The 71,445-nt window shown below is 50.7% G+C and overlaps 1 protein-coding gene across 2 annotated transcripts; it reads right to left on the reverse strand.

Annotated features, from left to right (window-relative positions):
• Positions 1-17,126: 17,126 nt before the first annotated feature.
• Positions 17,127-50,975, reverse strand: LOC142071820 (class I histocompatibility antigen, F10 alpha chain-like). Of its 2 annotated transcripts, XM_075127382.1 has the most exons (8): positions 50,840-50,975; positions 39,680-39,943; positions 28,089-28,364; positions 26,384-26,659; positions 24,046-24,144; positions 23,596-23,628; positions 20,258-20,299; positions 17,127-19,690 (listed from the first exon to the last, which is right to left on the reverse strand). In XM_075127382.1, exons 1-8 carry the CDS (start codon positions 50,940-50,942, stop codon positions 19,686-19,688), a joined length of 1,098 nt encoding a protein of 365 aa, XP_074983483.1. In that variant the 5' UTR covers positions 50,943-50,975; the 3' UTR covers positions 17,127-19,685. The 2 variants fall into 2 exon arrangements, with proteins under 2 accessions (XP_074983483.1, XP_074983485.1); XM_075127384.1 differs by lacking the exon at positions 20,258-20,299.
• Between the last annotated feature and the right edge of the window lie 20,470 nt (positions 50,976-71,445).

The raw sequence follows: 71,445 nt of genomic DNA on the forward strand, positions 1-71,445 counted from the left end.
CTTCTATGCTGCTACTGGCCAAACCCTCCCCCCAAAATCGAAACCCCACCCCCTACCCGGAACCCAACTGGAACCCTGACCCCATAACCTGCCCCCCAACTCGAAACCCCTGAACCAAAACTGTAGCCCAACCCTCACCCCAACCCTCACCTCCAGCTCTGAACCCAGCCCCCCGAAGCCTGACACCGCTTTAAGCCAGAGCCCAGTTCCCCATTCCCACCCTGGGCAACAACAGTGCAAACCACACCCTCCTGCCCCCCGCCCAGGGATCCTGCTTCTTACCACCCCTTCTTTGGAAATGAACCTTTTCTTCACTTGCATCCCACACACCTTCATTCTCCTTTGAGGGCTTATTTAGTGACAGGGGTCCACACAAGGCAACTCTTTGCTATTACAGCGTAACAGGACACAGAGAAGTGAAAACAGTGCAAACAACATTTCACGAGTTTTCAGGAGGTTTAAACACCCAATACATTTGAACATTTAACAGTCGCTTTGATCTCTACTAACACACACATCCATTGGCCTGAATACACTCTGACACAAGCTGCTCTTTCAGCGTCACACCTTGTACAAACATTACTGCAACAGCGTGTAGGGCAGCGTGACCCCCGGGGGTCTGTGAGCTGGTTTCAGGGCGTCTGCAGGACCCCGCAGCTTGGCCTCCCTGCCTGTTCCACCCACCGCCTGTGCTTCCCCGGAGGGATCTCCAGACTGTCAATGCTGCCCAGAGCTTCCCTTCCCTGCCAGGCCTGAGCAACCAGCGCTTGTAACCAGGCCACTCACAGCCTCCCCGCGGGGAGCGTATGGACACAAACCGGCTGGAGAGCAGTTAGGGAAGGAATCCCTGGAGGCTCGGGGAGCATCTTCAGTGGATGAGGGTGACACACCCCACAGGAGCTGAATTTCCCACCCGGGTCTAAGTCGTGCCATGTGGATGGGGCAGCACGGTTGGGAGGCTCTGTTTGCTGCGGTGGATCCACTGGGGGTTGATGTCGTGGGGGTCCAGTGAAGACCCACTAAATTGACAGCAGAGCGCTCTCCAGTCGCCGTTGGGACTGCGCCGGGAACAGCAGGAGGAAGGGAAGTCGACCGAAGAGCGTCTCCCGTCGACCCAGCCCAGTGTAGACACAGCAGTAAGTCGACCAAAGCTACATCAAATCCAGTTCTGTTATTCATGGAGCAGGAGCAGCGTAACTTAGGACAACTTACTGCGGTAGGATAGAGTCATAAATAGAAAGGGAAGGCTAACCACCTTTAAATCCCTCCTGGCCAGAGGAAAAATCCTCTCACCTGTAAAGGGTTAAGAAGCTAGGAGAACCTCGCTGGCACCTGACCAAAATGACCAATGAGGAGACAAGATACTTTCAAAAGCTGGCGGGAGGGAGAAACAAAGGGTCGGGATCTGTCTGTGTGATGCTTTTGCCGGGGACAGAACAGGAATGGCGTCTTAGAACTTAGTAAGTAATCAAGCTAGATATGCGTTAGATTCTGATTCCTTTAAATGGATAAGAAAATAAGCTGTGCTGAATGGAATGGATATTCCTGTCTGTGTGTCTTTTTGTAACTTAAGGTTTTGCCTAGAGGGATTCTCGGTGTTTTGAATCTAACTACCCTGTAAGGTACTTACCATCCTGAGTTGACAGAGGTGATTCTTTTTACTTTTTCTTCTATTAAAATTCTTCTTTTAAGAAACTGAATGTTTTTTTTTTTATTGTTCTTAAGATCCAAGGGTCTCGGTCTGTGGTCACCTATGCAAATTGATGAGGATTTTTACCAAACCTTCCCCAGGAACGGGGGAGCAATGTTTTGGTGAGAATTTTTGGGGGAAAGACGTTTCCAAACAGCTCTTTCCTAATAAAAAACCCGGTTAGACTTTTGGTGGTAGCAGCGAAAGTCCAAGGGTAAAAGGTAAAATAGTTTGTACCTTGGGGACGTTTTAACCTAAGCTGGTAAAAGTAAGCTGAGGAGGTTTTCATGCAGGTCCCCACATCTGCACCCAGCATTCAGAGTGGGGAAGGAACCTTGACAGATAGACACAGTGTGAGGCCTGAGTTTCCCCTGCAGTCTGGATGCTCAAACACCGGCTTGGCAACACAAGTCAGCAAGCCCAGGCCACATAGAGACAGGCTCAGTGTGCAGCGTGGACAGACCCTCAGACAGCCCCAGTATTGTCAAAAGAGGAAATCCTGCCTGTGTTTTGACTTGCTGGTAGAAGAGCCGAGTGACATTGGAGCTCACCGAGCTTCACTGACCAACGCAGCGCTCCAGCACCTGAGCTCTCGGGCTCCCTGCTGAAAGAAAAGCTGAAGGAGCGACCAAGGTCAAAGAGAGGTGCTCGTCTTTGGCCCAGGGCAGAGAGTCCCACCCTCAAAGCGAGAACATTTCTCTCTTTGTCCATCTGAGTTGGGGCAGGGGTGATAACACGTCCTCCTGCATTGGCTATTTCAGAGAGTAGTTTCTGACTGTCTTCTCAAAGACAGGGTGTGAAACAGGCCTCAAACCTGACTGAGTGGAAACAAGAACGATGCAGCTCGACTGAGCCAGCTGAGAATTGAGATGTGCCCCTTTGCTCGAGTGCGGGAATGACCTGTGAGGGGACTGGAAACCTGACCGGCCAATTCTTAACTTGCACTCTCTCAGCATCTTTCCTCTGAGTGCCGTCACGGTAGCTTCAATACTCCAGCACCGGACGCCCTGCCAGCTCTGGGCCCGACAAGCTTTCCTTGGGATTGGATTCTGGAGAGCAGGGGGGCAGGGAAGCAACAGGTGCATGTGGCTCCGTGGTGAGGTTTTCCTTGCAAGATGTGTGTGTGAGTCTGTGTGTGTCGGAAGCACTGAGTGTGGCTCTCTCCCTGAACCCACAGAGGGCGAGGGTGGTGGGAGCGAGACAGTAGAAGTATGAAGGGGCAAGGACGGGCAGAACGATGATGACTGTGTTGTGTTTCATTCCTTAGATGTGGGGCCACCACCTTTCTCTTTAACCTTGTCGTTTCCCAAGGGTAAAACTAGCCACCTGTCCAGCTACAAGGGCGTGTTTGTGTTCATTCCTGCGAGCCACACAGGGGTCTGAGGTTGCAGCTTCCAATCCTCTGGCTCTGCCGGGAGAAGGGGCAATTCAGGCCATAACTGAGCTGAGGGAGGGAGATGAAATAAGATGGGTCCCAAAGATTGATCCCTGAGGAACTCCATTGGTAACCTCCCTCCAGCCTGACAGTTCATCTTTCAGCAGGACCCGCTATAATCTCCCTGTTAACCATTTCCCTATCCATCTTTCAATTTTCATACTGATCCCCATCTTTGCCAGTTTAACTAATAATTCCCCATGTGGCACCATATCAAACGCCTTCCTGAAATCTTGGTCAATTAGATCCACTGCGTTTCCTTTGTCTAAAAAATCTGTTACTTTCTCAAAGAAGGAGATCAGGTTGGTTTGGCATGATCTACCTTTTGTAAAACCATCTTGTATTTTGTCCCATTTACCATTGACCTCAATGTCCTTAACTACTTTCCCCTTCAAAATTTTTTCCAAGACCTTGCATACTACAGATGTCGAACTAACAGGCCTGTACTTACCCGCATCACATTTTTCCCCCCTTTCTTAAAAATAGCAACTATGTTCGCAATTCTCCAATCAAACGGTACAACCCCTGAGTTGACAGATTCATTACAAATTCTTGCTAATGGGCTTGCAATTTCATGTGCCGGATCCTTTAATATTCTTGGATGAAGATTATCTGTGACCCCCGATTTAGTTCCATTAAGCTGTTTGAGTTTCGCTTCTACCTCAGATATGGTAATATCTACCTCCATCTCCTCCTTCCCATTTGTCATGCTACCATTATCCCTAAGATCCTCATTAGCCTTATTAAAGACTGAGGCAAAGTATTTGTTTCGATATTGGGCCATGCCCAGATTATCCTTGACCTCCACTCCATCCTCAGTGCTTACCGGTCCCACTTCTTCTTTCTTGGTTTTCTTCTTATTGACATGGTGATAGAACCTTTTACGATTGGTTTTAATTCTCTTTGCAAGGTCCTTCTCACTTTATCCCTTCATGTTCTGACCTCAAGAAGGTAGCTTTCCTTGCTGATCCCTCCCATCTTCCACTCCCTGTATGCTTTCTCCTTTTTCTTAATCACCTCTCCGAGATGCTTGCTCATCCAGCTTGGTCTACAACTCCTGCCTATGAATTTTCCCCCCTTTCTTGGGATGCAGCCTTCCGATAGCTTGTGCAGCTTTGATTTAAAGATATCCCAGGCCTCCTCTGCCTTTAGATCCCTAAATTCTTCAATCCAATCCACTTGCCGAACTAATTTCCTTAATTTTTGAAAGTCAGCCCTTTTGAAATGAAAAACCCTAGTTGCAGATTAATTTTTTGGTGATCCTTCCATTCAGTTTGAACTGAATTAGCTCATGATCGCTCGAACCAAGATTGTCCCCTCCAACCATTTCTTCTAGGAGGTCCTCACTTCTCACCAAAACCAAATCTAGAATGGCACCCTCTCTTGTCGGTTCAGCAACTACTTGTTGAAGGAAGCCATCAGCTATCGCATCTAGGAACATCTGAGCCCGATTATTATTACTAGCACTTGTCCTCCAATCTAGATCTGGGAAGTTAACGTCTCCCATGATCACGCAGTTTCCATTCGTGTTTACTTCATTAAAAACATTAAAGAGGGCTCGATCCATATCCACATTAGATCCCGGTGGTCTCTAGCAGACTCCAAGCACTATCCCAGGGGAGGCTCAAGTAGTTTTCTTCCCCAGCGTCATTTTTCCCCAAACGGACTCTGTCTTATCCATTCCATCGCTGATTTCTTTACATTCTACCTCCTCATTGAAAGACAATGCTACTCCACCACCTTGACCTTTATTTCGGTCTTTCCTAAACAGCACATACCCTTCAATACCCGTAGTCCAGTCATGACGACTATTCCACCCTGTTTCTGTTATCCCTAGAATATCTGGTTTCACTTCCTGCACCAGTACCTCTAGTTCCTCCATTTTGATACCAAGGCTCCTCGCATTGGTGTACAAACATCTTCATTTTTGCTGTTTGGCCTCCCTCACGTTCTTTACCCAATGAGGCACGGTCATTCTACAGCCAGCAGAACCTATCAGACTGGTATCCACACTGCCCTTCCTCCTTATAGCCATTCTCCTACCCACGGCTGTATCCTTTCTTACTTTCTTTTCTTCCCTCTCAAGGCTAAAATCCGGAGTGGAGATTACCTGGACATCCCCTAACCAACCATGTCCCCCAGATTCCTAGTTTAAAGCTCTCTTAATTAGTTCTGCCAGCCTCCATCCTAGAAGTCTATTTCTTTCCCTACTGAGATGAAGTCCATCCTGAGAGAACTGTCCTCTGTCCAGGAATGCCTCCCAGTGGCCATACATCCCAAAGCCCTCCTTCTAGCACCACTGCCTGAGCCATCTGTTGACAGTCATAATCTTGTCACGCCTTTGTTGCCCTTCTCCAGGAACAGGCAAAAGCCCACTACAGACCACATGAGCCTCGATTTCCTTAAGCGTCTTCCCCAGCCTAGTACAGTCTCCCTTAATACTTTCTAGTGAGAATCTAGCCGTATCATTTGTTCCCACATGAAGGATAATTAGGGGGTTCTTTCCTGCTCCCTTTAGGAGCCTTTTCAACCTCACATCTATATCACATATCTTAGCACCTGGAAGACAGCACACCCTTCTATTCTCTGGATCAGCTCTGGTTACAGGCCTGTCTAGTCTTCTCAGTAAAGAGTCCCCGATCACGTAGCCCTGCCTTTCCCTGGTGACGGTGCTATTCTCCAGTCTATCCCCTGTTCCCTCTGGCTGCAAGTTCTTTCCATTCCTACTCTCCCTTGTAATCCTCTTCAACCCATCCTGTATCCTCCTGGGGCTCATATTTGGTGTAGTCTCCATTGACTCTTCCCCTTTTCCTATAGGACTAGCCGCTCTTCTCTTCTTCCTTGCCCCTCCACCTTCAGTGACTACCTGCTGATCCCCTTATTCATTTTCCAACTCTCAAAACCTATTCCTGAGCTCTATTTCTCCTTCACGAGCTCGTCGTTTCCTCTGCCTGGTTCTTGTAGTCACATGCTTCCACTGACCACTTCCCTCACCCAGCAGTCTCCCCTCAGAATTTCTCAGTCCTGCTTCCATCTGCAAGGCTGAGCTTTTCCCTTCAGATACCTCATGTCTTTGCTCCATCATCTGCTCAAACCCCTTTCTAAACTCAACCAGACTTTCCACCTGCATCTCCAAACCTCAGATCTTCTCCTTCATCAGCTCCAGGAGACGACATTTCATGCAGACAAATCTCTGCAAAACCGAGTGCGGCACATTGAGCATCCTCTGATGGTTCCACGTGTGGCCTGCGTGAGCCCTTGCACGACCACTGAGTGTGTGGGGGTGACCCAGGGGGAGCAGCTCAAACACGCACAGGAGCCGGCTCGGGGCAGGACATGAGCCCTGCAGGGCAGGGGTGGGGGTGGCAGTGACATCACAAGGGCCTTTTGCAGCACTCAGCTGATTGGTGAAAGGCGGTTGGGAGGCGGTGACCTCACAGAGAGTCCACGACAACGGCCAGGGAGGACAGGCTGCAGGGCGGGGGGATCTCAGAGACCCCCGGGGCTTTGCTGCAGGGAGTCTCCTTCTTGTTGTGTCTCCTTGAGGACTGAGAGAGAATTCAGGGTCTCGTATGTGAGCGCGAGGTGGAGCCTCTCTGGAGTTTTCTCCTTTCCCACTGCTCATTGAGCGAGAAGACAGACGTCCCTGTGGAGAAGGGAAGAGCCCCAGAGAAGATTGGTACCTAGGCAGCCTGATCCACCTGGTGCTGGCCAAATTCTCGGCACGGAAATCTGGAGGTTAAGGTGGGACAATTTTCCCCCAGCTAGGCCTTTGTCCCTTCGAGTCCTTGGGGTTTGTCTTTTTTGGTTTCCCTTTTCCTGCGTCCCTACGTCCACTGGCGAGGAGGGGGCTGCTCTGTAGCCCTCATGGTGGGAGGCCTCCCAAAGAGATGGGACAGGAAGCGTGCTCTGAGAGTGATCCTCACCGGTGACCTGAGCCATCCCTGGGCCATCTGGGGAACCCTCAGCCCACCGCCAGAGTCTCCACGCTGATTGGCTGAGCAGGGGGTCTCGTGGCAGGGAGGAGATTCAGGACTTTGTTGTTCTCCTTTAAGGCCCAGCAAATAAGCCAGAACCAATCATCTGCTTGGTGAATTGTTCTCCTTCTCGCTGCTGATTGCTTCTGATCCGTTCCTGGTTCTCGCTGGTGTTCTTGTGCTTCTAAAAGACTTGCTGAAGAATCAGTGCGAATGGTTGTTGGTCTGTAGCTCATTGCAGGTCACTGTATTCTGATCATTCAGTGTGTGAAACTCCAGACTGATCATAGAATCATAGAATATCAGGGTTGGAAGGGACCTCAGGAGGTCATCTAGTCTAACCCCCTGCTCAAAGAAGGACCTATTCCCAACTAAATCATCCCAGCCAGGGATTTGTCAAGCTTGACCTTAAAGACTTCTAAGAAAGGATATTCTACCACCTCCCTTGGTAACGCATTCCAGTGTTTCACCACCCTCCTAGTGAAAAAGTTTTTCCTAATATCCAACCTAAACCTCCCCCACTGCAACTTGAGACCATTACTCCTCGTTCTGTCATCTGCTACCACTGAGAACAGTCTAGATCCATCCTCTTTGGACCCCCCTGGCAGGCAGTTGAAAACAGCTATCAAATCCCCCCTCCTTCTTCTCTTCCGCAGACTAAACAATCCCAGTTCCCTCAGCCTCTCCTCATAACTCATGTGTTCCAGTCCCCTAATCATTTTTGTTGCCCTCCGCTGGACTCTTTCCAATTTTTACACACCCTTCCTGTAATGTGGGGCCCAAAACTGGACACAGTACTCCAGATGAGGCCTCACCAGTGTTGAATAGAGGGGAACGATCACGTCCCTCAATCTGCTGGCAATGCCCCGACTTGTACATCCCAAAATGCCATTGGCCTTCTTGGCAACAAGGGCACACTGTTGACTCAGATCCAGCTTCTCGTCCACTGTAACCCCTAGGTCCTTTTCTGAAGAACTGCTGCCTACCCATTCGGTCCCTAGTCTCTAGCGGTGCATGGGATTCTACCATCCTAAGTGCAGGACTCTGCACTTGTCGTTGTTGAACCTCATCAGATTTCTTTTGGCCCAATCCTCCAATTTGTCTAGGGCCCTCTGTATCGTATCCCTACCCTCCAGTGTATCTACCTCTCCTCCCAGTTTAGTGTCATCTGCAAACTTGCTGAGGGTGCAGTCCACGCCATCCTCCAGATCATTAATGAAGATATTAAACAAAACTGGCCCCAAAGTATTTGGGACCCAAAGTATTTGGGGCATAAGACTTGTCTGGAAGGGCGCACAGGGCTAAAGTGTTTTTTGCCATAGCAGGTGACTTGTCCCAAGAATGACGTCCATCCCCCTTCCAAAGAAGCCCCAAATGAACTGTTACCAGAATTGCCCTTTACCTTGGGGTATGCCCATTTGTTAGGATGACTCTCTGGTGGGGGGAGATTTTGCAATTCTGTCAATGTGCTGCTTTTGTCACTTGTGTTTTCCTATGGATCGCTACTCCTTCCTTCTGCAAATTCCCTCCCAATGGAGCTACCCTGCAGTACCTCGGTTTCCCAGGGCTGGGGTCTTCCAGCCCCCAAATGTGATGAACATGAACAGACACACAGGCACACACACATGAACATAGCATGTCAGAGAGGACTGGGTCATCAGCACTCGCAAGCTGACCCCTGATGTGTCCGGGGACTCAGTGGGCTGGATTGAACAACAATTTAAAGCCGGTCCCCTCCTATGTCCTTGGACTCAGCGGGCTGGGCTGAGCAACACCTTCATCTGCCACCACCCTACGCCCCAGGTTCAGCACATCCCTATCTCCACCTTCACACCACAACCATTCTGCTAGTAACCCACTTGATGAGCAAACCCCCGAGGATTTTTGGGGCTGCAGGGATCTTTAGCTTGGGTACAAGGAGCGTTGCTGCAGAGTGAATGGAGAAGCCAAAACCACCGATGGAGGTGGGGTGGGGGGGCTAGCAAACTATAACTGATCACATGAGGCAGGGTCAGGAGGCTATTCCTAGAGAGAGACAGAGGCAAAGAAAGAGACAGATGGATCTAAGCACTTCTCAAAGCTGGAATCGATCAGGGTTCCCAGGTGGCCTTGGTCGCTGAGGGACCGGAGCGCTGGAGCCAGGCAGAGCCCCCAGCACAATCAGTCAGGAAAAGCGAATGAGGAGGACTTGTGGCACCTTAGAGACGAACCAATTTATCTGAGCATAAACATTCATGGGCTAAAGCCCACTTCATCAGATGCATGCAGGGGAAATACAGCAGGAAGATATAGATATAGTGATACAGAGAAGACAAGAAAATGGGGGTTGTCATACCAATTCTTAACGAGACCAATCGATGAAGGTGGGCTGTTAGCAGCAGGAGAAAAAAACACTTTTGTTGTGATACCTTAATCGATTGGTCTCGTTAAGAGTTAGAATGGCAACCCCCATTTTCTCATGTTCTCTGTGTATATATATCTATATATCTTCCTGCTGTATTGTCCACTGCATGCGTCTGATGAAGTGGGCTTTAGCCCATGAAAGCTTATGCTCAAATAAATTGGTTAGTCTCTAAGGTGCCACAAGTCCTCCTCGTTCTTTCTGCTGAAACAGACTAACACGGCTATCACTCTGAAGCCGCACCAAAGGCTCTTATGTAAATTAAGTTGTCATGGGATAAGAGGGAAGATCCTTTAATGGATTGAGAACTGGTTAAAAGACAGGGAACAAAGGGAAGGAATAAATGGTAAATTTCCAGAATGGAGAGGGGTAACTGGTGGTGTTCCCCAAGGGTCAGTCCTAGGACCAATCCTATTCAACTTATACATAAACAATCTGGAGAAAAGGGTAAACAGTGAGGTGGCAAAGTTTGCAGGTGATACTAAACTGCTCAAGATAGTTAAGACCAAAGCAGACTGTGAAGAACTTCAAAAAGATCTCACAAAACTAAGTGATTGGGCAACAAAATGGCAAATGAAATGTAATGTGGCTAAATGTAAAGTAACGCACATTGGAAAAAATAACCCCAACTATACATACAATATGATGGGTCTAATTTAGCTACAACTAATCAGGAGAAAGATCTTGGAGTCATCGTGGATAATTCTCTGAAGACATCCACGCAGTGCGCAGCGGCAGTCAAAAAAGCAAACGGGATGTTAGGAATCATTAAAAAAGGGAGAGAGAATAAGACGGAGAATATCTTATTGCCCTTATATAAATGCATGGTGCGTCCACATCTTGAATACTGCGTACAGATGTGGACCCCTCATCTCAAAAAAGATATACTGGCAGTAGAAAAGGTTCAGAAAAGGACAACTAAAATGATTAGGAGTTTGGAACTGGTCCCTTATGAGGAGAGATTAAAGAGGCTAGGACTTTCCGTCTTGGAAAAGAGGAGACTAAGGGGGGATATGATAGAGGTCTATAAAATCATGAGTGGTGTGGAGAAGGTGAATAAGGAAAAGTTATTTACTTGTTCCCATAATATAAGAACTAGGGGCCACCAAATGAAATTAATGGGCAGCAGGTTTAAAACAAATAAAAGGAAGTCCTTCTTCACTCAGCGCACAGTCAACCTGTGGAACTCCTTGCCTGAGGAGGTTGTGAAGGCTAGGACTATAACAGGGTTTAAAAGAGAACTGGATAATTTCATGGAGGTTAAGTCCATTAATGGCTATTAGCCAGGATGGGTAAAGACTGGTGTCTCTATCCTCTGTTTGTCAGAGAGTGGAGCTGGATGGCAGGAGAAGAGATCACTTGATCATTACTTGTTAGGTTCACTCCCTCTGGGGCACCTGGCATTGGCCACTGTCGGTAGACAGGATACTGGGCTGGATGGACCTTTGGTCTGACCCAGTGTGGCCATTCTTATGTTCTTATGTTCTTGTGTTTTAAACAACAGGTCTTGGTTTTGTTTTGGTGTTTCTCCTACCTGACCACATTTTCATCAGCACCCTTTGGGAGCTCCCCTTCTTCGGGTGGCTAAAAATCACAACTAAAATTTTTATTTAAATTATGACATTTAAATATAGGGTTTTTTTGAAAATTTACATCAAATTTCTTATGTACATATTGCTAGTTCTTCTCTTCCATTTTATGGTCTGAAATTGTCAAAGTGGATGTTTTCTACTTGTTTGTTTTTTTTTCGTTTCCTAAGTGTTAATAAGATTTTGGATTTTATGTCGATATTTTTCTACTAAGAAGTTTCACACTTAAAATGCTCATCTGTGCTGAAAAAGACAAGCCCAAGGCCTCATTAATATCCCCTAGTATGAGACTATACAGACGCAGAATTGAAAATCAAGAAGCCTGTGCTCTGCGCCTCCTTGGTCAAGAGCTTTGAGATCTACTAGTGAAAAGTGACGTGGAAGAACGAGAGGATTTCTGGCCAGGACACTGTACTTCCACAAGTAAAGAGCTGAAATGCTTCAACCATCAGGATTTGCAGTTTGAAGTCAATAGGACTTGTGCCCTGAGCATTCTCGAAAACCCCTCTCTTAGGTGGCTAAAGGCAGGCTGAAGAGCCTAATTTTGGGCTCCACTTTTTGGAAACTTTGGCCGGTATAAAAAAATTGCTATTGTAAATTACTGAGAGTTTAAATAACTTTTTATTGTTAAAACAAAATTGTTTTACTGTTGAAGTGACAGATTTTATGCCACAACATGACAAGTTCTTAATAAAAATTCATGGAGTCCCTGACGCTGCAAACTCTCACTGAACTTTAAACCACAGGACTGTTTCTAGAGTAAAGTTCTGTGTCTGTTTAAGTGTCTGCAGGACCCGGGAATTAATTTTCAATATTTGGATTTTTGCATATAGCAATTTTATAAATTATGAGACCCAGTGGCTGGGAGGTGTGGGGGCTGCGGGCTCTGGGGTGGGGCTGGGGATGAGGAGTTTGGGGTGCAGACAGGGCAGGATTAATGCAGGGGCTCTAGGGGCTGCAGCCCTGGCTAAGGGGGACTCCGCAAAAAGATCTCCAGGCTGCCAGAAGTGCAGATCTTTTGGTGGGGCCCCCTTAGCCCGGGACCCTGGACTGCGGCCACTAACGTCCCTGCGTCCGGCCCTTCCTAGCAGGGAGCAGGGAGGCGGCTTCGTGCACGGCTGTCCCTCCCCCACCGTGCTGGGCTGGAGCTGGAGCTGTGAGTGCCTGGAAGCTCCGCCCGCCCGCTGCCCTCGCCTGCAGGCTCCACCCCCGCAGCTCCCATTGGCCAGGAACCGCAGCCAATGGGATCTGTGGGGGCGGTGCCTGCAGGCAGACGCAGGACAGCGCAAGGAGCAACCTTCCCCCCCCCCGGGGCCGCAGCCAGGGACATCTGTGCCGTGCCGGCAGCTGCAGGGTCACTCCGGGAGGAGCAGCGCAGGGCCAGGGCAGGCAAGGAGCCTGCCTCAACCCCAGTGCGCCCCCAAATGGGAGCTGCCCCAGGCAAGCACCCCGCACCTCACGCCCCAGCCCTGAGCCCCCTCCTGCACCCTAACTCCCTCCCAGACCCCAGACCCCCAACCCAACCTCCTGCCCTGAGCCCCCTCCCGCACCCTAACTCTCTCCCAGACCCCCACCCCAACCTCCTGCCCTGAGCCCCCTCCCACACCCTAACTCCCTCTCAGACCCCCACCCCAACCTCCTTCCCTGAGCCCCCTCCAGCACCCTAACTCCCTCCCAGACCCCCACCCCAACCTCCTGCCCTGAGCCCCCTCCCGCACCCTAACTCCCTCCCAGACCCCCACCCCAACCTCCTGCCTGAGCCCCCTCCCACACCCTAACTCTCTCCCAGACCCCCACCCCAACCTCCTGCCCTGAGCCCCCTCCTGCACCCTAACTCCCTCCCAGACCCCCACTCCCACCCCAACCTCCTGCCCTGAGCCCCCTCCCACATTCCAAACCTCTCATCCCCAGCCCTGCCCCAGAGCCTGCACCCCCAGTCGGGCCCCTCACCACCATCCACACCCACCCCCCTGCCTCAACCTGCAGCCCCTCCTGTGCTCTGAACCCTGCATTTTTCACCACAGCCTGGAGCCTGGGGGGCCCACAAACTCGAATAGCCCTGGGCCCAAAGAGGCTGCGCGGGGGCTCAGGCCAGAGGACTCCCCCAAGCCCTCTCCCCACCAGCAGCGCGGTGCTCTGGGGGGAAGGGGCCTCTCTCCCTTGCTGGGCGCTGGCAAGAGGGAGCTCTGGGGCAAGGGGCCTCTCTCCCCCCATGGGCAGCAGCGAGCTCCGGGGCCAGGAGAGAGGCCTGTGGCAGCCCTTCATCCCCAGCTGGCTCCCCTCCCGTCTACCCCTCTCCTCTCCAGGCCCTGCTGCGTGGCCCTTCATCGCTGGTGTGCGAGCGCGCGGCTGAGAGGGAACTTAGACTCCAACCCCCTGCTCGAAGCAGGGCCAAGCCCAACTAAATCATCCCAGCCAGGGCTTGGTCAAGCCGGGCCTTAAACACCTCGAAGGAAGGAGATTCCACCACCTCCCGAGGGAACCCATCCCAGTGCTTCACACGCTCCTAGTGAAATAGTGTTTCCTAACATCCAACCTCGACCTCCCGCACTGCAACTGAAGACCATTGCTCCTTGTTCTGTCATCTGCCACCACTGAGAACAGCCGAGCTCCATCCTCTTCAGGTCGTTGAAGGCTGCTCTCAAATCCCCCCTCACTCTTCTCTTCTGCAGACTAAATAAGCCCAGTTCCCTCAGCCTCTCCTCATAAATCATGTGCTCCAGCCCCCTAATCATTTTCATTGCCCTCTGTTGGACTCTCTCCAATTTGTCCACATCCTTTCTGTAGTGGGGGGCCCAAAACTGGACACAGTACTCCAGGTTTGGCCTCACCAGTGCCGAAGAGAGGGGAAGAATCATTTCCCTCGATCTGCTGGCAATGCTCCTACTAATGCAGCCCAATAGGCCGTTAGCCTTCTTGCTGTTAGCCTTCATGTCCAGCTTCTCGTCCACTGTAACCCCAGGTCCTTTTCTGCAGAACTGCTGCTTAGCCAGTCGGTCCCCAGCCTGTAGCGATGCATGGGATTCTTCCGTCCTAAGTGCAGGACTCTGCACTTGTCCTTGTTGAACCTTATCAGATTTCTTTTGGCCCAGTCCTCCAGTTTGTCTATCCAGCATAGGGTAGGGTCCCACTTTTCATTTCTACTTGATAGCACGTTATTTAATAAAATGGATACATTCAGGAGCAATAATGGTCTCCATGAGGTTTGAAATGCAATGTCCTGAGCTTGGCCTTGGGGTGACGTTTTATTTGTGACTTTCCTGCTGTGAAGGAGGAGGAATAACATGGGTCTGGATTTCTCAGATTCATTCATCTGCAGAGGAGAAGAATGTGAGAATGAGCCTTCATGGGGTGAGATGAGACCTTCAGGGAAGTCTCTTGACGTGTTTCTTTTAAATTACAGGGTCTAGCAGGGATCTGCTGTTTATTCCCTGCAGGTATCATGCATTCCTAGATCTGGAAGGTTTAGCTCAGTGGTTCTGAACCCGTGGCCTGTGGGCCACTTGCAGCCCAATCAGCACACAGCTGTAGCTCATGTGACATCCTCAGGGGCATTCAGGTAGTATCTGTGTTGTGTGGATGCAGCCCACATAAGGAGGGGGCTCAGGACTGGGGCAGCGGGTTGGAGTTCTGGGGGTGTGGGCTCTGGGGTGGGATTGGGTCTGAGGAGTTTGGGGTGCAGGAGGGGGCTCAGGACTGGGGCAGAAGGTTGGAGTGCTGGGGGAGAGGGCTCCAGCTGGGGTGGGTGGGCTCTGGGGTGGGGTTGGGTCTGAGGAGCTTGGGGTGCAGGAGGGGGCTCAGGACTGGGGCAGAGGGTTGGGGTACGGGGAGTGAGGGCTCCTGCTAGGGGTGCAGGCTCTGGGGTGGAGCCAGGGATGAGGGGTACAGGCTGCAGCGGGGAGTGAGGAGTCCCCCCAGCCCTCTCTCTGTGCAGCAGCCCGGGGCCAAGGGAGAGGCACCTCTCCCCGCCTGCACGGCCTTGATAGCCTGCTGCACAGCCGCGCGGCTTAGAGGGAACTTAGGTAGCCGCCAGGCAGCATGAAGGAAACACCACTGAGTGGTGCGATCCCCACAGTCATTGATACAAACAGGCTGCTCTACGTGTCACGGCAGTCACACAGCCAGACAGCTTTGGACGGGTTGGGAGACACCCCCAGTGATGCCCTGGATGTATGGCTGGCAGAGGAGGAGGAGGAAATTGGGCAGTTACCTCTGCATGACATTTTCCTGGAGTGGCTTCCCTGGGTGGAGTGCCACGTCTGGGCTTGGCCGACTAGCATGGGCTTGTGGGGCAGGATCGAGCTGCAGAGCTGGGAGGAACGGCTGTGGGAACCGGACGTGGGGAGGTTGAAGTGTAGGTTCCTGGAGGCCTGTGCAGCGCTCAGCCCGGAGCTGCAGAGGTGGAGTCCTGACACGAGAGTTCCCCTCGGCCCCAAGAAGCATGTGGCCAGGGCCAGTCTTAGGGCAGGGCAGTGTGGGCCCCTGCCAAGAGTGCTGTAGCCAGGGGGCACCGTGGTGCAGAGGCTGCCTGTGGGGTGCAGCCTGGCGTGGCAAGAGCGTCTGCTTCCCTGCTCCTGAGCAGAGCCCCCCTGCTCCCCACCCCCAGGGTGTCCCTCCCAGTCTGGCTCCACGTTCTGCCCCTGCCCTCTGCCCCTGCGAGCCGGGTCTCCCTGTGACGCTGCACTCCGTATTCTTTACGGAAATGTGCTCACGAGTATGAATATGACGTAACTGGAATATGCTTTACGCAAACTGCCTCTTGTGACAGATCATTGAAAAAGTTCTAATCAACTGAATGAGTTCATCGTATTTGTATGCATTGTCATTTCCATGTCTGAAGTTAGAAATATGAGGTATAAAGGTGGATTACTAATGTCGTCAGACAAAGGGAGGGCCATTAATGGTATTTCAGGAACTGGATGGCTCCAGTTAACTAGAACTAGTTGTGAATGGTTTTGTTTTCCTGTAAGCCTTCCTGCGGATGTGTGGGCTAGCCCATAACCTATGGAGACTGGGGTCTCACAGGGACGTGTGACCATGTCACCTGATACTGGAATCCATCTTAAACCAGGTACTTTTCCATAAGGAACTGGGAGGGTCAAGCTGAAATAAGGACTCCCGCCTTTTGCCAAATCTATATAAGGGGGTAAAACAGGAGGGAAGCTGCGGCCAGTCAGCAGAAAGCCCCTGCTCACCATCCAGGATGTCTGCTGGAACTAACATAAACTAAACAGGGGGAATGATTGGGACCGGACTAGAAATGCGTCCAGTCTGTGAAAAAAAGCTCATTGGAACATCTTTGAGGGTGAGATATTGCATGGAGCCAGTTTCTTAGTGTATTAGGTTTAGTCTTGTGTTTGTTTTATTTTACTTAAAAACAAACAATGAAATGGGGATGTTTGCACGACAATGATATGAATCGATGTCTGTATTTTTATATCTTTAGACGCCCAACAAATATATAAAAATCTGCATTAAAATAACAATTCGTAAGTTTGCAAAACTGAGCAAAGGAAAGTTCGGAAATGCCAGGATTCAGGGAGTCTGAGTACTGTGCACGTGCATTTTGACACAGTCTTTAATTGCACAATTGTACTATTTTTTTCCACAGGCCCCTCATTCAGTGACCATTGAAGTATTGTTTGCCTTTATGTAAAGAGTTCTCACTTTGGATGGGCTAGCACCAGCAGGAGAGTGAATTTGTGTGGGGGGGTGGAGGGTGAGAAAACCTGGATTTGTGCTGGAAATGGCCCACCTGTTGATCACTTTAGATAAGCTATTACCAGCAGGACAGTGGTGTGGGAGGAGGTATTGTTTCATATTCTCTGTGTGTATATAAAGTCTGCTGCAGTTTCCACGGTATACATCTGATGAAGTGAGCTGTAGCTCACGAAAGCTCATGCTCAAATAAATTGGTTAGTCTCTAAGGTGCCACAAGTACTCCTTTTTGAAAAAGTTTTGAATCTGTTTCTCTCTCTCTGTGCACATACGCCTACAATAACCGTATTTGACAAAACCCACACACAGACTTAAACCTGTTGCCTGAAAGTATTTTTAATGCGAATAGTTGCATCTATTTGACATTTTTCAAAACACTTTCTCAACGGTTCAGATAAATTACATCTTTCTTGGAGACAAGTATCAGGGGGGAGCTGTGTTAGTCTGTATCCCCAAAAACAACGTGGAGTCCGATGGCACCTTAAAGACTGTTGCCAGCACCCAGTGCCCAGAGGCCAAACAACAGCAGGGGTTCGTTACCCGGTGTGCTTCACTCAATAATCACAACGGGGTGGAGAAGCAGAAAAGTTTATGTGCAGCTGCAAACAAGGTCCAGGGAGAACAGAATCTCCAATCCTGCACCCAGAGCAGGTCATTACACACACTTTTATATTCCTTAATGCTACTGCACTACACATCAGCCAATTAAAACTTTACACAAATACTCTGCCTTCCTTATCTGGGTTACAACAATGTTTACTTCCTGCAACCGCTAACAAGCATTCCTAGCAACTTAAACAACCAGCACGTCCTGCCTGGCCTTGTAGTTCTCTCTCCTATTATCTTTAACTTGGCGTCAGCAAACCTTACACTATAAGGCATTATCTGCGGCTGCAACATTGTTTTAAGAGCAAAAGAGCTTACTCAAACCAGCCAGGCCTAAATTCTATTAAGGGGCATTGAGAAGAAGCCCTTCGGCCTTCAGCAGGGAGACTTCCTCGACCCTTATTGCCTTCCATCCCCTCGACTTAACTAGTGGCCATGCCCTGGGGTCTCCAAGAAGACTAACCGATTTATTTGGGCATAAGCTTTCGTGGGCCCATGAAAGCTTATGCCCAAACAAATCGGTTAGTCTTTAAGGTGCCACCAGACTCCTCATTATCTTTCTTGGAGGTTATTTTCAGGCTATACTATGGCTTGATTTTATTTTTCATTTAATGCACTAAGAATAGAAACAATATAGGCCCTGGGCACATTTCACAGCACTGCAGGCGGTCGTTGAACAGGGCACTTGTGGTGTGAAAAATGTTTCTCTTGAGTCTGGACCGTGGCTATATCGTGACCAAGAAATTTGGACCTTGACAAAAAATAATTATCTACCCCGGCATTAAGGGCTGCTCTGAAGAGGACGGTGATCAAGTGTTCTCCAGGTGCACTGACAGTAGGAGACGGGGGATTTAGGTTAGACATTAGGAAAACTCTCTAGCTCTAAGGACAGTTCAGTGTGGGACAGGTTGTCACAGACTCACAGGCCAGTGCCCTCTTGGCTCCGTATGGGAACCGGCCTTTCAGAGTATTGAGCCTACATGAGGTCACACTCTTTGCTCAGGGTTTAAGTTGTAGGCTTCTCCTCCGCCTCCCAGTACCGCCCGTCTGAGCCTCCAGCATGCCTGCCTCTCTTGAGCCTGCAGCGATTCTCAGCCAGCGCAGCACAGAAGGGTTTATTGTACGTCTGGAGCAGATTACAAGACCTTCTCAGGGGCGTTCATCAGGGTCTGTCCCCATCCAGGTGGGCTCAGGCCGCTCTTTGTTCCCCGACCAGAAGTGAATCCTCCTTTCTGCGGCCCACCCCATATCACCTCCAAGGCCCCACTTCCATCTGTCTTCTTTCCCGGGCAAACAGGTCTCCAGGTGACTCTCTCTTCAGCTCTCTGTTCTCTCCGCTGCCCATAACTGGCTGGCTCCAAGTTGGGATGGGCCTTCAGGTCCATCAGTCGCTAAGTTACAAAGTGCCCAGGCCATGGTCTGGGGTCCAGGCTGCTAGACTGGGTCACACCTGGTCCTCTACAACAACAGACACCCCACCTCCCACCTGGGTTAGACATGCAGCACACGGGGGAAACTGAGGCACACAGTATACATACGCAACGTTAGGAAAATCCCCACTTCGTCACACAGGTTGCCTAGAGAGGATGTGGAATCCCCATCATTGGAGGTTTTTAAGGACAGGTTGGACAAACACCTGTCAGGGATGGTCTAGGTTAACTTGGTGCTGCCTGAGATTGGGGCTGGACTTGATGACCTCTTGAGGGCCCTTCTAGCCCAGCATTTCTATGGCTCTATGAATGGTGAAAAGGACATTAGAGGCACTTACAAACTAAACGCAGACACTTATTCCTGTCCAACAGACGTCCGCAGCTGATGATGGCAGCAGCGCGAACAGCTGCGAGTAGACCCGGCCATTTACCGTGTTATAATCATGAAATTCGGCAGGAAAAAAAGCCGTCCCCACCACAGATGCACAAGCAGTTACTGCTGACAGACCTAGCTCACCGCACCGCGCAGCCAGAGCACGGCGTGCCCACACTGAATGGGGCAAACACTGAACTCTGACTAACAGAGATTTTAATCCAGTAAAATTTTGGAAATTATTTTGTGCAAATAAAACATTATTACAGAAAACTATGACATCTGGAAAGCAAAACGTCGTTCAGTGAGCAGAGAGATGAGGCCAGAAATCCCACACGGGACCCTCCAATTGCCAGAGAAAAGCTAGGGAGGGGTTGACTGGTTCTTGTAGGGAGACAGAGCAGAGCTCATCCGTCTTCCTCTCGGGGGTCCCCTCAGGCCGTAGCACGGACTCCACCAGGCTCAGTTAAGCTGCAGAAGTTAAACACAGGCAACGTCTGTCAAAGGGAACCTGCCATCATGTTTTGCAATGACAGTGCAGGCTGCGGTCGGGGCGGTCGCCCTAGTGGCTGCAGGGTTCAGTGGATAAAATCTCTAGCCCCGCTGACAAAGCTTGTAGCTCCAGGGTCAGAGACCCGGGTTCCTGGAGCCCCAAGGGCTGGGCTCTGTCCCTGCTGCTTCCTCCCTGCAGTTCACTGGAGACTGTTCTCTGAAGCAGCTGGAGTTATCCTTGCAAAAGCTGAGCTCAGCCCACGCTGTACCAGCAGCCACAGAGAAATCCCTCTCACTAGCGTCTTTCACACCTAAAGTCATCGCAGCGAAAACAAGGGGGATTTGGCTGCAAACCTGTTCCTGCACCCCCAGTGTGAATAAAAGGGAAATAAGAGATCCCAAACTCCCCTGTTCTGCTCCTTGGGGCTGGTTTGCTAGAGGGGATGGGCCAGGGAGACTCAGGGTCCAATGACTTGGACTGGGTCTCTCTCTCCAGAGGCCTCAGTGAGAGCAGTGAACCCCTAGGCTAGAGCCCCCCTCACTTACCCTGGGCAGATAGGTCAGAACCACTAGATCCTTGGTCGTTTGCTGTGCAGAGGAGGCGGAGAAGAGAGAGTATATTAGCGTCTCTCACAGGACAGGGTTTCAGCGTAGTTGTTAGATACGGGGACTCCTATCCAAAGGGAACAGTCATCACCTCACTCTTCCCGAGCAGTGAGCTGGTTGGTGCACAGATCAGTCTACAGGGCAGCTGCCCAGGATTTCCATTATTCACGTGCAAAAAACGTCACCACTGCAGGGGGACAGCACTGCTCTGTGCTCTTCATGCCTCGTCAGAACGGGAGCCCAGACTACTCAACATTCAACGGCGGGCAAAGCAGGAGATGCTGGGCTAAGGATACTCCTGCTAAACAACCTCAACTCTGCCTCCTTTGGTCTGTGCCCAGAGGGGTCCCTCACGCAGACCACAGATGTTACCCTCCCCCCGCCAATGCACAGCAATTCCCGCCTTAATCAATGGCGCTGCACCGAACAATGTGGACGGTATGAAGAGGAATGCAGATTTGGGGCGGTGCTGGGCACACAGACAAGGACAAGTTTGGTTTGGCATGGTGCTGGTCTATTCCTTGTTCCTATTCCCAGACCCACTGGGGCAGAGTTTGAGTTGCGTGGGAAGCATCATAATTAAGAGCTTACCAAATTCATGGTCGGTTTTGGTCAATGTCAGTCACAGGATGTAAAAAATTGTCATTTTCATCATTTCAGCTATTTAAATCTGAAATTTCACAGTGTTGTACCTGTAGGGTCCTGACCCAAAAAGCGGCTGGGGGGAGGGGGGCAGCAAGGTTATTGTCGACGGGTCACGGCATTGCCACCCTTACGTCTGCGCTGCTGCTGGGGGGGCACTGCCTTCAGGGCTGGGTGCCTGGCCAGCAGCCACCGTTCTCTGGCTCCCCAGCTCTGAAGGCAGCACGGAAGTAAGGGTGGCTATACTGTGATCCCCTCCAATAACCTTGCAAACCCCCTCCGCCCCCCACAACCCTCTTCTGGGTCAGGACCCCCTGTTAGAGAAACGCAGGTCTCCCCTGTGAAATCTGTATAGATTTCATGGTCCGTGATGCGTTTTTTATGGCTGTGAATTTGGCCATAATATCTCTGCATATCCTGGTTTGCCAACCTTTGACTTCTGGGAATTAAACACTCCCATTCTGAAAGGACACAGGGAGCCCAGGGCAGGGCTGAGCACCTGCCACCTCAACTCCCCATTAACAAAGTTCTTGCATGTGAATTTCTGTTGTTCTGGAGTAACGAGGAGGAGGGAAGGAGGCACGACTGAGGGCCAGCTGTAGGAGAAAGGGTGGTGCTCTGCGGAGGTTTTGTTGGCACTTCTCAAACCCCCTCCGTTACCTGCTGGGGGATCCCTGAGAGCATAGAGAGAGAGCTGGATGACTACACCCTAGCAGGGCCCGGCAGATCTGTGCACTTTATACTGGCTCTTCATACCAGATATTAGAGGGCCTCAGATGCAGTCAATAATGTATGTAAATATCTCCCATAATTTTTAGTCTTGGTCCTGTTGGTAAAGCTAATTACAGGAGACAATTGAGGAGGGGATTTGAACACGTGGTCATCGAGGCGACAGAGTGGTGCTGATCTGAAGTCAGTGGAAAGACTCCCATTGGCTTCAACAGGCTTTGGATCAGGCCCAGATTTCACAAGCACCAAACCAACTTTCAGGTAAGTCAAAAGAAGTGTAACATTAAAAGCAGGTCAGACACCTTCAGGGTCACACTCAGCCACACACAGCACAGCTCTAGGGGGATAATAATTCAGCCCAAAACCACCGTATACATTCCTGACTATCGCCTTGTCTACACTACTAAAATTGGGACCCATGCCCGCAAGCCATGCAGTTCCACCAGAGAGAGCAGGGGTGGAGCAATTGAGGAGATGGGGTTCAGGTGTTTTTAACCCTTGTATCATCTAGGACTTCCTCGGAGCAAGGTTAGAGAACATGTGTCTACAGCCACTCTACACTACTGAAGAAGACCTCTGCTGGGAAAACAACACAGCAGGGCACAGATTATCCAACAAATTCTTGGAATGTATTGGAGACAATTTTTCTTTCAGAATGTGGAGAAAGCTATTAGGGGAGAGGCTGTTCTAGATTTGGCTTTGACAAATAGTGAGGAACTGGTTGAGAATTTGAAAGTGGAAGGAAGCTTGGGTGAATGTGATCATGAAATGACAGAATTCATGATTCTAAAGAATGGTAGGAGGGAAAACAACACAATAAAATAATGGATTTCAAGAAGGCAGACTTTAGCAGCTCCCTGAGTTTACTAAGGTAAGATCCCATGGGAAGCAAGTCTAAGGGGAAAAACAATTCCGGAGAGTTGAAAAGTTCTCAAGGAGACATTATCAAGAGCACAAGTGCAAATTATCCCACTGCACAGGAAAGAAATGAAGGATGGCAAGAGACCACACTGGCTTAACCAGGAGATCTTCAATGATCTAAAAATCAAAAGAGTGTCCTACACAAAGTGGAAGCTAGATCAAACTACAAAGGAAAACTGTAAACAAATAACACAAGTATGTAGGGGGAAAATTGGAAAGGCCAAGGTGCAAAACGAGATCAAACTAGCTAGAGACATAAAGGGTAACAAGAAAACATTCTACAAATACACTAGAAGCAAGAGGAAGATCAAGGACAAGGTAGGCCCATTAGTCAATGAGGAAGGAAAGACAATAACAGAATATGTGAAAATGGGAAAAGGGCTAAATGACTTTTTTGTTTCAGTTTTCACCCAAACGTGTCATAGCGATTGGATGTCTGACATAGTGAACACCAGTGAAATTGAGGTAGAATCTGAGGCTAAAATAGGGAAAGAACAAGTTAAAAATTATTTAGACAAGTTAGAGGTCTTCAAGTCACCAAGGCCTGATGAAAAGTATCCTAGAATAGTCAAGGAACTGACAGAGGAGATATCTGAGTCAATAGCTCTGAAAAGTCATGGAAGATGGGAGAGAGGACTGGAAGAGGTGGTTAAGCACTGGAATAAATTGCCTAGAGAGGTTGTGGAATCTCCCTCATTGGAGGGTTTTAAGAGCAGGTTACTCAGGGATGGTCTAGATAATACCTAGTCCTGCCATGAGTGCAGGGAACAGGACGAGGTGTCCTCTTGAGGTCCCTTCCAGTCCTACGATTCTATGGTACTAGAGCAATAGTTGGAGATTTCCCTAAAATCCTCAGTGTAGACAAGGCCTATGAGTGGGAGCGAGGATCTCCTGTCAGTGCTTCCAGGCTAAAATCCACAAGCAAATACTGATGGCTGTTCAGAGATGGCCACTTGAAAAGAGGCGATGGGTCTCTTGTCACTTACCCTGAGCTACAGCATAGCCGTCTCCCTTCTTCCCTGCAGAGAGAAGGCAAATTTCAGTGAATGCAGCTCCCAAGGCAGGAACCGACTCCGATCTGTGTCCACAGCTCAGAAACCAGGCCCCTGGCCCAGCACAGCCCCCTGGAGCTCAGTAATGGACTCAAGGTCCCAGGCGCTCACAATTGGCAGGAGAGAAAGACACAATGAGACTGTTTCCAAAGACCTCGGCGCACTGGGTGCTGAGCTCTTTGGAAAACCTAGCCCCATCTAAACTGTAACCCACACCCAGTTTCTGGGTCTGGCCTTCCAGCAGCTCCCATTGGGGGTCATTAGCTCAGTCCCGCAATGGGGCAGTTACACCGGACTGACACAGGCTCCTGTACTGCTGTTGCCCTTAGGCGGGTGTGCAGGGCCCGGCAAGTCCAGAGAATCCCCCCATCCCAGGCTCTTTACCTGGGCGTTTCTTTTTCCAGACGACTACTCCGATTATAGCACCAACCAGGACAACTGCAGTGATAACTCCAGCCACAGTGGGAATCAGATTATTTGGTTCTGAAATGGAATGGAAAGAATGATCAATGGGGAAAAATCCCCCTCCCCCCACCTCTAAAATCCCCCTTTCATCCCACTGCAGGGATCCGTCAGTCAGCTCCCCAAGTTAGGGCTGAGTCCTGCAACCCTCCACCCCTTCCACTGCAGCCACCATGCATTGCACCCCACCATAGGAAGTCCTGGACACAGTCTCTACCACTTCAAGTCATAATAAATATTTAGCACTTAAACTCGAAGACTTTTATAACATTAACCAATCCTCAGAACTGTGGGAGAGCATGGATGTCAGTATCATCCCTACACGGGAAAGGGGGGAGACTTGCTGAAGATCACACAGTGAGGCAGTGCAAGAGCCAGGAATCGACCCCAGGAATCCTGGCTCTCAGCCCCTCCTGCTCTAACCCCCCTAACCCCAACTCCCCTTCCAGAGACAGAACCCAGGAGTCCTGGCTCCCAGCCCCTAACCCCCCTTGACCATGCTGACTTTCATGACTAATGGAACAGTCCCACTGTGGGAATCTGGTGCCAAACTGGAAACTGACCTCAAAGCTCTGGATTTCCCTGCCATGAATGGAGTTACAGACACAATGCGTGTTTTTTGAGGGGGCAGGAAGTGAAGAGGGGAGGATAGAAATATTAATACTGTTTTTGGTTTATATAAACCTGTTAAACCCCACGTTCTGTATACACTTTCAGTTTCATTAATCAGCTTCTCCTGTTGTCTGAAAGAGCCACATGATAATACAGCAAAAAGAAAAATATTTCGAAGAGAATAAGGAAATGTGGGTTATGACACAAAAATTGGCAAGGGACGTGGGAGCAGGATCGTGATGTGAAACCGTCTGCTGACGAGAGTCCCGGTGCACATTGCCCGCTCAGAAATCGTTTGCACTTCCAAATGTTGCATTTTTCCCCATCCCAATTAACCAAGCAAAAAGATGGCTGGAAGGGAGCTCCATCTGTAATAAATTATTCCTAGACTTTCTTGTGCTAGGGGCATATGAGTCTCTCCCCCGTGATGCAGGGCTCTAATCTGCCTCCTCGCTCCATTCCAAGGCCATACCTCCCTTCCAGCATCACTGCGCACAGAAACAAGCTGCTCCCAACATTAAACCTCTCTCTCTGGCCACATGGGCAAGAATGAAGAGCCCATAGAGCCGTGTTTCTGAGAACCTGCTGAATCAGGGGACCGGAAGGGACCTCGAGAGGTCATCTAGTCCCGTCCCCTGCACTCATGGCAGGACCACAAGTGCATGAAGTTGAGACCGATGTGGAAGTATATAAAGGGAATTTGGATGCAGGCCTCTGAAATGAACAGAAGTCAGGCTAACTCTAGCTTTAATAACGCAAGATTTGTGGAAGCGGGGATAGTGCGAAGCGAGTGGAAAAGAACTGTGAAAGAGGCTGTTGTGACCTTGTATTAGATAAGAATAGAACGTAGACTATAAGAGAAATTGAGCAAAATGAGATATCATGAAGGAATATGTATAAACAATATGCAGCTGTTGCTTATTATTGTCTGTAATAAAGGTATAAATACTTGCTCTAATTGTTTATCTGTAGAGAGACCTGCCTAGGTGTGGGAAACCCTGTGTCCTAGGGCATTCTCTCCCTCTGTGCAATTGCTTGAGATAATAAAGTGTATCTGACTTGCTGCACCCAACCTGAGAGTGAGAACTGTGTTTTTCTCTGACACCGGGCTGCAAGCTGAAGCAAGACCAATTCTGTCTGGAAATAAGGGGCAGATCTGAGCTTCCCCTGGGATGTGGTAAATTCTCCATCCCTTGGAGACTTTACATCTGGAATGGGCATCTCTTTCTGAAGGATGAGCTCTAGTTTGCTCACAGATGACCAGACTGGATGCTGGGGTCCCTGGTGTGATTCCCCCCTGCCCTGGGCTATGCAGGAGCTCAGATCAGATGATTAGAATGGTCCCTTCAGGCCTTAATGTCCGATTACTAATCTTCTCCCTTCAGAGACACTGTATTGCTGAGATGTATCGAACAGCCCCAGAGGCAGCAAACTGGAGAGCAAGGCATGAGCCCCAGGCACTGTGGGTCCCAACTCCAGCACAAGAACTTGATGCAGAGGGACAGGGCCAAAGGGGACAGGGCCTCACAGACCCTGAGGAAATTCCAGCTTCAGCCTAGAAATCCAAATGAGAATTTTTCAGGGGTTGAGTTTAACGGATTCCCCCTCTCCCACAAGGAAAAAAGAGACACACACACAAATGCCTTACCCCAGGAGACGGAGAGTGGCTCTGATAGGCTTTCATGCTCCACGTGACATGAATAATGGCCTTTGATCTTGGGATCAATCTCCATTGTCACCCAGGTCTGGTAGGTCCCGTCCCCACTGGGTAGGATGCCTTCAGAGTAGGTCTCTTGCTGTCTGCTCTCCCCATTTCTCAGCCAGGTCACGGTGATGTCCCGGGGGTAGAACCCACTGACCTTACAGGAGAGGGTGATAAGGCCATCATGAGATGACCTGTCGCTCACTCTAGCTGTTGGGCGCACTGGGAAAAAGAAGAAATTGAAGTTAGTTATTTTCAACCACAGTGACACAAGTACCTTGAAAGGCTTCACTAAGCTCCAGATACAGGTGTCAATCATGTGCTAGGTTTGTGCCCATCTCCTCTCAGTCCCTGGATATGAAAGAGAGAAGAATCTTGCCCTGGCCAGGGAGCAAAAAAATGAACTAGATAAAATGACCAATTAAAGATGGAAAGGGCCCATTAAACAAAAAGTGACAGTGCTAAATTGCCCCTCAAATTAACTAATATTAATTGGCTAATTTCTTGTAGGTTGTTACCAAATCTATTTACCCCAATATTATGGATTTCAAATGCATTTACTCTTATGTTGAAAAATCAGTTTCCCAGCCCGTTGGCACTGAAATATACATTAGACTGCTGTGTATGGCTTTTACTTCTTGGCATTTGTAAAGATGGCAATTGAAAAGATAATGTTCTGCTGAGGTTCCTGAGAGAAATAAGTAACTAGTATGTTGCAAAAAACTGGGTACAAATTTCAAGTAACTTTGAACAGCAAGTGCAAACTGTTTGGGAAGGGAAAGATTAGGGTGTGTAATGATGCTAACTAATCTGGGAAATGTGTGTACATGGTAACACACAAGGTACATATGTGGGTAATAGCGAGTTAACATTTTGAAGCAGACTACGCTGCAACTGTCCTCCTGAGTCGGAGTGGTAAAGCATTTAACCTCTTCCCTTCTATGTTTGTGCTGATTAATCTTTACTGAAAAAGCTTTGATAAATTTGAGTGTGATTATCAGATGTCTTATTGATAAAAGAATCAAGGAATAAGTAAGAGGGTGTTGCAGCAAAGGTAGGTCTTGAGGGGGAAAACTTTAAGGACAAGGGGTGCCTTCTTCCAGATTAGTATGGGGAGGGCAATTCCACATGTAGGGGATGGCATGGAAGAAAGCACATAAATGACTGTGGGAGAAGTTTGGACAAAGGCAACAAGAACAAAGCTATGGTCATTGGTGGAACACAGGGGCTGGGGGTAACACAAGAAAATATGATGGTGCAGACAGTGAATGAGGAAGAATTACATGGTGAATGAAGCTGGTGTCCAGAGAAGTGGTGGCTCTTCCATAATTAAGTAAAGTGCTCTAACATGCACATGCATTGGCAGATTGCCTTGATAACTACTGTGTCACACCAGGGGAAGAGCTAGAATGTGTGCTGCAAATTTGGGCTCATTTGATCAGCTTCTCTACAGTGAGCAGCTTTTAACATTTTCAATTTCTTATCTTTTTTTCCAGCAGTGCTGGTGGGGAAGGGGTTCTTTCCCCACCCATCCCTGGTGCAAGGTTCGCTGAATTGCCCCTTACTCCCCTGCTCCATTTTGGAACTGGGGCTGGGGAATGGAGATGTAACTTGTAGTGACCTCTTGGGTGGGGCTTGTCCCCCATCTTACCTTTCCTCTGCAGAGTCTCCTTCCCGTACTCTAGAGAACTCCTTAGCCAGGGAATACATTTCTCCTCCAGGTAGCGTTTCCACCGCTGGTTGTCAAGTACTTCAGCATCCCATCTCCTCTTGGAGATCTGAGCCCCAATGTCTGCTGCTACCCAAGTCACGGTCTCCTTATCGAAGGTAAGAAAGTCGCGTCCGTCATATGAATCCTGGTAAAACCCCCAAGTGGTGTTGTCTTCCCGGAGATCACAGCCGTATATCGTCTGGATAATGTGAAACCCTGAAACACAGCTGAGGGTCAGCAGCAGCCTCTCTCTGAAATCTCACCAAGACCCCATTGCAGGTAGACCACTGGGTCCTCCCCTTGCTACTGGGCCCTCCCTCCCCTGAGAAATGGGGTTCCCACTTATGCTGCTGGGTCCTACACCCTCCCAGCTCCTTTCAGGAGGGAAGCCAAACCCACAGGGGGCCCACACTCCATCTGTTGGGTCTTTGTACACTAAAGACCCCCCACTATAGAGAGCTCACAACCTTCAAGGATCACCTCACTGCTGCTTGTTCTTGTATGTTCCCTGTAGGGGGTGCAGGGTGGCACAACCCCAGAGAGAGTACTCTGGATATTAATAGAATCATAGAATATCAGGGTTGGAAGGGACCTCAGGAGGTCATCTAGTCCAACCCCCTGCTCAAAGCAGGACCGATCCCCAACTAAATCATCCTAGCCAGGGCTTTGTCAAGCCTGACCTTAAAAACTTCTAGGGAAGGAGATTCCACCAACTCCCTAGGGAACGCATTCCAGTGTTTCACCATCCTCCTAGTGAAAAAGTTTTTCCTAATATCCAACCTAAACCTCCTCCACTGCAATTTGAGACCATTACTCCTTGTTCTGTCATCTGCCCCCACTGAGAATAGTCTAGAACCATCCTCTCTGGAACCCCCTTTCAAGTAGTTGAAAGCAGCTATCAAATCCCCCCTCATTCTTCTCTTCCACAGACTAAACAATCCCAGTTCCCTCAGCCTCTCCTCATAAGTCATGTGTTCCAGTCCCCTAATCATTTTTGTTGCCCTCCGCTGGATGCTTTCCAATTTGTTCACATCCTTCTTGTAGTGTGGGGCCCAAAATTGGACAGAGGACTCCAGATGAGGCCTCACCAATGTCGAATAGAGGGGAACGATCACGTCCCTCGATCTTCTGGCAATGCCCCTACATATACATCCCAAAATGTCATTGGCCTTCTTGGCAACAAGGGCACACTGTTGACTCATATCCAGCTTCTCATCCACTGTAACCCCTAGGTCCTTTTCTGAAGAACTGCTGCCGAGCCATTCGGTCCCTAGTCTGTAGCGATGCATGGGATTCTTCCGTCCTAAGTGCAGGACTCTGCACTTGTCCTTGTTGAACCTCATCAGATTTCTTTTGGCCCAATCCTCCAATTTGTCTAGGTCCCTCTGTATCGTATCCCTACCCTTCAGCGTATCTACCTCTCCTCCCAGTTTAGTGTCATCTGCAAACTTGCTGAGGGTGCAATCCACACCATCCTCCAGATCATTTATGAAGTTATTGAACAAAACCGGCCCGAGGACCAATTTTCTATCCACCATATAGTCCATATTGCAGAGGTCTATCCCCTCCAGCTCTCTTCTGCTCTCTGAGGAGTCCCCCGGTTCTGGTAATCAGGGTCATTCTGGAGAAGAGAGAGAGTTCGGGGTGTCTATACCCCACTCTCTCCTGCTCTGGTTGTATTAATTTTGCAGGATCCTCAGGGTGACTTGGTCCCCCACCTCCTCCATTCACATTACCCGCATGTTCCTGTAGGGAAGGGGTACAGGAGATCTGTCCCCCACACTAACTTCTGCTCTGGTTTAATGACCTCACAGAATCCCCAGGGTCCCTCTGTTTCCCTGCCCCATCTTCCCCGTGTCTCCAGCTCAATCTAGGAACGGCAAAGCACCAACTTGGGATGCTTGGCCTCTTTTTCACACGGCCACTGTCTCAAGGTGATTCCCTGTAAGGATCAGGCCATTGACAGCCTTTAGTTCAACTGGCCACCATTTTCCCACAGCCAGGCTAATCTTCACAACAACGGCCACCATCTCGCACACAACCAAGAGCAGACTCAGTTAATACAGCCACCCCCGGCCTGACAGGAGGCAGGGAGGGAGACTAGGGGGGAGGGAAGGGAGATGGGGACAGGAAGGAGAATTTAGGAGAGAGGGAGGGAGGCTGTGGTGAACAGAGAACACTGTGAGGATCACGAGGAAGACTGAAACGCGTGGGGAACGGATCAGACCCCTCGCTTGGCAAACAGGGCAGAATGTGGGGGCACAAAAATACCCCACACAGGGTCCCAAGTATTTACACCCCTCCCCCATCATGCATTAGATACACCGAGGTAAATGCCTAGATTTTCAGCAATGACTAGTGATTTTGGGTGCCCACCTGAGACCCATTAAAGGGGCCTGATCAGAACATGGGGGCACCCGGCCGCTGAATCTCAGACACCCAAAAAATCACGAATCACGTTTGGAAAAACGTCGGCCAAGGGATTAAAATACCACTTGGGGTCACAGCCACAGGTGAGAGCCGAGCCCACTGAGCTGTGTCCCTGAACCATGCCCCAGGCTTGGGCAAAAACCGGTTACTAACCTTCCTGTGACGGCTGTTCTCAGAGATGTGTTGCACACGTCCATTGCACGCTAGGCGTGCAGGCCCTGCACACAGTCGCCAGGAATTTCTCTCTCAGTGGTACCCGTCAGGTCGCCTCTCGTGCCCTCTGGTACCATGCGCTCATGGCGCAGTATAAGAGGACCCGTCGACCCCGCACCTTCTCAGTTCCTTCTTGCCGGCAACTCCAACAGAGGAGGAGGATGGTGGCTCGTGGAATGGACGTTTGCAACACGTCTCTAAGACCAAGCGTTACAGAATGGTTAGTAACCATTTTTTCTTCTTCAACTGCTTGCACACGTTCATGCCACATTTGATGACTCCCTTGCAGTACCGTAAGAGGTGGGCCAACCAAACCCAGCGTCATCTCTAGCTTGCTGGGTGATGGCGCCGTTGGAAGAAAAAGTGTGTCCTGACGCCCAGGTCGCTGCTTTACAAATGTCCTGGATCAAGCCTGGGCCATGAACACCACTGAGGAAGCTCGTGCTCTCATAGACTGGGCCGCTGGGAAGGCAGGTGGTGGGACACCTGCCTGCTCGTACCATATGTGAATACACAGTGTGATCCACAATGAAATTCTCTGAGCTGATTCGCGGATAAAGCCTTTCAGGAAGTGAAGGGACATTTCATGTGAAAAAACTGACCACCCACCCACCCACCTGGGGGTCGAATGCAGAGATGGCGGCTAGGTGCACCTCAACAGATGGAATCACTACACCTGGCACTCGTGCTGACGTGGCCAGGCTGAGGCTACAAAATAACCTTCGCCCCTGACCTCAGCAAGACCTTGTGCACAAAAGGAATGGGGGGGAAGGCGCAGAACAGGTGCTTTCTCCAAGGGAGTAAGATGGCATCTGGGAGCGAGCCCAGGTTGCAGTCATGCAGACAGCAGAACTGCTGACATTTCCCCTTCCTGTCTGGTTGTGAACAGTTCTACGAGGGGAGCACCCCACCACTGGAAAATGGCCCTTGCTATGTCGGGGCATAGGGACCATTCACGGTGAGAAGAGCTGATGTGCCAGCTCGTTCTGGACTCCCGAAAGGTGAGAAGCTTCGAGGTGGCTCAAGTGCTTTATGCAGAACTCCCACAGGCAAATGGCCTCCTGACACGGGGGGAGAAGAGCGGGCCGCTCTCTGCCTGTCGATGTAAAACATGGCTGCCATATTCTCTGTAAGAACTTGCACCACCTTGCTTGCGATGGGCGGGAAGAACACCTGACGTGCTAGGCGGACCGCCCTGAGCTCTCTGATGTTCATCCGTAGCAAGACTTCCTGCTGGGACCACCGACCTTGTGTCCTGAGGTGCCTGAGATGGGCAGGCACCATGAGCACCGAGTCCAAATGATGGCTGTTTGGCCAGTACACCAAGGCCAGCCAAGCCTGAAGGGGTCTGAGGTGCAACCTCGCATATCGCACCACGTATATGTAGAAGGCCTTGTGACCCAACAGCCTGAGAGGGCCTTGAACTGTGACGACACTGACTGGAAGTGGGCTTCTGGGAGGAAGGCCCTGGCCTGGGTATAATAGAGCACTGCTTCAATAAACTTCTGCTCGTTTATCAGCAGGCCCAGTGCTCGAAAGGTTGCTTGGACGAGGTGGATACTGGCTTTTACCTGGCACTTGGACTGGCCCTTGACCAGCCAGTCACTGAGATACGGATACACCTGCACCCCTCACCTTCTCAGGAAGGCTGCCACTATTACCATGCATTTCATAAAGACCCATTTGGCTGCTGACAGGATGAACAGGAGGATGGTAAACTGGTAATGAGCCTGGTTCACAACAGTCTTGAGAAACCTTCTGTGGTCTCAGAAAATAGAGATGTAGAAATAGGCATCTTTCAAATCGAGGGCAGCGTACCCGTTCCCTGGATCCAGGGAAGGAATGATGGAGGCCAGGGAGACAATGCACAACTTCAGCCTTTGAGGTGTTGCAGGGCTAGAATGGGTCAGAGACGCCCTTTGACACTCAGGATTAATTAATTGTGATTTTGCTCTCCATATGCTTTATGGAAATACGCTTATGAATGTGAATATGATGTATCTGGAATATGCTTTACGCAAAAGGGCTCTTGTATGATGTCATTAGAAAGCTTGTAATCTACTGAGTGTGTTCATCCTATTTGTTTGCATGTATTATTTCTATGTCTGGAGTTGGGGAAATAAGATATAAACTTGTATCACAGTTGTAGTCACACCAGGTGAGGGCCGTCAATGGGGCATTAGGAACTTGATGGCTCCCATTAATTAGTACAATTGATGGTAAATGGTTTATCTACCTGAAAGCCTTCCTGTGTACCTGGGGGACAACCCAGGAGGAATGACAGGTTTCAGAGTAACAGCCGTGTTAGTCTGTCTTCGCAAAAAGAAAAGGAGTACTTGTGGCACCTTAGAGACTAACCAATTTATTTGAGCATGAGATTTCGTGAGCTACAGCTCACTTCATCAGATGCATATGCATCCGATGAAGTGAGCTGTAGCTCACGAAAGCTCATGCTCAAATAAATTGGTTAGTCTCTAAGGTGCCACAAGTATTCCTTTTCTTTTTCCAGGAGGAATGGAGACTTGAGGTCTCAGAGACAGGTGACCATGTTACCCGGTCGTGAAATCCATCTTAAATCTGGTACTTTTCCATTTAGCAGGAGGGGTGGGGACCCAGAGACACACAAGATTCCCGCCTTGTGCCAAAGTTATAAAATGGGGTGCCAGTCATGAGAAAACCCCTGCTTATCACCTGAGATGTCTGCTGGATCTAACAAAGACTGTACCAGGGGAAAAGGACTGGGCCCAGACGAGGAAAGAGTCCAGTCTGTGAAGTAAACTTATTGGAACATCTTTGAGGGTGAGATATTTCCTGTAATCAGTTTCTTAATGTATTAGGCTTAGACTTGCGTGTTTTGTTTCATTTTGTTCTGTCTGTTATTATTTGAAATCACTTAAATCCTACCTTTTATACTTAATAAAATCACTGTTGTTTTTTAATAAACCCAGAGTAGGTGATTAATACCTGGAGGAGCAAACAGCTGTGCATATCTCGCTATCAGTGTTATAGGGTTCGGACAATTTATGAATTTACCCTGTATAAGCATTATACAGAGTAAAACAGATTTATCTGGGGTTTGGATCCCATTGGGAACTGGGTGTCTGGGCACTGGAGACAGGTAACCTGCAGAACAGCTTTCAGCTAAAGCCTGCAGCTTTGGGAGCGTGACCCGGACCCTGGGTCTATGTAAACAGATTAGCATGTCTGGCTCAACAAGACAGGGTTCTGGAATTCCCAAGCTGGCAGGGAAAACTGGCTCAGAGATGATTTCAGTATATCAGTGACAGTCCCAAGGGGATCTCTGTGACAGAACCCATCCTTCATGGCTCCGACCCAGAGAAGGGCTTGCACCTCCTGGGCTAAAAGTTGCTCATGAGAAGGGTCCCTGAAGAGGGACACGGATGAGGGGTAGGAGGGAGGAATGGAAACAAACTGCTTTGTATAATCCCTCCTCCACCGTACTCAGCACCAAATGGTCTGTGGTGATAAGGGACCATGCCAAACTGAAGCAGGAGAGATGGCCCAAAAACAAAAGGGGGGCAGGATCGGGTATGTGGACTGGTGTAATGCCCTTGGGTGCCCCATCAAAAGTTTTGCTTGGAACCCTCTGAGTATCCATGAGGGCCAAACAGCGAGGCTGAGGCAGATGGGGGCACCTGTCTGCATCTACAACTGCTGTTCTGCTTTTTGAACAGGTCTTGACAAGGCGGCGGGCCTGGGAAGTGGGCAGATTGTTGGGGTTTGAACTGTTTCCTCAAAGGCACCGGGACATGGAGATTCAAGGACTTGAGGATGGCTCTGGAGTCCTTCAGGCAGTGGAGTCTGGCATCCGTTTGCTCTGAGAAGAGCAAAGTCCCTTCAAACAGAAGGTCTTGAAGAGACTGCTGTACCTTTGTCTGTAGGCCAGAGGACTGAAGCCAGGAGCCCCTTTGCATGGCCACTGGTGACGGCATAGCCCCGGCTGCCGCATTCACTCTGTCAAGGGTGGCTTGTGGGGAAGCCCTGGCCACTGCCTTCCCTTCTTCCACCACAGCAACAATCCTCTGCCTGGACTCTTGGGGAAACGAGTCTTTAAATTTCAACATGGTTTGAAAGTCATATCTGCCCAGCAGTGCCTGTTGGCTGGCGCTGTGGAGCTATAGACCATTGGTAGAATACATTTTCCTACCAAAATAGTCCTGCTTTTTTTAGTCTTTTGACTTGGGGGTGGCCCCTCATAACCCTGGCCTTTCCCTCTCATTGGCTGCCGAGACGACCAAGGATCCGGGAGGGGGATGGGAACATATGTACTCCTACCCTTTGGTGGAAACATAGTACTTCCTATCTGCCTTCTTTGACGTGGGGGGCAGTGAGGAAGGGGTCTGCCATAGGGTTTTAACTGGACCCACTATGGCCTCATTGAAAGGCAGAGCTACCTTCAACAGGACCACTGCAGCCCAGATGTTGACAAAGCTGTTGGAGGATTTTTTTTAAACTACCTCCACTTTCAGCCCTAAGTTTGAGGCCACCTTCTTCCATAACTCCTGGTGAGCCTTGAAGTGTCCTGGGGTGGCAAAACACCCATCCCTGCCTCTTCTGGGGAGGAGGAGGCAGCCTTCTCTCAGACACCATTGAGTAGGAGCACCTAGACGGGAGGCCAGGCAGTGGAGGAAAACCCTAGGGGTTCTGAAAAGGCCATTGTATCTGCATGGGCCATTGCCCACTGAGCCAGGCAATCGGAGGAACCCCCACCCCGGGATCCACCACTGCATAGGGCTGATTGCTGGGGTACTGGTACCAATCCCTCGGTTGGGTGCAAGATTCAAACTCCAACTTGGTTGATGAGTCATCTTGTGGGGACGAGGGGGGTGTGGTACCCGTCGGCTCCAAGGGACGGTGCTGAGGATCCAGGGATCGGGCCGAGATGGGGAAGCCTGCTTCGACATAAGCAGAGAGCAAGGGGCCTGGTACCAGACGGGAGCTCGGGGCAACATGCTCCCTTCTGCTTCCCCGACTGCTGGCACCAACTCTTGTACTGCCAGCAAGGGTGGTAGGGACCATGCCAGCCAGTCCCTGGCCACCGCAAACCCCTCCGGGACAGACGGCACTGCGACCCTGCTGTGCCTCTCTGCCCCTCTGGTGCCGGTGGCTGGTCGGGCACCGGACTCCACAGGGCCTGTGGACAGGGCGGAGTCGACGGTATCGCCGCGGAGCAGGGGCAGAGGAGTGGCCAGACGCTGGTCGCACTCCCCGGCACTCCCCATGCTTGTCCATTCTTAGAGATGAGGAACCTCTCAGGCAGCTGCTGCTTATGTTTTTTTCTTGGTACTGGGCATGGGGAATGGTGCCAAGAGTCCTGTATGGACTCTCTCTGCAGCAGCTCTTCATACCAACACTGAGGTACACGGTGCCAAGTTTGACTGGCTCAGCTCTGAAGAAGGTTTGAGTGCTGATTCCATCAGGAGGGACTTCTGTGACGTTGCACTCCATGTGTTTTATGGAAATATGCTTATGAATGTGAATATGATGTAACTGGAATATGCTTTATGCAAAAGGTCTCTTGTATGGTATCATTTGAAAGCTTGTAATCTACTAAGTGTATTCATCCCATTTGTTTGCATGTATTAATTCCATCTCTGGAGTTAGGAGAATAAGATATAAACTTGTATCACTAATGTAAACATATTAATTGGAAACCATTAAGGATGCTTCAGAGTCAATGAACTGTGAATGGCTCCATATACTTGCAAGCCTTCCTGTGCATGTGAGGGCCAACCCAGGAAGAATGGAGACTAGGGGTCTTACAGTGACCATATCACCTGGTAATGAAATCCATCTTAAATCTCATACTTTTCCATTTAGCAGGAGAGGTGGGGACCCAGAGAGACAAAAGGTTTCCACCTTGTGCCAAAGCTATAAAAGGGGGTGGAGCAGGACAAAGGGGGCTGCCAGTCATGAGAAAACCCCTGCTTACCACCTGAGTTGTCTGCTGGATCTAACAAAGACTGTACCAGGGGAAAGGATTGGGCCCAGACTAGGAAGGAGTCTAGTCTGTGAAAGAAATTTATTGGAACTTCTTTGAGGGTGAGATATTTCCGGTAATCAGTTACTTAATGTATTAGGCTTAGATTTGCGAGTTTGTTTTATTTTGCTTTTGTGACTTACTTTGTTTTGTCTGTTATTACCTGAAACCACTTAAATCCTACTTTCTATACTTAATAAAATCACTTTTGTTTATTAATAAACCCAGAGTAAGCGATTAATACCTTGGTGAGCAAACAGCTTTCCATCTCTCTCTAGCAGTGTTATAGAGGGTGGACAATTTATGAATTTACCCTGTATAAGCTTTATACAGAGTAAAACGGATTTATTTGGGGTTCAGGATCCCAGAAAGGCTGAACACTGGGTGCTGGGAAAGTCCCTGTTAACTGAGAAGCCCCAGGGCTGAGTGAAATTCAGTTTCTGTGGCCCAACCTCTGTGTCTGTGCTGGAGATGACTGGTGTGTCTAACTCAGCAAGACAGGAGTAGAGGGGAGCCTATTCTCGCAGGAGGGTTGTTTTCATTGGTATCTCAGCACATCGAGTGACAGTCTCGAGGGGAGTCTCTGTGACCAAACCTGTCACAACTTCAGCGTGGCCTCCCTATCCTGTTTCACATGTGGACTGAACTGGTGGCAGAGCTGACAGAGATCCGCAAGAGGAGTCTCATCCATGCACTTTAGACAGCTAGAGTGCTGGTCACTCAAAGGCATGGGCTCGCCGCAGAAGGTCCCAGGTTTGAAGCCCGGAGACCGAGGCATGCCCAGTTTCAGGACCAGAAGAAACTCTGCTATGAGAGTCCAACTAACTATTTATTCCAGTCAACTGAAGTCAAAAAGTGAGAAAAACAACTGAGGGGAAAAGGGATGGAGTAATGAGAGAAGCAAGCAGCCCCACACATCCCTCTTCTCCTCTATGCTGATCTCCACAGGGATGAGCAGGGTGGGGGCACCGATGGGGTCTCAGAGGGACCAGACTCCGAATTCCCCCATATGCGTGTTGGGGGCAGACACAGCTAGAGAGGGGAACAGCGTTGGTGGCCAGGATGCAGGACTCAGGACAGTCTCTGGTGACCTGGCAGCCCGAGGACTGCGAGGAGGGGGTAAATGGGGGGAGGAAGGCAGGAGGGGGCAGTCAGGACAGTGGTTCGGGAGGGGGCTGCGGGGACAGAACAGCAGCTCCCCAGCGCAGGGTTAGGAGCAGGCGAGCAGAGCCCCTTTCTTAACATTGGGGAGGCAAGTGTCCGTGTGAACAGGTCAGGTTGGAGTCTCAGCAGCCGGGGACCAATGGGTGAGACTAGTCAGGAGATGGTTAAACTAGCTACAGAAGGGGCTCCCACACTAGGGGGGCAGACACTTGACAACCCTCCAACCTGTCGCTTAGCCATGGGGCAGCGCCACCAGGAACCCAGGTGTCCATGAGAGGATGGGAATTAGTTCTCATTGCTGCTGTCTCAGTGCTGGGAGCCAGGAGGGATTCGGGCAGGCCGGGGGGTGCTATAACAAGGGGTTGGGGACACTCCTGGGTGAGGACCAATGTGACAGGCCAGTACCACTGACACAGGGGAATCACGGGACTGGCGAGTGAAAATTCCTGTCAGGAAGGGCAGAGCAATTACATCAGAGACCCTCACCTGCCAGGAATAGTTCAGCAGTGACAGGCACTGAACGCTTATGGATCATCCCCGTGCTAAGTGAGATGGCCCAATCCAGGGGCCTGGCCAAGGGGCTACACCCCATATATAAGGCTGAGCAGGAAGAAAGGCTCTTTACACATCTATCGATAGTGTGCAGGGGAACCTGGCTGACCCCAGGGGCTCCAACCAGTGGACACAGGCTGGGGTTTGTGCTGCCGGGAGTAAGGAACCCGGGAGTCTCTGCACGTTGCAGGGGCTGATTCTCTCACTAACTCTCCAGCCCAAGTCAATGTCAGACCCTCACTCTGCAGAGTGAAGAGGAATCTGACCTTCGATAAACTCACTCTGGAAATAAGACAAAGGGAACAATGAAGGAGGCTCACTGGTGAGCAGCTTCTCCCCAGGGCTGGGTGAATGCAGCACTGTTTGCTCTTGTGACTTTACTGTGCATCTCATGATGCTGGATGGTTTTATTAAATCCCTAGTTCCTGGACTCATGAGATTAGAGGAGAGTCTCAGCTCTCTTCTTACAGCAGTAACTTCTAGTCCTTCTAGGAGCAGGGAAAACCCCGGAAATGTGTCCCCTAAAGGCTCAGACCAGAGGGCAAATAAAAATAAGCTCCAATACTATTCCCAAAATACTGACGACATTTAAGCCAAACTCAGGATTTTGGGGGCCTGACTCGTGATGTCTCAACACTTGGGGCTGTCGATACTGGGATTCCCCATCACTCGGTGTCTGGGAATTGAGACAAGACGTCCCAGAGCCCTGCTCTAGCTCTAGGGTCTGACAGCGTCACTGTCGTAGCCGAGAGGAACAAACCCCTCCGTGCAGGAATCGCTGGGTACGATTCTCTGGCCTAGGTGACCAGGAGGTCAGACTAGCCGGATCTGAGGGGAACTTCTGGCTTTCGCACCTCTGCCGCTCTGCCCAGGAAATGACCACACACGAGGCGCGGGGGGGTCACCCGAAGGGCAGCAGAGGCAGCTGCAAGTGGGACTGGTAGCACAAATCTGGGGTGTTTGGGGAGGGGACAGTATGAGAGTCCCACTTTGGAGGGTGTCAAAACATGTCTTTTGCATGAACCCTCCATCCTGCAGCCCCTCCCCCCGCCCCATGTCCCTTTGTCCCCCACATTCACACGGACTCCTGCGAGAAAATGCCCCTGGGGGCTGTCCCTTCCCCCCACCCCATGTCCCTGCGTCCCTAGGTCGGGTTGGGTCCCGCACTCACCCTCACTCTGGTTGTAGAGCTGACCCAGGGTGTTCAGACTCACATTGTACCATTTCTGGAAGCGCAGTCCCCACCAGGTCACCTCGTCCCAGAACTCCAGACCCTCGTTCTGCGCCATCCACACTGTGTAGGGCTCTGCCCTCTTCATCCCGCTGGTGTAGACATAGGTGACCTGATCGTCCACGTACACAACACGGCTGTACCAGGGAAGCCCCGGGCCGGGCTCCGACACCACCGTGTCCAATACGCGCCTGGAGTGCAGGCCTGGGGGGAAAGATTGGGGGCAGGGAGGTCAGATCCAACCAGACCCTGCCAGGGAGCCCCTGGCAATACACAGGAGCGCTCCTGTGGGAGGGAGACCTGGGGAAGGGCTCACAGACCAGCCTGACCGGGGAGCAAGAGATGGTGGGGTAGGAGGAGAAAGGGAGGCAGGGCTGGAGGGGGAATGAGGAGGGGAAGGGGTGGGGACGTACGGGGTGCTGGAGCATGTGTGAGGAGGAGGGGAGTATATGGGGAGAGTGTATTGGGGGTGCAGGGAAGTGTGAAGAAGGAAAGGGGCCCAGGAGGAGGGGCAGGGCTGGAGTGCAGTGTGGGGCAGGAGGACTGGGGGATGGGAGATGCAGGAGCTGAAGCTGGGGAAGGCAAGGTGGGCAGGGGGATGTGTCCAAGCTACAGGTGGGAGCCAGGACACTGGCTGTGCACACAATTTACTATAACTTATTCAGAACATAAGAACGGCCAGATGGGGTCAGACCAAAGGTCCATCTAGCCCAGTGTCCGTCTGCCGACAGTGGCCAGTGCCAGGTGCCCCAGAGGGAATGAACAGACAGGAATCATGCCGGGATTGTCGCCCCATTCCCAGCTTCTGACAAACAGAGGCTAGGGACACCATCCCTGCCTCATCGTGACTAATAGCCACTGAGACACGTGTCCTCCATAAACAAACTAACACGGCTACCGCTCTGAAACTGCACACTGAGTGCATGTTTTCAGAGAACTATCCACAATGACTCTAAGATCTCTCCTGAATGGTAACAGCTAATTTAGACCCTGTCACTTTATATGTATAGTTGGGATTATGTTTTCCAGTGTACATTACTTTGCGTTTATTCACACTGAATTTCATTTACCATTTTGTTGCCCAGTCACCCAGTTTTGTAAGATCATAGACTCATAGAAGATTAGGGTTGGAAGAGACCTCACGAGGTCATCTAGTCCAACCCCCTGCTCACAGAAGGACCAAACCCAACTAAATCATCCCAGCCAGGGCTTTGTCAAGACGGGCCTTAAAAATCTCTAAGGAAGGAGATTCCACCAGCTCCCCAGGTAACCCATTCCAGTGATTCACCACCCTCCTAGTGAAATAATGTTTCCTAATATCCAACCTAGACCTCCCCCACTGCAACATGAGACCATTGCTCCTTGTTCTGTCATCTCCCACCACTGAGAACAGCCTACCTCCATCCTCTGTGGAACCCCCTTTCAGGTAGTTGGGGCTGCTATCAAATCCCGCCTCACCCATCTCTTCTGCACACTAAATTAACACAGTTCCCTCAGCCTCTCCTCAGAAGTCATGTGCCCCAGCCCCCAATCATTTTCGTTACCCTCCACCGGAGTCTTTCCAATTTGTCCAAATCCTTTCTGTAGATGGGGAATCAAAACTGGACACAATACTCCAGATGCGGCCTCACCAGTGCCGAACAGAGGGGAACGATCACTTCCCTCGATCTGCTGGCAACGCTCCTACTAATGCAGCCCAATATGCCATTAGCCTTCTTGGCAAGAAGGGCACACTGCTGACTCGTCTCCAGCTTCTCGTCCACTGTAATCCCCTTTGTAACTCTTCACAGTCTGCTTTGGTCTTCACTTATTCATGCTGTGGCTGCACACCAGGTCCCCTGTAGGGATCGGGCCCCCTGTCATGCCAGTCACTGCACAGGCCCTGCCCCACAGAGTTCACAGGCTGATCCCCCGGCCCCACAGATCCACAGGCAGGATCAGGGCCAAAGGGGATGGGGAAGGACGATAGCTCCCAAAGCGCCTGATGATGCAGAGACTGAATCCCTGATCCCTTCACCCACATGAGTGTCCCACTGACATCAGACATGGCTCAGGGGAGTTACACACACGTCTGGGGGGGGTCAGGACCTGGGGAGGCGGGGGGGCAGGCTGACGCAGGCCGGTAACTTATTTGGTCCTGTTAGTTCCTCAATGTCTCAGGGATTATTTAGTCTCAGATCCTGCAGCCTCGCAGTGTGGACCCTCACTCACTCTCACAGCCTCCTGGAGCCTTCCCTCACCTCAGTAACGTGACACACAGCGCCTGCAGGATCGGGGCCTTGCTCCCTAGTTCCTAATGGCCAGTTACAGACCAGAGGGCCGCCCCCCGTGCTGGACGCTGGACACACACAACAGGGACAGCCCTGACCTGGCTTATGTATGAGCTGAAGAACAGACGGATCTAACGGGGACAGAGCTCTCCCCTTTTCTTCCCCTCAGCTCCTCCGGCTGTGCACCAGCCACTGTCCATTTCACTCCCCTTCAGTCACAATCAGACGCCGGATCCGGCGAGCAGAGCTGCTGATGCTGCTTCTCCCTGGCTAACTAATTAAAGAGAGTCAGTGGAGCAGGGGGACTGGACCCAGGGTCTCCAACCACCCGGCTCCAGAGCCATTCTCAAGCCCCTGCTCTCTGGCCCAGTTCTACTTTCCCCCAGTGGAATAGCTCCCACAGGAGCGATGGAGGGGGCCCCACAGCAGAGTACCCCACAGCGCAGGGACTAAGGCACTCTGTGAGGTGGCAGAGCCTTGCTCAAATCCAGTCTCCCGCACAGGCAGAGGGAGCCTGAAACCAGGTGTCTCCTACCCCCCAGGTGATGCCCAAATCACTCGGTTCCTCCCACACTGTTGTGTGAGCTCATAGAATATCAGGGTGGAAGGGACTTCAAGAGGTCATCTCGTCCAACCTCCAGCTCAAAACAGGACCAACCCCAACTAAATCATCCCAGCCAGGGCTTTGTCAAGCCTGACTCATAGACTCTAAGGTCAGAAGGGACCATTATGATCATCTAGTCTGACCTCCGGCACAAAGCAGGCCACAGAATCTCACCCACCCACTCCTGCAATAAACCTCTCACCTATATTTGAGCTACTGAAGTCCTCAAGTCACGGTTTAAAGACTTCAAGGTGCAGAGAATCCTCCACCAGGTGTCCCGTGCCCCACACTGCAGAGGAAGGCGAAAAAACCCCAGGGCCTCGGCCAATCTGCCCTGGAGGAAAATTCCTTCCCAACCCCAATTATGGCAATCAGCTAAACCCTGAACATGTGGGAAAGACTCACGAGCCAGATACCCAGGAAAGAATTCTCTGTAGTAACTCAGATCCCCCCCAACATCCCATCACAGGCCACTGGGCCTATTTACCACTAGTAGACAAGGATCAATTAATAGCCAAAATCATGTTATCCCATCATATCATCTCCTCCATAAACTTATTGAGTTTAATCTTGAAGCCAGATAGGTCTTTTGCCCCCACTGCTTCCCTTGGAAGGCTGTTCCAGAACTTCACTCCTCTGATGGTTCGAAACCTTCATCTAATTTCAAGTCTAAACTTCCCAGTGACCAGTTTATAGCCATTTGTTCTTGTGTCCACATTGGTACTGAGCTTAAATAATTCCTCTCCCTCTCCAGTATTTATCCCTCTGATATATTTAGAGAGAGCAATCATATCTCCCCTCAGCCTTCTTTTGGTTAGGCTAAACAAGCCAAGCTCCTTGAGTCTCCTTTCATAAGACAGGTTTTCCATTCCTCGGATCATCCTAGTAGCCCTTCTCTGTACCTGTTCGAGTTTCAATTCATCCTTCTTAAACATGGGAGACCAGAACTGCACACAGTATTCCAGGTGAGGTCTCACCAGTGCCTTGTATAATGGTACTAAAACCTCCTTATCTCGACTGGAAATACCTCGCCTGGTGCACCCAAACCGCATTAGCTTTTTTCACGGCCATATCACATTGGCGGCTCATAGTCATCCTGTGGTCAACCAGTACTCCAAGGTCCTTTCCCTCCTCCGTTACTTCTAATTGATGTGTTCCCAGCTTATAACTAAAATTCTTGTTATTAATCCCTAAATGCATGACCTTACACTTCCCACGATTAAATTTCATCCTATTAATATCACTCCAGTTTACAAGATCATCCAGATCTTCCTGTATGATATCCCGGTCCTTCTCTAAATTGGCAATACCTCCCAGCTTTGTGTCATCCGCAAACTTTATTAGCACACTCCCACTTTTTGTGCCGAAATCAGTAATAAGATTAAATAAGATTGGTCCCAAAACCGATCCCTGAGGAACTCCACTGGTAACCTCCCTCTAGCCTGACATTTCACCTTTCAGCAGGACCCGCTATAATCTCCCTGTTAACCATTTCCTTATCCATCTTTCAATTTTCATATTGATCCCCATCTTTGCCAGTTTAACTTATAATTCCCCATGTGGCACCATATCAAACGTCTTCCTGAAATCTTGGTCAAATAAATCCACTGCGTTTCCTTTATCTAAAAAATCTGTTACTTTCTCAAAGGAGGAGATCAGGTTCGTTTGGCATGATCTACCTTTTGTAAAACCATCTTGTATTTTGTCCCATTTACCACTGACCTCAATGTCCTCAACTACTTTCTCCTTCAAAACTTTTTCCAAGACCTTGCATACTGCAGATGTCAAACTAACAGGCCTGTAGTTACCCAGATCACGTTTTTTTCTCTTTTCTTAAAAATAGCAACTATGTCAGCAATTCTCCTATCATATGGTACAACCCCTGAGTTTACAGATTCATTAAAAATTCTTGCTAATGGGCTTGCAATTTCATGTGCCAGTTCCTTTAATATTCTTCGATGAAGATTATCTGGGACCCCCGAGTTAGTCCCATTAAGCTGTTCAAGTTTCGCTTCTACCTCAGATATGGTAATATCTGCCTCCATATCCTCCTTCCCATTTGTCATGCTACCATTATCCCTAAGATCCTCATTAGCCTTATTAAAGACTGAGGCAGAGTATTTGTTTAGATATTGGGCCATGCCTAGATTATCCTTGACCTCCACTCCATCCTCAGTGCTTAGCGGTCCCACTTCTTCTTTCTTGGTTTTCTTCTTCTTGACATGGCTATAGAACCTTTTACTATTGGTTTTAATTCTCTTTGCAAGGTCCATCTCACTTTATCCCTTTATGTTCTGACCTCAATAAGGTAGCTTTTCTTGCTGATCCCTCCCATCTTCCACTCCTTGTATGCTTTCTCCTTTTTCTTAATCACCTCTCTGAGATGCTTGCTCATCCAGCTTGGTCTACAACTCCTGCCTATGAATTTCTTCCCCTTTCTTGGGATGCAGCCTTCCGATAGCTTGTGCAGCTTTGATTTAAAGTAATCCCAGGCCTCCTCTGCCTTTAGATCCCTAAATTCTTCAATCCAATCCACTTGCAGAACTAATTTCCTTAATTTTTGAAAGTCAGCCCTTTTGAAATCAAAAACCCTAGTGGCAGATTTATTTTTGTTAATCCTTCCGTTCAGTTTGAACTGAATTAGCTCATGATCACTCGAGCCAAGGTTGTCCAATACAACCATTTCTTCTATGAGGTCCTCACTCCTCACCAAAACCAAATCTAGAATGGCACCCCCTCTTGTCGGTTCAGCAACTACTTGATGAAGGAATCGATCGGCTATCGCATCTAGGAACATCTGAGCCCTGTTATTATTAGTAGCACTTGTCCTCCAGTCTATATCTGGGAAGTTAAAGTCTCCCATGATCACGCAGTTCCCATTAGTATTTACTTCATTAAAAACATTAAAGAGGGCTCTATCCATATCCAAATCAGATCCCGGTGGTCTATAGCACACTCCAAGTACTATCCCAGGGGAGGCTCTAGTAGCTTTCTTTCCCAATGTGATTTCTGACCTTAAAAACCTCTAAGGAAGGAGATTCCACCACCTCCCTAGGTAACCCATTCCAGTGCTTCACCATCCTCCTCGTGAAAAAGTTTTTCCTAATATCCAACCTAGACCTCCCCCACTGCAATTTGAGACCATTGCTCCTTGTTCTGTCATCTGCCACCACTGAGAACAGTCTAGATCCATCCTCCTTGTAACCCCCTTTCAGGTAGTTGAAAGCAGCTATCAAATCCCTCCTCATTCTTCTCTTCTGCAGACTAAATAATCCCAGTTCCCTCAGCCTCTCCTCATAAGTCATGTGTTCCAGACCCCTAATCATTTTTGTTGCCCTCCGCTGGACTCTTTCCAATTTTTCCACATCCTTCTTGTAGTGTGGGGCCCAAAACTGGACACAGGACTCCAGATGAGGCCTCACCAATATCTAATAGAGGGGAATGATCACGTCCTTTGACCTGCTGGCAATGCTCCTACTTATACAGCCCAAAATGCCGTTTGCCCTTGTTGCCAAGCAGGGCATACTGTTGACTCATATCCAGCTTCTTGTCCACTGTAACCCTTAGGTCCTTTTCTGCAGAACTGCTTCCTAGCTACTCGGTCCCTAGTCTGTAGCAGTGCATGGGATTCTTACGTCCTAAGTGCAGGACTCTGCATTTGTCCTTGTTGAACCTCATCAGATTTCCTTTGGCCCAATCCTCTAATTTGTCTTGGTCACTCTGTATCCTATCCCTACCCTCCAGCATATCTACCACTCCTCCCAGTTTAGTGTCATCTGCAAACTTGCTGAGGGTGCAATCCACACCATCCTCCAGATCATTCATGAAGATATTGAACAAAACCGGCCCCAGGACTGACCCTTGGGGCACTCCGCTTGATACAGGCTGCCAACAAGACATGGAGCCATTGATCGCTACCCATTGAGCCAGATGATCTAGCCAGCTTTCTGTCCACCTTATAGTCCATTCATCCAGCCCACGCTTCTTTAACTTGCTGGCAAGGATACTGTGGGAGACCGTATCAAAAGCTTTGCTGAAGTCAAGGAATAACACGTCCATTGCTTTCCCCTCATCCACAGAGCCAGTTATCTCATTATAAAAGGCAGTTAGGTTAATCAGGCATGACTTGCCCTTGGTGATTCCATGCTGACTGTTCCTGATCACTTTCCTCTCCTCTAAGTGCTTCAGAATTGATTCCTTGAGGGCCTGCTCCATGATTTTTCCACGGACTGAGGTGAGGCTGACTGGCCTGCAGCATGGGGCCCACAACTGTGAACACTGGGGGGCCTGATTCTGGGATTTAGGCACCTTAGCCCCTTTATGGCTCTTGCCCTTGGACACTGCAGTGATGGGAGCAACAGGGACACTACGGATCAGAGTCTGATCCCGCTCCTGCCTCTCAGAGATCTGGCTCCCTGCCTCTGACACTGCCTGCAGCGGCCTTTGCTCCCCACTCGCCTGCTGCTTCCAGCCACTCCCTCTCCCCTCCTCACTCCATCTCTTCTTTTACAGGGCCCTGCACCTAATTTCTCTCTTTTCTTCTCTCCACGCTGCTGTCGTCTGCCATCCACCCCGCTCCTCCCCTCAGTCACCCTCCCTGGTCCCCACCCCAGCTCTCCCTCCCTTTCCTCAGCTTCCCACACTCGTCCTCAGTAACTTCAGCTTCCAAGGCGATGGCCCATCCGACCCTCTGCTCCCCATCTCCTCACCCTCCCCTCTGCATTCACCTGGCCGCCCTGGGTCAGCTCCCTGACTCTCCAGAAGGGCCATGCACTGGACTTGGGTTCACCAAGCCCTGCTCTCTGAACTCTCCGGTGCGGACTCCCCTGCTCCGATCATCACCTGGTCTTTCTCAGCATCACCCACCAATCACCTCTCCCCATGATTTGTAATGTGTGTGCCTCAGTTTCCCCTATAAGCTGCATGGTTATCAAGGTGGGGGAAAAGGCTGTTTACGCTGCAGAGATCCAGGTGTGACTGATGCTTCACTATCTGGGGTCTGAGCCCCTGCTGATGGGGAGTCCCAGAAGACAACTGCCTGGACATTTGGCACCAAGCAACTAATGACGATGGATGACCCATTCTCTGCAGGAAGCCAACCAGCTGTGACCAGCTGGAAAACAAAGAGCCGAAGACGAGTCCAGATGACAATGTTTGGCAGAAACAAGAACAAAAGACTAAGGAGGGGCCCCTTGGGGCTAAGTGTGGGCTGCTGGAGGGAGGAGAAGCTTCTGGACTGGAACAAAAGAGAAAGTTCTGGACAGACCCAGATGGACTTGCTGTAACTTTCCATTCTCTAATGGTTAGGTTAAGTTTAGAGGAGAGAGCAACAAGAGTGATGTCGTGGTGGGCTTGTGCTATAGACCACCAGACCAGGAGGATGAGGTAGACGAGGCTTTCTTCAGACAACTAACAAGTTTCCAGATCACAGGCCCTGGTTCTCATGGGGGACTTCAATCACCCTGACATCTGCTGGGAGAGCAATACAGCAGTTCATAGTCAATCCAGGAAGTTTTTGGAGAGTGTTGGGAACAACTTCCTGGTGCAAGTGCTGGAGGAACCAACTAGGGGCCCTGCTCCTCTTGACCTGCTCACCAACAAGGAAGAATTGGTAGAGGAAGTAGAAGTGGGTGGCAACCTAGGCAGCAGTGACCATGAGATGGTCGAGTTCAGGATGCTGACAAAAGGAAGAAAGAAGAGCAGCAGAATACAGACCCTGGATTTCAGAAAAGCAGATTTTGACTCCCTCAGGGAATTGATGGGCAGGATCCCCTGAGAGGCTAATATGAAGGGGAAAGGAGTCCAGGAGAGCTGGCTGTATTTTAAAGAAGCCTTATTGAGGGCACAGGAAGAAACCATCCCGATGTGCAGAAAGAATGGCAAATATGGCAGGTGACCAGCTTGGCTTCACAGTGAAAATCTTCGGTAAACTTAAATACAAAAAGGAAGCTTACAAGAAGTGGAAACTAGATGACTAGGGAGGAGTATAACCATATTGCTCGAGCACGCAGGGGTGTAATCAGGAAGGCCAAAGCACAATTGGAGTTGCAGCTAGCAAGGGATGTGAAGGGTAACAAGACGGGTTTCTACAGGTATGTTAGCAACAAGAAGGCGGTCAGGGAAAGTGTGGGACTCTTACTGAATGGGGGAGGCAACTTAGTGACAGATGATGTAGAAAAAGTTGAAGTACTCACAATGCTTTTTCTGCCCGTCTTCACAGACAAGGTCAGCTCCCAGACTGCTGCACTTGGCAGCAGAGTATAGGGAGGAGGTGAGAAGCCCTCAATGGTGAAAAGAACAGGTTAAGGACTATTTAGAAAAGCTGGACATGCACAAGTCCATAGAGTCGGATCTAGTGCCTCCAAGGGTGCCGAGAGAGTTGGCTGATGTGATTGCAGAGTCATTGGCCATTATCCTTGAAAACCTGAGGCCATTGGGATGAGGTGCCGGACGACTGGAAAAAGGTAAATATAGTGTCCATCTTTAAAAAAGGGAAGAACAAGAATACAGGAAACTACAGACCTGTCAGCCTCACTTCAGTCCCTGGAAAAATCATGGAGCAGAGCTTCAAGGAATCCATTTTGAAGCACTTGGAGGAGAGGAAGCTGATCAGGAACAGTCAACATGGATTCACCAAGAGCAAGTCATGCCTGACCAACCTGATTGCCTTCTATGATGAGAGCACTGGCTCTGTGGATATGGGGAAACCAGTGGACGTGTTATTCCTTGACTTTAGCAAAGCTTTTGATAGGGTCTCCCACAGTATTCTTGTCAGCAAGTTAAAGAAGTATGGATTGGATGAATGGACTATAAGGTGGATAGAAAGCTAGCTAGATCATCGGGCTCAACGAGTAGGGATCAACGGCTCGATGTCTAGCTGGCAGCCGGTATCAAGCAGAGTGCCCCAGGGGTCAGTCTTGGGGCCGGTTTTGTTCAACATCTTTATTAATGATCTGGATGATGGGATGGATTGCACCGTCAGAAAGTTTGTGGATGACACTAAGGTAGTGGGATAGGTAGATATGCTGGAGGGTAGGCACAGGGTCCAGAGTGACCAAGACAAATTAGAGGATTGGGCCAAAAGAAATCTGATGAGGTTCAACAAGGACAAGTGCAGAGTCCTGCACTTAGGATGGAAGCATCCCATGCACCGCAACAGGCTGCGGACCGACTGGCTAAGTGGCAATTCTCCAGAAAAGGACCAGGGCATGACAGTGCATGGGAAGCTGGGGATGAGTCAGCGGTGTGCCCCTGTTGCCAAGAAGGCCAACGGCATACTGGGCTGCATTAGGAGGAGCATTGCCAGCAGATCGAGGGAAGAGATTATTCCCCTCTATGCGGCACTGGTGAGGCCACATCTGGAGTATTGCGGCCAGTTTTGGTCCCCCCCCCACTAAACAAAGGACGTGGACAAATTGGACAGAGTCCAGTGGATGGCAACGAAAATGACTAGGGGGCTGGGGCACATGACTTATGAGGAGAGGCTGAGAGAACTGGGGTTATTTAGTCTGCAGAAGAAAAGAGTGAGGGGAGAATTTGACAGCAGCCTTCAACTACCTGAAGGGGAGTTCCAAAAAGGAAGGAGCTCAGCTGTTCTCAGTGGTGGCAGAAGACACAACAAGGAGCAATGGTCTCAAGTTGCAGTGGGGGAGATCTAGGTTGGATATTAGGAAACACTATTTCACTAGGAGGGTGGTGAAGCACTGGAATGGGTTACCTAGGGAGGTGGTGGAATCTCCCTCCTTAGAGGTTTTTAAGGTCCAGCTTGACAAAGCCCTGGCTGGGATGATTTAGTTGGGGATTGGTCCTGCTTTGAGCAGGGGGTTGGACTAGATGACCTCCTGAGGTCTCCTCCAACCCATGTCTTCCATGGTCCTATGATCCTGTAGGGCCAGGCTGCACCGGGGCCTAACCCTCTTTAAGTCAAACCAAGCCTGTTACTGAGGTGACACAAGAGCACCAATGCGCCTTAAACCATTTCAAACAAACCCCAAACCACCCCGCAGCCTCACCCAGCTCAATACGGGCTGCTGAGCTCCCCAGGGCCTGAGCTGCTGCCTCCTGGGGAACAAGGAAGATTCAAGTCCACGCCTGGAAAAGCAGGATGGGCCTTCCCCTCTCCTCACCCCACCCTGCTGGGATCCGGAAGCTCTTTCTCCGGCAGGTTCAGGAGACCCCAACCGCACAAACGCAGCAGCTGTTCTGGGCTCTGCAACGGGAGCTCACCTCGCCCAAACGAAGACCCGACTAACGCACAGATCCAGGGGCCCCAAACTCTCCCCCGCCCCGGGGCGCCAACACGCGGCCAGAGAGAGAGCGTGGTTGACATCTCCTCCCTGGGATGACGCCTCGAAGGACCTGCTTCCAGGACAGACAGGACCCATTGGGGACGGTGGGTGCGAGGAGACTGGTGCTGACGGAGCCCGGCTGGACGGAGCCGAGGACAAGCCGCACGCGGGAGTCCCGGGCCCTGGGGTGACACCCGGCGTGAGGAACCGTCTGGGAGCCATTAAAGGTCCGAGAGACCCGAGAAGCCTTTTCCCGTCACTGAACCCTGGTCTGTCTGGGGGTCAATTTACTCCCCCGCTAACCCTCAGCCCGGCTCTGCCCACAGGACGCGGGTCTGAGCGCCCCGCCCGGCCCGGAGACGCGGGCAGGGACCCAGCCTGGGCAGCGCCTGGCCCCGGGGATGCCCCGCAGCCCGGGAGCCGCACGGGGCCGCGAGGGGCTCGTCGGCGGGTGCAGCACCCATGGGTGCCGGTCCGAGCGGGAGAGGAGGGGCGGGTGCAGCGCGGGACCCGAGAACGCCGCGGGGGGCGGAGCCAGCTCCTGCCCCCGAGCATCCCGCCAATCGCGACGCGGAGGCCCGGTGCCGTCACCGGTCGCTGGGCAGAGCCCGGCGGGGGCGGGGCCGGCAGGCAGTCCGAGCGGGAGAGGGCGGGCGGAGGGTTCGGCGCGGCGGGGACCGTGGCCTCGGGGCTGCCCGGCCCGGAGCCGCGACTCGCTCCCCGGCCGAGGTCGCTGTTCCATGGAGGCCGGGGCTGGAGCCCGGGGGGGGCCGGCGGGAGAGGGGGGGTCACAGCCCGGGCCGGGCCCCGCCCCCCTTGTCCCCCCGCCCCCGGCCGGGGACCCCCCGAGCCTCCAGGGGCCCCGCAGCCCGCGGGGGACGGGCCGCGGCAGCTCGGGCTCCGGTCGGTCCGGGGGCCCCGGGGCCGGGGCTCTCGCCGCTCTCCCGGAGCTCGGCCGCTGCTCCGGCCGGCGAGGGGCTCGAACCGCTCCGCGGGGCCGGTGAACGAAGCGCTCGCCGCCGCTCTCCCCTTGGGGGAGTGAGACACGGTCATCCCGGCACCTCCCTGGGCATGGGGAGAGGAGTCCGGGCCCCAGCCCCCTGCTCTACCCCCTAGACCCCACTTCCCTCCCGGAGCAAGGGAGAGAACCCAGGAGTCCGGGCTCCAGCCCCCTGCTCTACCCCCTAGACCCCACTTCCCTCCCGGAGCAAGGGAGAGAACCCAGGAGTCCTGGCTCCAGCCCCCTGCTCTAACCCCTAGACCCCACTTCCCTCCCGGAGCAAGGGAGAGAACCCAGGAGTCCTGGCTCCAGCCCCCTGCTCTAACCCCTAGACCCCACTTCCCTCCCGGAGCAAGGGAGAGAACCCAGGAGTCCGGGCTCCAGCCCCCTGCTCTAACCCCTAGACCCCACTTCCCTCCCGGAGCAAGGGAGAGAACCCAGGAGTCCAGGCTCCAGCCCCCGGATCTACCCCCCTAGACCCCACTTCCCTCCCGGAGCAAGGGAAAGAACCCAGGAGTCCGGGCTCCAGCCCCCTGCTCTACCCCCTAGACCCCACTTCCCTCCCGGAGCAAGGGAGAGAACCCAGGAGTCCGGGCTCTAGCCCCCTGATCTAGGCACAGGCAGGTGATGACCTAACCCCTTTATTTTCTCTGCTTTTGCCGGTCACTCGGCTGTTTACATCATTTCTGGGAACTCTTTTTGGTGCGTCTCCTCCTCTGGCGGGGAGAGGAGGTTCCGAGGCTCTGGGGCCTGGGAAGGTTGCCCCATGCTGCAGTAGGGTCACTGTGGGCGTTAGTATCACTGGGTTTTGGATCCTGCCCTGGGCTGGTCTCTCCTGGTCTGGGGAGCCAGGCTCATGGGAAACTTCCCCATCTGGGGTGCTGTCAAGGCGGATTCCCCACTGGCACTTCGAGCGCAGAAGGCCGGGATCCACAAGGTCTCTACACATTAATACTGGCCACTCCAGGCTTGTATTAAACTCCCTCGGTTCCAGATACCCCTGGCCTTGGGCTGGGAAATGCTGCCACCAAATGCAGAACCCCTCTGAGAACCCAGGAAGGCACATTCGGGAATTCTTTCCTGTGGGGTACCCCCAAGCTCTTCCACCCCCCCCCCCCGCAACCCCCAGGGAAGAGCTGAGAAAAGGAAAAGAAAAAGAAATCAGCTGTTGCCAGCAACTAACTGAAAAATGTGCACGGACCTCTAAAGACACAGAAATCCAAGCATGGTCTTCACAAATGTAAATTTTAATAAGACAGAAATAAAGAACAAGCATGTGGAGACTCAGGCAGTTGCTAGATATTAAAAGAGCAGCTGCAAGGATTCAGCACCAAGAGTGATGTTCTTGGGGTCCAGCTTAAAGGTTACAAAAACCCCTGCGCTTCAGGGCAGGGGAAAGCAAGTCACAAAGTTCCATGAAAGTGCCCTTACGCACGCAAAAGTTTCGCAGCCACTGGGAATCGTCCCAGACCTGCAACACTATGCGGTCCCACCAGTCTGTGCTTGTTTCCCGGGCCCAGAATCGGCGTTCCACTGCATGAACCTGCCCCATTAGCACCATGGTGCACCATGATGGGTAACGCGTGTGGTATTTAATGTGATCCTAATTGCCCAAGTGAGCTGAGCGGGCTCCATGCTTGCCGTGGTATGGCGTCCGCACAGGTAACTCAAGAAAAAAGGCGCAAAACGATTGTCTGCTGTTGCTTTCACGGAGGGAGGGAGGGAATGGGGGCCTGACGATATGGACCCAGAACCACCCGCAACAATGTTTTAGCCCCATCAGGCATTGGGATCTCAACCCAGAATTTCAATGGGCAGCGGAGACTGCGGGAACTGCGGGATAGCCACCCACAGTGCAACGCTCCGGAAGTCGACGCTAGCCTCGGTCCTGTGGAAGCACTCCGCCGAGTGAATGCACTTAATGCACTTAGAGCATTTTTTGTGGGGACACACACAAATCGACTATCTAAAAAGGATTTCTAAAAAAACGACTTCTATAAATTCGACCTAATTCCGTAGTGTAGACATACCCAGAATTTCGTAAATAATCTAGCTAGGTATGTGTCAGATTATGATTTCTTTAAATGGCTGAGAAAATAGCTGTGCTGAAGAGAATGAATATTCCTGTCTGTGTGTCTTTTTTGTAACTTAAGGTTTTGCCTAGAGGGATTCTTTATGTTTTGAATCTAATTACCCTGTAAGGTATCTACCATCCTAATTTTACAGAGGTGACCCCCTTTTTTTTTTTTTTTTTACTGTTTCTTTTATTAAAATGTTTCTTTTCAAGAACTGAATGCTTTTTTCATTGTTCTAAGATCCAAGGGCTTGGGTCTGTGGTCACCTATGCAAATTGGTGAGGATTTTTACCAAACCTTCCCCAGGAAGTGGGGTGCAAGAGTTGGGAGGATTTTGGGGGGAAAGACGTTTCCAAACAACGCTTTCCCAGTAACCCAGATAAACGTTTGGTGGTGGCAGTGGAAGTCCAAGGGCAAAGGGTAAAATAGTTTGTACCTTAGGGAAGTTTTATCCTAAGCTGGTAAGAGTAAGCTTAGGAGGTTTTCATAGAATCATAGAATCATAGAATATAAGGGTTGGAAGGGACCCCAGAAGGTCATCTAGTCCAACCCCCTGCTCGAAGCAGGACCAATTCCCAGTTAAATCATCCCAGCCAGGGCTTTGTCAAGCCTGACCTTAAAAACCTCTAAGGAAGGAGATTCTACCACCTCCCTAGGTAACGCATTCCAGTGTTTCACCACCCTCTTAGTGAAAAAGTTTTTCCTAATATCCAATCTAAACCTCCCCCACTGCAACTTGAGACCATTACTCCTCGTTCTGTCATCTGATACCATTGAGAACAGTCTAGAGCCATCCTCTTTGGAACCCCCTTTCAGGTAGTTGAAAGCAGCTATCAAATCCCCCCTCATTCTTCTCTTCTGCAGGCTAAACAATCCCAGCTCCCTCAGCCTCTCCTCATAACTCATGTGTTCCAGACCCCTAATCATTTTTGTTGCCCTTCGCTGGACTCTCTCCAATTTATCCACATCCTTCTTGAAGTGTGGGGCCCAAAACTGGACACAGTACTCCAGATGAGGCCTCACCAATGTCGAATAGAGGGGAACAATCACGTCCCTCGATCTGCTCGCTATGCCCCTACTTATACATCCCAAAATGCCATTGGCCTTCTTGGCAACAAGGGCACACTGCTGACTCATATCCAGCTTCTCGTCCACTGTCACCCCTAGGTCCTTTTCTGCAGAACTGCTGCCTAGCCATTCGGTCCCTAGTCTGTACCTGTGCATTGGGTTCTTCCGTCCTAAGTGCAGGACCCTGCACTTATCCTTATTGAACCTCATCAGATTTCTTTTGGCCCAATCCTCCAATTTGTCTAGGTCCTTCTGTATCCTATCCCTCCCCTCCAGCGTATCTACCACTCCTCCCAGTTTAGTATCATCCGCAAATTTGCTGAGAGTGCAATCCACACCATCCTCCAGATCATTTATGAAGATATTGAACAAAACCGGCCCCAGGACCGACCCTTGGGGCACTCCACTTGATACCGGCTGCCAACTAGACATGGAGCCATTGATAACTACCCGTTGAGCCCGACAATCTAGCCAGCTTTCTACCCACCTTGTAGTGCATTCATCCAGCCCATACTTCCTTAACTTGCTGACAAGAATACTGTGGGAGACCGTGTCAAAAGCTTTGCTAAAGTCAAGAAACAATACATCCACTGCTTTCCCTTCATCCACAGAACCAGTAATCTCATCATAGAAGGCGATTAGATTAGTCAGGCATGACCTTCCCTTGGTGAATCCATACTGGCTGTTCCTGATCACTTTCCTCTCATGCAAGTGCTTCAGGATTGATTCTTTGAGGACCTGCTCCATGATTTTTCCGGGGACTGAAGTGAGGCTGACTGGCCTGTAGTTCCCAGGATCCTCCTTCTTCCCTTTTTTAAAGATTGGCACTACATTAGCCTTTTTCCAGTCATCCGGGACTTCCCCGGTTCGCCACGAGTTTTCAAAGATAATGGCCAATGGCTCTCCAATCACAGTCGCCAATTCCTTCAGCACTCTCGAATGCAACTCGTCCGGCCCCATGGACTTGTGCACGTCCAGCTTTTCTAAATAGTCCCTAACCACCTCTATCTCCACAGAGGGCTGTCCATCTCTTCCCCATTTTGTGATGCCCAGCGTAGCAGTCTGGGAGCTGACCTTGTTAGTGAAAACAGAGGCAAAAAAAGCATTGAGTACATTAGCTTTTTCCACATCCTCTGTCACTAGTTTGCCTCCCTCATTCAGTAAGGGGCCCACACATTCCTTGGCTTTCTTCTTGTTGCCAACATACCTGAAGAAACCCTTCTTGTTACTCTTGACATCTCTGGCTAGCTGCAGCTCCAGGTGCGATTTGGCCCTCCTGATAACATTCCTACATGCCCGAGCAATATTTTTATACTCTTCCCTGGTCATATGTCCAACCTTCCACTTCTTGTAAGCTTCTTTTTTATGTTTAAGATCCGCTAAGATTTCACCATTAAGCCAAGCTGGTCGCCTGCCATATTTACTATTCTTTCGACTCATCGGGATGGTTTGTCCCTGTAACCTCAACAGGGATTCCTTGAAATACAGCCAGCTCTCCTGGACTCCTTTCCCCTTCAAGTTAGTCCCCCAGGGGATCCTGGCCATCCGTTCCCTGAGGGAGTCGAAGTCTGCTTTCCTGAAGTCCAGGGTCCGTATCGTGCTGCTTATATTTCTTCCCTGTGTCAGGATCCTGAACTCAACCAACTCATGGTCACTGCCTCCCAGATTCCCATCCACTTTTGCTTCATGCAAGTCCCCACATCTGTACCCTAGAGTTCAGAGTGGGGAAGGAACCTTAACACCAGTGGATGCATCCGATGAAGTGGGTTTTAGCCCATGAAAGTTTATGCCCAAATACGTTTGTTAGTCTCTAAGGTGCCAGAAGTACTCCTCGTTTTTTGGGGGGTTTTGCTGATACAGACTAACACGGCTACCACTCTGAAATAAATTAGTGCTTCTCTCCCCAAAATAGATCTGTAAGCACAAAGAACACCCTGGAGGCCAGGCCTTTAAACGATAGGAAACATCAGAGTTAAGGTGACGTGTATATACTTCGTGTAGTGCTGTTGTGCATGTGTGTTATGATACAGACTCACAAGTGTGGCCTTGGGGTCAATTCCCTGCCCCCCACAGCATGAATTTCCTCCAGACTCCCAAGGGAAGTGGTGCTTCTTCCATCCCTTGATGAGATGCCTTTCTGGAGTCTGCTTTGGTCCAAAACTCGCGACTGTGCCATGCAGGAGGCCTGTGATGTGTAGGGGGCCAGATGAGATGATCTAACAGTCTCTTCTGGCCTTCAAGTCTCCAAATCTCTACAAAATTGAGTGCGGCACATGGAGCATCCTCTGATGGTTCCACGTGTGGCCTGCGTGAACCCTTGCACGACCACTGAGTGTGTGGGGGTGACCCAGGGGGAGCAGCTCAAACACGCACAGGAGCCGGCTCGGGGCAGGACATGAGCCCTGCAGGGCAGGGGTGGGGTGGCAGTGACATCACAAGGGCCTTTTGCAGCACTCAGCTGATTGGTGAAAGGCGGTTGGGAGGCGGTGACCTCACAGAGAGTCCACGACAACGGCCAGGGAGGACAGGCTGCAGGGCAGGGGGATCTCAGAGACCCCCGGGGCTTTGCTGCAGGGAGTCTCCTTCTTGAGGTGTCTCCTTGAGGACTGAGAGAGAATTCAGGGTCTCGTATGTGAGCGCGAGGTGGAGCCTCTCTGGAGTTTTCTCCTTTCCCACTGCTCATTGAGCGAGAAGACAGACGTCCCTGTGGAGAAGGGAAGAGCCCTGGAGAGGTTTGGTACCTAGGCAGCCTGATCCACCCGGTGCTGGCCAAATTCTCGGCACGGAAAACAGGAGGTTAAGGTGGGACAATTTTCCCCCAGCTAGGCCTTTGTCCCTTCGAGTCCTTCGGGTTGTTGGTCTGTAGCTCATTGCAGGTGACTTTATTCTGATCATTCAGTGTGTGAAACTCCAGACTGATGGTTCGTTTGAAAGTCAGGACACCCGGGTCCTGTTCCCAACTCTATCCCGACAGGTTGTGTGATGGAAGACAAGGCCCTTCGCCTTTCTCAGCCTTTCTCAGACTGGGCTCTGGGCCAATCCTCCAGATATCTGAGACCCACATCCTTCCCCAGATCAACCGCCTTCAAAGTGGACCAGACCCACATCCCTCCCCAGAGTGACCATCCGTGACCTGGACAGCGCCCCCAGCTCAGCCAGGAAGGAGAACTCTTGAAACTTTCTTTGGCTTTTCATCTCCCTGTTCTTCCCCTCATTGTTGGGGGCTGAACATACCTGGCCGTGGGAAGCGAAGAGGCAGGCCCTGGATTCTACCTCTCGGGAGCCCACAGCTCACCCCCAGGCGGTCGCCGACGGTCTGGTGAGACGCTAGAAGGGCCATTTGCAAGTGGTTCAATTTTCCAGCTCGATTTGGCTGTTGGTTTCTGGCCCAAAATGCGGAGGCCTGACAGCGTCAGCACTGGGCAAATGTGGCTCGTTGCTGGAAGAGTCGGATTCTCCCGTCGTCTTCTCCCTTCCGAGGGATCCTCCGCGTCTCTCAGCAGCTCCTGGGGTCCCCAGCCGCTGTCCCCCCAGCCCGGTGGCAGACTGACGGCAGGGCAAGAAAGCGGACGCCGAACCCTCTTTGCTGTTGGCCTCCGGGACATCGCAATCAGCTTGTGCAGAAACACACACAGACCCCACCCGGAGCACATCGCACGTCACACACACAACACGTCCTGCGTCGCACATCACACACACAAAACATTGCACGTCACGCACACACAACACGCCTCACGTTGCACGTTGCATGTTGCACACGCAAACAGAAGACATCGCACCTCACACTTCACATGTGCGTCTTCTTGTTTGCCGTGTTGAGTGTGTGTGTGATGTTGTGTTTGTGGTGTCATGTGACATGGTGTGTGTGTGTGTGTGATGTGTTTTGTGTAGTCTTGGGTGTGTCATGTTGTGTGTCATGTTGTATGTGTTTGTGCCTATCTGTGTGATGTGTTGTGTGTCGTGTTGTGTGTTTGTATGTGTGTGATGTAGTGTGTGTGTGTGGTGTGTTTGTGGTGTCATGTGGCACGTGGGGGTGTGTGTCTGACATGTTGTATGTCATGTTGTGTGTGTTTGTGTCTGTGTGACGTGTTGTGTGTTGTGTTGTGTGTGTGTGATGTGTTGTGTTTCATGTTGTGCGTGTGAGAGACCTGTTTGTGTGTGTGTGATGTGTTGTGTTTGTGACGCATTGTGTGTTTGTGCGATGTGCGACGTGTTGTGTGTGCGATGTGCGATGTGCAACATGTGTGTGCGACATGCAACGTTTTTGTGTGTAACGTGCGACACGCGACATGTTGTGTGTTCGAAGTGTGGCGTGCAATGCGCGACGTGTGCCGTGCTGAGTGTGCATGCTACGTGCAACATGTTGTGTGTCCGACATTCGACGTGTTGTGTGTGACGTGCGATGCGCGATGTGTTGTGTGTGCAGGTGTGACTTGCAACATGTGGCGTGCGATGTGTTGTGTGTGTCCGTACGATGTGCGACGTGCGATGTGTTGTATGTGTGATGTGTTGTGTGTCATGTTGTGTGTTACATGTTGTATTGTGTGTGTCTGTGTGAGACGGGTTCTGTGTCATCTTGTGTGGGAGTGAGAGAAGTGTTTGTGTTTGTGATGTGTTGTGTGTCATGTTGTGTGTCACATGTGTGTGTGTGTGACGTGTTTCTGTGTTTGTGTCGTGCGACTTGCATACATGTGTGCATGCGATGTGTTCTGTGTATCCGTGCAACGTGCGACGTGTTGTGTGGGACATGCGATTTGTTTCTGTGTGTGTTGTATTGTGTGTGTGTCATGTTGTGTTATATGTGTGTGTGTGATGGGTTGTGTGTCGTGTGTGTGTCATGTGTGGTCTAGAGTGTTGTATGGATTGTGTGTGGTTGTGTGTTTGTGGTGACATGTGACGTGGTGTGTGGGTGTGGGTGTGTGAGACGTGTGTTGTGTAGTGTTGTGTGTGTGTGTGTGACGTACTGTGTGTGTGTCTTTGTGGTGTGTTGTGTGTGTGATGTGTTGTGTGTGATGTGTGTGTGTGTTGTATTGTGGGCCGTTTTGTGTCATGTTCAGTGTCTGTATGGTGTTGTGTGTGTGGTGTCATGTTACGTGTTTTGTGTGAAGCGTGTGTCATGTTGTGTGTCGTCTTGTGTGTGTTGGTGTGTGTGTGACGTGTTGTGTGTGTGAGACGCGTTGTGTGACGTGTTGTGTGTGTGTGACGTGCTGTGTGTCGTGTTGCGTGTCTTTCTGTATGTGTGACATGTGTGTAGTTTTTTCTGTCTGGGTGATGTGGTGTGTGTCGTATTGTGCGTGTGTGAGACGCATTTGTGAGTGTGAGGTGCGAGGTGCTGTGCGTGCGACGCGCAAGGTGTTGTGTGTGACCGTGCTGTGTGCGATGTGCATCATGCAACAGGCGACGCGTTGTGTGTGTGTGCGTGCGACGTGCAATGTTTTGTGTGTGTGCGTGCGACACACACCACATCACACACAACACGTCTCATGACACCACAACCACACAACACACACTCAACATGACACACAAAACGGCACACAACTCAACACACACTCAACATGACACACAAAACGGCACCCGACTCAACACACACAACACAACACACAACATGTCACACAACACTACACACACACACCACACACACACACACAACACGAAACACAACACAGCACACACACACTGAACACAACACTCTGGATGACACACAGCACACACACAAGACATCGCACACACACAGACGTGTCTCACACACACACGTGGGCAAACGTGGCTGGTTGCCGTCAGGGTCTGCGTCTCCCTGCGGGTCCAGGGGCCTGGCTGCAGCTCCCGCCCCAGCCCTCCCCCCGGGGGCGTTGGCTGCTGCCCCTTCCCGTGTCCCGGCCCCTCCGGCCTGGGTGTGGGGCTGGTGGCTGGGCTGTGGAAACGCCTGTGGGATGCGGCTTCCTTCGAGTTCCCAAAGGGTTGGTTGGACTCGGGCCCGAGTCTCCTTTCCCGTGCGAGAGATCCCGGCGTCACCTTTCCACCACGTCCTTGCCAAGGCTCCCTGCGCAGCTGAGCCGGGAGGGTTTTTTCACCTGTGTTTTTCTCCACCATCCTGCCTGCAGAGGGAGAGCTGCATTCGGGTCTCACTGTGGTGTGTTGGTCAAGGGGTCGGATTCTCACTCGGGGCGGGAGAGAGTGCGGAGAAGACCTTGGAAAGGTGAAGTCGGGGGCAGGACTTTTCAGGTGCCTGTTTTTGTGGGGGTTTCTTGAATGTTGTTTTTTGCTGAAATGGAGAGAAAGGTTGTTGGCTTTTCAGCCTGAAGGCTTGTTCTGTCCAGCAGCCCAAACTGCCAGCCTTGTTTCACCTCTTTAATGTTGGACAGTGTTGCCGGCACCCAGTGCCAAGAGGCTAAACAACAGCTGGGGTTGGTTCGCTACCCGGTGTGCGTCACCCAATAATCACAACGGGGTGGAGAACAGAAGTTTATTTGCAGCTGCAAAAAGGTCCCAAGGACACCTGGGCCTAGTGCGAGGGGGCTTCATTGACTCTCGTGGTCTTCCATCCCCTCGAGTTACCTAGTGGCCATGCCCCAGTGTACCCAACAACTCCCTCCTTTGAGAACACTCAACAGCCTTGGCTCTGAGTTTTCTCACTTGGGCTACTTATTTCTTTACAATAGGACTTTGCATAAGCACTCTGTGATAGCCCTGAAGAGAATGACTTATTAACTTTTGCAAAAGGGCCCTAACACATGAGACTGCACAGCATAATACCAGTAATACAAGCAATACAGGAAAGAAAAGTTGCAATAACCGGCTAAATAAACCACCCAGCCAAGACGACAAACCCCAGCCTGAAAACAAGGTTTGCAACCAATCGCTCTCTGGGGCAGTGTAGGCAACCTGTGCTCCGGCTCGGGCATGGGCCTCAGCCTGTACCACCTTTTCATAGATCTCATAACTGCTATCATTGACATATACACAACAGCGGGGCCCGACGAGGGCACAAACCCCTCCTTGGGATGCCAAGAGATAGTCCAAAGCCAGCCTGTTTTGGAGGGAAAACGTCCTGAGCTGCTGAACCTCTTTATTTAATGTTTTTACTGCTGACCCTAAATCACTAACCGAGTCCTCTGACTCTAAGGCCACCTTCTCAAGTACCATTTGCAGCCTTACAGTATAGCGGCCTATGCCTGCCATGGCTGGCCCGGTAAACAGTGGTGCTGTTCCCAGTACAGAGCACCCTACAAGCTTCTCGGTTGTGAGGGGATTCTTCATCTTGCCCTCCAATGCCGTAGTCAGTCGCCGCAGGGTCTTTTCTCGTGACTCAACAGAGGTGTCTCGGGCATTTCTAATCTTTCCTTTGGGCAGCGTGGCAGTTATGGAAAGATGAGGAACTCCACGAGCTATATAACAGCTACCTGTCCAGTTGGCTGGCAGCACCTTTTAAGCCTTTCGGCCACATACAAAATAGTGACCCTGTAGGGCCCAATAAGGACTGTTTCTTAAGGGGATTCCTGGGCTATTTAAGGCTGCTTTTCCAGTTCATATGCCCCTAGGGGGCATCCCATCCTCCTGATTGGGTACAAGTGGGGGCATTTCTAACTGTGCCGTTCAAATTACACTCGCCATAGGGACCACTACAAACCCACCATTGGCTTGCTACGTTGGAGATATTAACTGGACGGCAAGTTATATTTCCAAACTCTTTTTTTGTGGTAAGATTATTTGTAAGAGTTTCCCCAAAAGGAGAGGAACCATTACACCCACACTGCTGGCCTCCCCTGTTGGTCTTTATCCAATACCCATCAGCCCACTGTGTAAATAACACAGGAGCTTTTTCCCACAGGACGCCCATAGTGATCAGATTGGCTTTGGGTAAAACATAACACTCCCTCAGTGAGTACTGCAACCGAATACTCCTGGTCCTGAGAGGTGGTTGTAAAGGGGTCTTGTTCCAGATCGGCAAGTCCATTCTTTCCTGCTCTTTGGGGGTGGCTTATTCTGCTAGGGTCAGGGGCAGCATGTCAAGGGGCATTCCCGTTTTGGGGGACAGTGGAGTCGGAGCACATACCCAGCAATCAGTCTGGTTTGTTAAAGTAGCAACATGGTGCGCAAGCAAAACAAAGGAGTTATGCTCCCGATATGCACAGTTTGGAAATACCAATAGAGAGAATAACAATGTTACCCAATTAATTATCACCTGAGTCTTCCCAACCCAGGGTCTCCAGTACCTGGGTGGGCCCATTTAGCATTAAGGTGCCCGCTATTTGTGTCTCTTAAACAGTAGCTTTAGCCCGAGATCGTCACTAGATGAGGAGTCAGCAGGTTGGACGGTCCACTGTTCCGCTGACGAGGGGGCGGGAACTGCCTTCAGACGAGAGTAATGGATCCAGTTCTTGTGTCCCTCGGTCTTTGCCGCTGTATGGGAGACCAGCAGGACGGTATAGGGTCCTTTCCACTTTTCCTGGAGAGGCTCGTCTTTCCAGGTACGAACAAGCACGGAGTCACCGGCTGTAAGGAGTGGACGGGAGAGTCCAAGGGGAGAGGCTGGGAATCCTTGGTATACCTGTGAAGAGACAAGAGAACAGCAGACAGGGAACACATATACTGAGACAAAAAACCATTACCCAGCTCCCATTCCCCTGACAGAACCGGGGTGCCATTCATAGGCCATGCCCATTCAAACATAATTTCAAAGGGACTAAGCCCTAATGTACCCTTTGGGAGAGCGCGGACACGGAGCAGGACGAGGGGCAAAGCATCAGGCCATCGCAGTGAGGCTTCTTGGCACACTTTTGAGAGATGCCGTTTAAGGGTCTGATTGATAAGCTCCACTACCCCACTGGCTTGCGGTCTCCAGGGCGTATGGAGTTTCCAGGGGATCTGTAAAGCATGTGAGATGCTTTGAATGATTTTTGACGAGAAATGTGTCCCGTTGTCAGATTCCATCCACTGGGGGAGTCCAAAGCGAGGAATGATCTCCTTAACAAACTTGAGGGCCACTGTTCTGGCAGTGCAATTATGGCATGGGAAGGCTTCTGGCCATCTGCTGAACCGATCCACTATGACAAGGAGATATTTGAACCCTGGGGTCCGGGGAAACTCAGTAAAGTCTATTTGCCACACTTGTCCGGGGCCCGGAGTGGGTTCCAGGGCAGCTGGTGGCACAGGATGTCCTGGTCGGGGATTATTCTTTTGGCAGACTAAGCAGTCCGCTTGTACCTGGGCAGCCAGGGGTTGGAGTCCGGAAGTGATAAAGTATTTTCCCATTAGCTGGATAAGTGCTTCCCTGCCAGCATGAGTGGTTTGATGTAGTTTCTGCAGCACCGGCCGGATCAGGCCCTTTGGTAAGAGGACCTTCCCTTCTGGGGAATGGAGCCATCCCTCCTTTTCCCGGAGCCCGAGTTTGTCAGTTAGCTGTCTCTCCTCCCCAGAGTACTGAGGGGTTGGAAGCTCCCCTCCTGATGGGATAAGGGCATGCATATGGGCGTTCTCAGCCTGAGGGGATGGCAGGGTGGCAGCATGCTTAGCCTCTCTATCTGCCCGGGCGTTACCTCTGGCCACATCTTGATCCTCCCTTTGATGGGCTTTACAGTGTACCACCGCCACTTCCGAGGGAAGTTGTACGGCTTCTAGGAGCCGGAGGATTTGGGGCCCATACTTGACTGGGGAGCCTTGGGCTGTCAGCATTCCCCTTTGCTTCCATAGGCCAGCATGAGCATGCAGCACACCAAAAGCATACTTTGAATCAGTAAAAATGTTGACCCGCTTTCCTTTTGACAGTTCAAGTGCACGGGTCAGGGCTATTAGTTCGGCCAGCTGGGCAGAGGTCCCAGCAGGCAAACCTTCAGCTTCCACAGTGTCATGGAGGGTCACAACAGCATAACCCGCCCTCCTTTGCCCATCTGTTACAGTACTGCTACCATCAGTGTACCACTCATAATCTGCATTTGGGAGGGGTGCATCCTTTAAATCCGGACGGCTGGAGTACTGGGCGTCTATGATCTCTAAACTGTCATGTTCCTGTTCCTCTGTTTCTGGCAAGAGGGTGGCTGGGTTAAGGGAGGGGCAAGGCTGTAAGGTGACTTCAGAGTTCTCTAACAGCTTAGCCTGGTACCGAGCAATGGAGCCTGGGTGAGCCAAAGCCCTGCCTTTGCAGCCAATAAGGCTCGGACCATATGGGGAGTATAGATTTGCATAACCCCTCCCAATGTTAGCTTCTCCGCTTCCTCAAGCACTAGGGCAAGTAGCTGCGACCGCCCATAAACATGCCGGCCAACCCTTTGCAACCTGATCCAGTTGCTTAGAAAAATAAGCCACGGGACGTCTCCATGCTCCTAACAGCTGTGTGAGCACTCCTAGGGCCACCCCCTTTCGTTCATGTACATACAACTGAAACGGCTTCGAGAGATCCGGCAGGCCCAGTACCAGAGCTTCCATCAATTTTCTTTTCAGGATTTTAAATGCCCTGTCAGCCTCTGGGGTCCAATAGAAGGGGTCATGATCTGCTCCTTTTACACTGTCGTACAGGGGTTTAGCCCACAGTCCAAACTCTGGGATCCATATCCTGCAAAAGCCTGCCATACCCAGAAATGCCCTGAGCCACTTACGATTACTTGGGGTAGGAACTTGACAGATAGCTTCCTTTCTTTTTTTTTTTTTTCGCTTGAAAGCTGTCGCTCCCCTTGCCTTAGCTGTAACCTGATTCCTCTTCACCTCAGACAACAGGGTTCTCAGGAGGATATTACAGTCATCTCAATCCGGCTTGTGACTACCGAGGCACCCCTCAAAGACTGAAATAAACCAGCTTGGGTTCATGGAGAATTCCGCAGCCTGTCTTTTAAAAGCTGCTAGGTCTATTGGATTGAATGGCACATGGGTGTAAACTTGCATCGTGGTAGCCTGACGTCCGTCTGCCCCTGGGCAAGCCACAACAGTCTTGGTAAGCAAAGGATAGAGTCCCACTGAGGGGGCAATCTCTGTAACCCGAGGCATCCTACCCTTATAAGGTGGGGGTTGGGGGCCGAAGGGGACATCGGCTCTGCCATTACAGTGGGGGTGGGGGTCTGGGGACTAACATTAGCTACTACCGAACCAGTCGGAGTCAAATTACAGCTCTGCAGAATTACAGCTCTGTTCTGTTTCTTCAAGCCATAAACGTTTGTGCATACAAATGTTCATTCCATTTACCCATTCACTGACAAAACAAAACTAATTGGAGGATCATGTTGTAATTAATTGACCCTCCTGGTGGCCACCACTCCTGGTCCTCTAGTTGATATTGAGGCCAGTCAACTGTACAGAATCGTTTTAATTGGCTCTTAGTCATCGGATCCGCACCAAATACCTTCCAGATTGCTAGAATGCATTCTAGGAGCGTACACCGTGCCCTAACCCCCGAGCTCTGTCCCTGTCCCATACCTACAGGATAACTCTGGGCATCCCCAGGTTCCAACAGAGCATAGAATCCGGATTTCAAAAGGTTCCTACCTTATCCAAGGGACTGGTTCCCCACCATCGTCCGCAGCTGCTCCTCCCCCATGTCCAAGGGACCGGTTCCTCACCATCATCCACAACTACTTCTCCACTATATGAGTGCGTTGCACCGTCGTGCCCTCTGGGGTCGATCAAATCGCGTCTCCTCCGAGGCCCCCGATGAACTCACCAGTGCACGCTGGGCGTCGGTTCTCGCCGCAATCCTCGACCTCCAGGAGGGGTCCGAGCAAGGCTAAATAGCAGCCTCATCGCCCACCCAGGGATGCCAAAAGCTGTTGCCAGCACCCAGTGCCTAGAGGTTAAACAACAGCTGGGGTTGGTTCGTTACCCGGTGTGCTTCACCCAATAATCACAACGGGGTGGAGAAGGAGAAAAGTTTATTTGCAGCTGCAAAAAGGTCCAGGGAGAATAAGATCTCAGATCCTGCACACAGAGCAGGAAGTTACACAGGCTTTTATACATCCTTTTTCCCAGCATACCTATCCAATAGGAAGCTGCCCTAAGTATCCATATAGCCAGCCAATCCAGTTCCCAGCTAGTTCCCTTGTTCTCTGTATCATTTGTTAAACTATACATAAAGCTGCTTTATTCAGCATTGTTCTTCCATATCTGCCCTGTTTGGCTTTGTTTAGTTTCAGGCGGTCTGACTCTGCAACATATTGTTGCAGATCCTCAACATAACTGCTGCGAGTGCCTCCAGGCGGGGGGGGCCAAGGACACTTGGGCCTAGTACGCAGAGCTGCTGCGAGTGCCTCCAGGCAGGAGGGGGGGCCAAGGACACCTGGGCCTAGTGCGAGGGGGCTTCATCGACACTCGTGGTCTTCCATCCCCTCGAGTTACCTAGTGGCCATGCCCCAGTGTCCCCAACAACTCCCCTGCTCAAAGCAGGACCAATCCCCAACTAAATCATCCCAGCTAGGGCTTTGTCAAGCCTGACCTTAAAAACTTCTAAGGAAGGAGATTCCACCACCTCCCTTGGTAACGCATTCCAGTGTTTCACCACCCTCCTAGTGAAAAAGTTTTTCCTAATATCCAACCTAAACCTCCCCCACTGCAATATGAGATCATTACTCCTTGTCCTGTCATCTGCTATCACTGAGAACAGTCTAGATCCATCCTCTTTGGAACCCCCTTTCAGGTAGTTGAAAGCAGCTATCAAATCCCCCCTCAGTCTTCTCTTCTGCAGGCTAAACAATCCCAGTTCCCTCAGCCTCTCCTCATAAGTCATGTGTTCCTGTCCCCTACTCATTTTTGTTGCCCTCCACTGGACTCTTTCCAATTTTTCCACCTTCTTCTTGTCGTGTGGGGCTCCAAACTGGACACAGTACTCCAGATCTCCAGAGTAGATATGTGGACAGAGTTGGCAATGGGTTTGTTGGAAGGATCGGTTCGTGGGTTAGTGTTTTTGTTGTGTGGTTGCTGGTGAGTATTTGCTTCAGGTTGGGGGGGCTGTCTGTAAGCGAGGACTGGCCTGTCTCCTAAGATCTGTGAGAGTGATGGGTCGTCCTTCAGAATAGGTTGCAGATCCTTGATGCTGTGCTGGAGAGGTTTCAGTTGGGGGCTGAAGGTGACGGCTGGGGGCGTTCTGTTCCTTTCTTTGTTGGGCCTGTCCTGGAGTAGGTGACCTCTGGGTATTCTTCCCTTCAGCAGGTAGTTTTAAGATCACTTGATAGAGATCCTGTAGGTGTTTGTCTCTGTGCGAGGGGTTGGAGCAAATGAGGTTGTACCGTAGAGCTCGGCTGTAGACAAGGGATTGTGTGGTGTGGTCTGGATGAAAGCTGGAGGCTCACCACACGATCCATCGTCTACAGCCGAGCTCTGCAATACAACCGCATTTGCTCCAACCCCTCAGATACAGACAAACACCTACAGGATCTCTATCAAGCATTCTTACAACTACAATACCCACCTGCGGAAGTGAAGAAACAGATTGACAGAGCCAGAAGAGTACCCAGAAGTCACCTACTACAGGACAGGCCCAACAAAGAAAATAACAGAATGCCACGAGCCATCACCTTCAGCCCCCAACTAAAACCTCTCCAGATCATCATCAAGGATCTACAACCTATCCTGAACGACGGCCCATCACTCTCACAGATCTTGCGAGACAGGCCAGCCCTTGCTTACAGACAGCCCCCCAACCTGAAGCAAATACTCACCAGCAACCACACACCACACAACAGAACCACTAACCCAGGAACCTATCCTTGCAACAAAGCCCGTTGCCAACTGTGCCCACATATCTGTTCAGGGGACACCATCATAGAGCCTAATCACATTAGTCACACTATCAGAGGCTCGTTCACCTGCACATCTACCGATGTGATATATGCCATCATGTGCCAGCAATGCCTCTCTGCCATGTACATTGGTCAAACTGGACAGTCTGTACGTAAAAGAATCAATGGACACAAATCAGACGTCAAGAATTATAACATTCAAAAACCAGTCGGAGAACACATCAATCTCTTTGGTCACTCGATTACAGACCTAAAAGTTGCAATTCTTCAACTAAAAAACTTCAAAAACAGACTCCAACCAGAGACTGCTGAATTGGAATTAATTTGCAAACTGGATACAATTAACTGAGGCTTGAATAGAGGCTGGGAGTGGAAGGGTCATTTCACAAAGTAAAATTATTTCCCCATGTTTATTTCTCCTCACCCCCACCCCCCACTGTTCCTCAGACTTTCTTGTCAGCTGCTGGAAATGGCCCACCTTGATTATCACTACAAAAGGTTTCCCCCCCCCCCCCCCGTTCTCCTGCTGGTAATAGCTCACCTTAAGTGATCACTCTCGTTACCGTGTGTATGGTAACACCCATTGTTTCATGTTCTCTCTGTATATAAATCTCCCTACTGTATTTTCCACTGAATGCATCCAATGAAGTGAGCTGTAGCTCACGAAAGCTTATGCTCAAAGAAATTTCCTAGTCTCTAAGGTGCCACAAGTACTCCTTTTCTTCAAGTGAGATGGTAATTCCTTAATTCCCTGGGTTACTTCCTGGCCACTTCTGTGACTTTAGTGCCATTATGAAAACTGTTCTCAAAATCTCTGGGTCCCCTTGCCCTACGCTGTGGTTATGAAAGCTCCTTCTCAGCTCCTTTTACTTTCGTGCTTTCCAGTTACTGTAAATAAACCATGAACACAATTCTTCTTGTTTCTTCCACATTCTTGTCTTAGTTCCAGTTGTTGGGGGCAGAGTCATGAGATGTGTTTGTGACACTCTACACCTTGGGGGAGCGTCTTATGCTTAGAAGAAGCACACGTGATCTTTTCAGGGGAAAAGGCAATACACCGCATATGTTGAAAATACAACTCTTAGCATACGCATTTAATCACACACACACACACACACACACACACACTCACACGTCCTGCAGATGGTCTTACAGTTACCAGTTTGCTGTAGCTCTTGTCAATCTAACGGCCAGTTAGACTGAACACAAGCGAGGAGCTGGGCTCCGTCGGTCGCAAACCCATGCTCTGAGGCTTTGCAGGACTGAACCCAGAGTCTGATGGCAAAACACCCCAGCTTTAGACTTGTCAATTCCAACTTTCGTCTATGGATTTTGCAATGTCATTCTGTAATCGTTAGTCCTCAAGTGGGATTAATCTCCGGGTTTTCCACTGTTATTGTTTGATGGTTTTGTTGGCTTCCCATCCTTAGATCTTCTTTGTCTTGCATTCAGGGTGCCTGCCTCACCGTTGAGGTCATAAATGCTGCTAACATGTTTAGCGTCGGATATGGTGGATGTTTTCTGATTGTCTCCTGCTGTTTCCAAGTCTCTCACGTCTTCTTGACCATCTGGACATTTGTGAGGCCTTTTCACAGACATCAGAATCTGGCTGATGCACCTTTACCAATGGCCCACGAGGCCGTTCCTTCCTGCTCTCAGAAAGGGTGGCGGGCAGAACATGGTCAAATCCTATCCTACATCAATCCATTTAATACATGGTTATCCCTTCTCTTTCATTATGCAAAATGGAAACATAAAACCCTACTCCTCTAGGTGCCCTGTAACCCCCATATTCCTCACCTTGTATTGAATTGTGTTGTTACCTTGCACGGCATGGTTTCCATGTATCCGGGGAAAGGTTAGGAGATACCAGCAAGGAAGGTCAGCAACCCCCGGGTGGGGTGTGAAACAGCCCATCCACAGCCGTTGCCCAGCAAGGAAGCTCCCACTCAGTGATTCCCCTGCCTGAGGCCACAGCAAGGGAATTGCTGCACCGTGCTGGGAGATTGAGCAATGCCCCCCCACGCTTCCGCCCCCCCCAGACACGCCTGGACTTGGGGCTTCCCAAGCACACGGGCTGAGGGGGCAAAAACCAAACCCAAACCCGGGGCCCACGCTTGGCCTTTCTCCTCCCCCCACCGACACTGCCAGCAAGAAGGACACTGAAGACTTGAGACTGCAACTGAGGGGACGGGCCCGGGCACACAGCACGTCGTACGTCACACACAAAATGTCGAATCTCGCACCCACAACTCCTCGCACGTCACACCCACAGAACATATCGCACGTCGCGCACACAGCACGTCGCACGTCGCACGTCGCACACACAAACACGTCTCACACACACACAAAACACGACACACAACCCGTCTCACAGACAGAAAACACCACACACACCACATCACACAAAACACGTCACATGACACCACAGACACAACACCACACACACACTTAACACGACACACAAAATGGCACACAACACACACAAGACGACAGACAACAGATCACACAACACACCACACAGACACACACACAGAACATGTCACACATCGCACCTCACACACAAAGGTCACATGTCGCACACAACACGCCGCACGACGCATGTCGTACACCGCACATCACAATTCGCATGCACACACAGCATGTCGCATGTCGCACGTCACAGTCACGCACACCACACAGC

Source organism: Caretta caretta, chromosome 4, assembly GCF_965140235.1.
Source record: "Caretta caretta isolate rCarCar2 chromosome 4, rCarCar1.hap1, whole genome shotgun sequence".
NCBI lineage: Eukaryota > Metazoa > Chordata > Testudines > Cheloniidae > Caretta > Caretta caretta.

Bases quoted from the DNA above. Each gene is read 5' to 3' on its own strand.
- LOC142071820 (XM_075127382.1), bottom strand. From the start codon at position 50,942: ATGTCAACCACGCTCTCTCTCTGGCCGCGTGTTGGCGCCCCGGGGCGG. The intron at 39,944-50,839 runs GTGAGCTCCCGT...CTTTCCCCCCAG, and splicing joins CGGGTCTTCGTTTGGGCGAG to GCCTGCACTCCAGGCGCGTA. The intron at 23,629-24,045 runs GTAAAGAGCCTG...TTCTCTCTGCAG, and splicing joins CTGGAAAAAGAAACGCCCAG to GGAAGAAGGGAGACGGCTAT.